General features: G+C 46.7%; 4 protein-coding genes across 6 annotated transcripts in view; 3 read left to right on the plus strand and 1 right to left on the minus strand.

Annotated features, from left to right (window-relative positions):
* Positions 1-6,814: 6,814 nt before the first annotated feature.
* LOC148131741 (uncharacterized) lies at positions 6,815-18,016 on the plus strand. The gene is made up of 4 exons (XM_087953029.1): positions 6,815-7,836; positions 9,171-9,306; positions 14,001-14,759; positions 17,612-18,016. Exons 1-4 carry the CDS (start codon positions 7,081-7,083, stop codon positions 17,998-18,000), a joined length of 2,040 nt encoding a protein of 679 aa, XP_087809155.1. The 5' UTR covers positions 6,815-7,080; the 3' UTR covers positions 18,001-18,016.
* A 10,294-nt stretch (positions 18,017-28,310) lies between these two features.
* Positions 28,311-39,376, plus strand: LOC113424459 (uncharacterized). Of its 2 annotated transcripts, XM_087953058.1 has the most exons (5): positions 28,311-28,465; positions 30,151-31,002; positions 33,099-33,213; positions 35,889-35,978; positions 37,631-39,376. In XM_087953058.1, the coding sequence occupies exons 2-5, from the start codon at positions 30,214-30,216 to the stop codon at positions 38,431-38,433; spliced, it is 1,797 nt and encodes a 598-aa protein (XP_087809184.1). In that variant the 5' UTR covers positions 28,311-28,465; positions 30,151-30,213; the 3' UTR covers positions 38,434-39,376. The 2 variants fall into 2 exon arrangements, with proteins under 2 accessions (XP_087809184.1, XP_087809185.1); XM_087953059.1 differs by lacking the exon at positions 35,889-35,978 and having other exon boundaries at positions 28,330-28,465.
* A 775-nt stretch (positions 39,377-40,151) lies between these two features.
* On the plus strand, positions 40,152-59,369 carry LOC148131742 (uncharacterized). Of its 2 annotated transcripts, none has more exons than XM_087953265.1 (5): positions 40,152-40,530; positions 43,949-44,106; positions 48,087-48,201; positions 50,497-50,619; positions 53,127-59,369. In XM_087953265.1, the coding sequence occupies exons 2-5, from the start codon at positions 44,104-44,106 to the stop codon at positions 54,050-54,052; spliced, it is 1,167 nt and encodes a 388-aa protein (XP_087809391.1). In that variant the 5' UTR covers positions 40,152-40,530; positions 43,949-44,103; the 3' UTR covers positions 54,053-59,369. The 2 variants fall into 2 exon arrangements, with proteins under 2 accessions (XP_087809391.1, XP_087809390.1); XM_087953264.1 differs by having other exon boundaries at positions 40,153-40,530; positions 53,124-59,369.
* A 6,667-nt stretch (positions 59,370-66,036) lies between these two features.
* LOC113424439 (uncharacterized) overlaps positions 66,037-69,916 on the minus strand; it is a 20,786-nt gene continuing 16,906 nt past the window's right edge. The window contains 2 exon segments of the mRNA XM_026686129.2: positions 66,037-66,465; positions 66,467-68,406. Of these exon segments, the coding sequence (XP_026541914.2) occupies positions 66,238-66,465; positions 66,467-68,406 (2,168 nt within the window). The 3' untranslated portion in view covers positions 66,037-66,237.

A 69,916-nucleotide genomic window follows, 5' to 3' on the forward strand; every position in this document is an offset into this window, starting at 1 on the left:
ACTATGCGAGACTTGCCAAAAAAATAACAGACAAGAAATAATTTGCAAAATAAGAATCTTCAAATACAAACTCAGGATACTGGAATGTTCACGAGGCTGGGGTTTCAAAACGTCTTTGCCTTCTGCAAAGAACATTCACTTCACAGCTGGCTTTTATCTTTTGAAGGAGGGGCCATTACCTTGCAGCCTTACTCTGGAGTCACCCGTGCTGTTGTAACTGCTCTTTCCTATGATCAATCCTGCGCGCACACGCACTTGGCACAGGCTCCTCGGGAACCTCCTCATCGCTGCTGCCAGCCCCCCAATCTCTGAAGGCAGCAGTCCACTCCCTGATGGTCCTGGCCCCTCATCTGAATCCTCGCTCTCCTCAGCCGTCCACACTTGCTGCCGGCTAACCACAACACCTACTCTTATTTTGACTCTGGATATTACAGGTAGTGCTCAACTTACAACAGTTCATTTAGTGACCTTTCAAAGTTACAACGGCACTGAAAAAAAGCGACATATTTTTTTTCCACACTTTCAACCATTGCACCATCCCCCAAGATCACGTGATCAAAATTCAGAGACTTAGCAGCTGGCCTGTTTTTATGACGGTCACTCTTTTTCCCGGGGTTGTATGAACACCTTCTGACAGCAAAGTCAATGGGGAAGCCAAATTCACGCAACAGCTGTGTTATTTAGCAACTGCGGTGGTTCGCTTAACAGCTGGGGCAAGAAAGGTAAAGTGGGACAGAGCTCACTTAACAACTGCCATGGTTTAGCCACAGAAATTTTGAGCGTAGTTGATGTTGTAAGTCCAGGAATATCTGGTATACATTATTGCTACCCCCTTTATTTATTTGTTTACATGCATGAGGTAAAGGTTCTCATACGTGCTAGTCATTTCCGGCTCTAGGGGGCGCCAGTGCTCATCTCCGTTACAAAGCCAAAGTGCCAGCGCTGTCCAAAGACGTCTCCGTGGTCATGTGGCCGGCATGACTAAACGCCGAAGGTGCACAGAATGCTGTTACCTTCCCACCAAAGGTGGTGCCTATTTTTCTACCTGCATTTTTTACATGCTTTTGAACTGCTAGGTTGGCAGAAGCTGGGACAAGTAACGGGAGCTCACTCTATTACGCGGCGCTAGGGATTCGAACCGCAGAACGGCCGACCTTTCTGATCCACAAGCTCAGCGTCTTAGTTACTGAGCCACCGCGTGTCCCTTTTGTTTATATGCATAATCCATCCCAATTTGACTAACTCTGCGTTAGTCTGAGCAAAGCGTAATCTTAAAAGCAATATTGTATAGGACAGGGGTGTCAAACTCAAATTTCATTGAGGGCCACATCAGGGTTGTGTTTGACCTCGGGTGGGCCCCGATGGACATGACCAGCTCGGTATCACTCATGTCGGGGGCGCCTGTGGTGGCTGCCAGCAAAAATGGGCTCCCGGGCTCCGTTTTTGGCTGCACCGGCCTCCTGCAACCCTCTGCCACCAAAAACGGAGCTCAGGAGGGCAGCCCTCCTGAGCTCCGTTTTTGCTGGCAGAGGCACTGAGGGCTAGTCCATCACTGTTTCCAGGGTGTCCCCCCGGGCCAGATCTAACCACTCTGCAGGCTGGATCCAGCCCCCGGGCCTTGAGTTTGACACCCCTGGTATAGGACATAAAGTGTTGGACAGTAGTGAGGAGGTTGGGGAGGAACCTGGGCTAGTCTTGGAGGCTGAGGATGGCTATGATGAGGGCTCTGCATCAGAGGCAGAGGTGGGGCCAGGGCAGGCTGGCAGTCATCAGCTGCCTTCAGACTCAGACAGCAGTGAGGCAGGGGAGTTTCTGGAACCAGTTGCCAGCCTGCACATGTGCAGACCTACCAGAAGACAAGAACAATTGAGAAAGCAGGGTTGACTCGGGACTAAGCCCGCGCCTTGGAGATGATTGGCCCCTCCCATAGGGCATAAAAGAGGAGCGAACGGGATGTGAGCTTTTTCAGGAAGCAATTAGTTTGTCTGGTCGGTTCAAGCTTTGAAAAGTTCTGTTTGACTCTCTGTCAAGTTTGGTCTTGCTCTGCATTTGGCAATTAGTTCTGTGGCCGCATTCCAAGTGCGATAAGGTGGGTGTTTATAAACATTCCCCTGAAAGGCTGTTTGTGAAGCCTTGCAGGCTGTGAATGAACGTAATTTACAGCCTAGATCAGAACATGGATGTCCCACCGTGGCCTGAAAAGCTGTTGAATCAGGCGATGTTTGAACTGTTGTTTTATAAATAGTGTGGGAGATCTGTGGGGTCCTTGATGCTCTCTGAGCTTGGTGGTTTTTTCTTGCAGGTATTTCATTACCAAACTAGGTAACATCGCCAGTGGGTCACCTGTTTGAATTGCAGGTTTCCCCATTGGTGCCTGTCTTTGTCCGTTTGGATCTTTTCCTTAATAGGTGTTCTTACGTGCGTGCGGGGTTTTTCCTCTTAATCCAGCGTTTCCTAGGCCTGTGATGGCAAACCTATGGCACGCATGCCACCTGTGGCACGCAGAGCCATTTATGCCGGCACGTGAGTTACTTACCTCACTACACACGCGCGTGCCTCACAAGTGATTTTCGGCCGGTTTGAGGCCTTTTTCGGCCTCCCAAAGGCTTGAGGAAGGCTTCTGCAGGCCGAAAACTAGCCCTGTTTCGTCACTTCCTGTTTTTCTGAAAATACCAGAAGTGATGAAATGGAGCTAGTTTTCGGCCTGCAGAAACCTTCCTCAAACCTCTGGGAAGGCTCCAAACTGGCTGGAAGTCAGCTGTGAGGCGCAGTGCAGGTAAGGGGATGGTGAGGGTGGGTGGGTGGGGATTGCGCACGCATGCGTAGGAGGTGGAGCGCATTGCCTTTTGGGTTGCTGGCACACGAGCGTGCAAGCACGTGAACAATTTTTGTCAAAAGGACCCCAAAAAGGCTAGCCACCATTGTCCTAGGCCGACTGGAGACTTCTGGGAGTTGAAGTCTGTTAGGTATAACATTGATACCCAACAAGGTTTGGGTGGATAAATATATAAACTAAGGTATCATAGTTTAAGTGTTTGTAACTTTAAGCACCACACTGTATGTAATTAGCCAATTAAGGGTGCGGTTAGAAACTGCAATAAGAGGAAGCAGGAGAAAGCTTGCTACTTACTGACTACTGCCTACTGTTTACCGTTTGCTGTTTACTGTTTACTGCTGTTTACTGCTGGATACAACTGTTTACTACTGTTTTACTGCGACTGTCTACTGTTTGATCGTTCTACTGAATATCCAGCGTTATCCTCTGGAGAAAGGCATCGGAGGAGGAGAAGATATCTTTATCAGCTGATAAAGATATAGTAAGGACTATTATCTGGACTGAGTTAGTGAGTCTTACTGAATGGATATATTGTGAATGACATACGGACTGACTGACAATGCCTAAACTCTAACTGGATTAAAAACTATTTAAACTACAAACAGTGTTTGTGTTCAGTGTGTATACTCTAAAACCCTTCCTCTCTCATTTGGCTGCCTGGCTTGACTGCTGCTGCATACTCTGCTAGGGGTTTATCCCCAAATACTAACAAAGTCCACTCATCTTACAGTGGCTGAAGTTGAGAAACGTTGTTCTAACCTGTGCGTTTTCGTGTGCTTCTTTTCCAGCTCTGAACTTCATAAGAATGGCCAGAAGATGCCAGGTTTCAGCATAAGGGGACCCCTGCGGGGTGCGTAAACTAGGTAAGCTCCCATTACACGTGGGCTGGACACAACTGCAAGGACTGCAAGGCTCTTGCTTATTGTTTAACAGCTTTTTGTGTTTTTAGTGACACGAACCTGAGGAAAGCTTTGCTGGACAAGGTCACAGGCTGGTCAAGATTCAGGGCTGTATGTCATCCAGTGGATTGGTTCCTTTACAGTAACATACTTCCCCTGATTACCCGTTAACTGAGATGAAAATAGAGATTAGTATGTCCTGCAGATGCTAGGTATCTGTCCGTCTGTCTGTCTGTCTGTATATCTCTAGCTTTCTAGGTATATATATCTTTCTCTCTATATATATATATATCTCTATCTCTATCTGTATGTCTATCTCTATCTAAATATCTCTATCTCTATATCTATCTATCTCTATCTATCTATCTATCTCTATATCTATGTATATATATGTATATATCAATGTATATATGTATATACGTCTATGTCTATCACTATATCTATCTATATCTCTATATGTCTACCTCTATCTAAATTTCTCTATATCTATCTATATCTCTATCTGTCCATCTATGTCTATCTCTATCTATCTCTATGTCTATCACTATATCTGTCTCTATATCTATATCTATCTATCTATCTACATCTACAGTAAATCTGTCTATCCCTATATCTATCTATATCTATATATAGATATAATCTGTTAGATATATAGATATAATCTGTATCTTTCTATATCTATCTCTAAATCTATCTATCTCTATGTCTATCTCTATATATGTCTGTCTATCTATCTATCTATCTATCTATCTATCTATATCTAATCTAATCTAATCTAATCTAATCTAATCTAATCTAATTATCAATCATCTACAGGTAGTCCTCAACCCACAACAGTCTATTTAGTGCCTGTTTGAAGTTGCAACGGCACTGAAAAAAGTCACTTAAGACTGTTTTTCACGCTTAAGATCTTTGCAGCCTCCCCGTGGTCACATGATTAACATTTGGATTCTTGGCAACTGACTCACATTTATGACCTTTGCACTGTCCTGGGAGTCATGCGATACCTTCTTGCGACCTTCTGACAAACAAAGTCAACAGGGAAGCCAGATTCACTGAACCACCATGTGACTAACTGAACAACTGCAGTGATTCCCTTAACATGCATGGCAAGAAAGGTCATAAAGTGGGGCAAAACTCACTTAACCCATTTCTCACTTAGCAACATAAATTTTGGACTCCATTGTGGTGATGAGGACTACCTGTAACTAGCTACAGGTAGGCCTTGGCGTATGACCACAACTGAGCCCAAGATTTCTGCTGCTAAGTGAGACAGTTGTTAAAGTGAGTTTTGACCATTTTACGACTGTCATGCCTCTGTTGGAGTCTGACTCCAAGGGAGAGATTGAGCAGCTGACAGTGAGTGGGAGTGTGGCTCCGATGATTGTGGAGGAAACTGGGGAAGGGCACAGGCTGGCTGGGCATTCAGAGGAAGACCCAGGCCCATTCCCTCTTCATCCTAAGGCACACAAGGATGGAGCAGATAAGGGAGAAATGTGAGTGGCATGGTCTACAGGGGAGGAAGGGGCCCTGATCCCCTTCAAGGGCTGCAGCTGGGAGGACTGGTTAAAAGGACAAACTGCGCATGGGGAGACAGTTGTTAACTGAGGTTTGCCCTATTTTTGCGCCCTTTCAGTTGCTACAGGAATCACCAGTGTCATAAATATGCAACTGCCAGTTTGTCAAGTCTCTGAATTTTGATCACATGACCATGGGGAAGCTGCAAGTGTGAAAAACGTTTATATATCATTTTTTTTAAGTGCTGTTGTAACTTCTAAATGAACTGTTACAGGTCAAGGACTACCTGTGATGACCCAGGACGTGGCACAAAGGCAACACAGTCAGATAATCAATAAGAGTCCCTTTAATAGCTCCAACTTTGCCCCCAGTGTCCAGGTTACCTTCTGGCTGGAGAAAAACTCTCCCAGGAACAGCCTTTAACTGCAAGGAATCAAGTCCAAAACATGGTCAACAAAAACTGTAATCTGAAGTCCAATCAAGCCCAACTGAGCTAATTAGTTTGGCAGGACAGGAGCAAGAATGCCAGACTTGAAGGCACGGCAAAACTCACATTTCCCAGCCAGGAACACAGATAAGCAAAGTCAACACAAGATAATGTCACATTTGCTCCCAGCAGCTGCTACATACAGCCTGCATTTCTTATAAACTTGTTTGATGAGTGGTGCGGTGGCCTAGAGGTGGAGTTCTCGCCTCACAATCAGGAGGCTTGAGAGTTCAATCTTAGCTAGAGGCAGATATTTCTCTCTCTTGGCATACTGAGAAAATATCTGCTGGAAAAAACAAAACTCTGCATTGGCAACGGGAGGGGCATCTGGCCAGTAAAAACTCAGCTCCATTCAGTTGCCCAGACTCCACCCTTGTTCTGACCCAACCAGGTTCCCAAAGAGCAAACACAAAGGCAGCAGCCCCCACCTTTTAAGGTTTAATGACAAATTCTGTTCCTTTACAGATAAAAGGTTGCTTTCCACTAATTAGCTCCGACAAGAAAGAGCCTTGCCGAGTTGTTCATCAATGCTGCCAAAAACCCAGAGATAAGAACTAATTTACAAGATTCTCCAAACACAAACTAAGATGTCCACAAGCTGAGCTTCAGAGCTTCTTTGCTTTCTGCAAAGAATGCTTTTTCAAACCTGGCTTTTATCCTCTTGAGGGAGGGGCCATTAGCTGACAGCCTTACTCCCGAGTCGCCTGTGCTGCTGTAACTGTTCTTTCCTCCGAGTAATCCTTCGTGCACGTGCACTTGGCACAGGCTCCTCGGGAACCTCCTCATCACTGCTGCCAGCCCCCACAATCTATGAAGGCAGCAGTCCGCTCCCTGATGGTCCTGGCCCCTCATCTGAGTCCTTGCTCTCCTCAGCCATCTGCTACCTGCTGCCGGCTAACCACAACAACCCCGCAAGGGATTATGGGGTCATTAAAAGAGGAGGAGGATTGCTTTCTGTTTGAGGTTTGTCTCCTTGGTCTCAACCTTGGCAACTTTTAAGATGTGTGGACTTCAATTCCCACAGTTCCCCAGCCAGCCTCACTGTGTTGACTTCTTTACCGACTTTTTTTCCAACAGGGATTTGGGGTGGCTAAATTGTTGAGGGATTCTTAGTTCCCTCTCCCCTTCTGTTTTTGTTCCCATTCTTCAGGTAAAAGACCCCTGATTTGATTCGTTTGGAGATTCGGGGTGCCCTTTTAAGACAAAGCTTCCATCCCTCTCCGCCTCTCCTTCTGGGAAAAACAGTCCCGTTGCCAAGTTGTGGCCCTTCGTTTCCCGAATCTCTGGCATTTGGAGAGAGAGGGAGGGAGGGAAGGCCCTTTGCGAGCCTCTTTCCAGGGATGTCTGCAAAACGGGCCTCGACGCCGAGCCTTCAGTTCCAAGGTCCCTCAGAGCAGGGAGCTCCCCGCGGAGCGAAAATGGAAGACGAGGAGCCCGAAACGCCGGATCCGGAGGAAAAGTGGAGGGGCAAAGCGATGGCTTCTCGCCGCTCTCGAGAAAAAAACGAGAGGCTGCTCAAAGCGAGGACGGCCCAGCACAAAGTCCATCACAACGCCGCTCGTTCCCCTCGTTCGGGGTGGAGGAGTCTACTGCGCCCCACCGAGTTACAAGACCGGCGGAGATTCTCTCCCTCCGCGGAGGGGCCGGCGGTCACCCGCCTGTGGCCCAGGGGTGGCCGCGCCAGCCGGCACCCTGTGGTCCTGAGCGAGGAAAGCTCGGAGCCCCAAAACCTCTTGGACGCGGGAGAAATTGGGGAATCGGGGATGGTGAAGGTGAAGGAAGAAATTCTGGGAGACGACTCAGCCAGCATGGAGATGAAACGCCAACGTTTCCGCCAGTTCCGCTACCAGGAGGCCGAAGGCCCCCGTGAGGTCTGCAGCCAGCTCTGGTATCTCTGCCACCGGTGGCTGAAGCCGGAGAGACACACCAAGGAGCAGATCCTGGAGCTGCTGATCCTGGAGCAGTTCCTGGCCATCCTGCCCCCGGACATCCAGAGCTGGGTCCGGGAACACGAACCCGAGACCTGCTCTCAGGCGGCTTCCTTGGCTGAGGATTTCCTGCAGATGCAGCGGGAAGTGGAGAGGAAAGAACAGCAAGTAAAAACATAGTTTCAGGAGGAGGGTTGTGTTTTTTGGGGGGTGATGTAAAGCAAGGGGCTTGATAAGAGTCTTTCTAGATCCCCCCTCCCCATTAAACCCTGGGTCACAGTCCCCAAAGAGGCTCCTGAAAAGCCCAACTGGCACCAGCCTTGTTCTGTTGTTGCTCCCGACCAATAGGGATTTATTTATTTAGCAGAGGTGGAGAACGATGGCCGCTTTATGGGCTTGTGGACTTCAACTCTCAGAAATCCTGAGGCAGCATGGGGAAACATGGCCCCTTCAGGACTTTTAAACTTCAACTCCCAGAATTCCTGAGCCAGAATGGGGAACGATGGCCCCTTTATAACTTTTAAACTTCAACTCCCAGAATTCCTGAGCCAATATCGGGAATGATGGTCCCTTTATCGCTTGTGGACTTCAGTTCCCAGAATTCCTGAGGCAGCACGGGGAAAGATGGCCCCTTCATGACTTTTGGACTTCAACTCCCAGAATTCCTGAGACAGCATGGGGAAAGATGGCCCCTTTATGACTTTTAAACTTCAACTCCCAGAATTCCTGAGCCAATATGGGGAACGATGGCCCCTTTATGGCTTGTGAACTTCAACTGCCAGAATTCCTGAGCCAGTCATAAAAGGGCCCTAGTTCCCCACTCCTGATTTAAGGCAATGTTTCTCAACCTTGGCACCTTTGAGATGCAGGGACTTCAACTCCCAGAATTCCCCAGCTAGCAAATTCAGATGGTTGAAAACTGGTTCATACTTATGACCCATTACTGTGTCCCAAGGTTATGTGATCACTTTTTGCAACCTTCTGACAAGCAAAATCAATGAGGAAGACTAACTTATCAAGTGCAATGATTCACTTAACAACTGTGGCAATAAAATGGGGCAAAACCCACTTGTTTCACTTAGCAGCAGAAATGTTGGGCTCAATCTTATTACAGATTAACAGAGTTGGAAGGGACCTTGTAGGTCATCCAGTCCAACCCCCTCCCCAGCAGAAGAGCCCACACCATTTCGGAAAGATGGCAGTCCAGTCTCTTCTTGAAAGCCTCCAGTGAGGAAGCTCCCACCACTTTCTGAAGGCAAAGCTGTTTCACTGGTTGATCTTGGCTGCTTTAAGACGGCTGGACTTCAACTCCCAGAATTCCCCAGCCAACATGAGAGTTGAAATCCATCTGTCCTAAAGCTCCATTGTGGTCATAAGTCAAGGACTACCTGTAACCCATCAATAAAATATTGCTAGAAGGAATGAAAGGAAACAGAGAAGCATAACTTATAATATTTTATGCAGGTAATCCTTAACAACCACGGGATCTTTTTCTGCTTCAGGTGCTCGGGCTGTTTGAGATGGATAACGAGGTTTCTCCAGAGGCCGAGGCTGAACAGCCTCCATCCGTCGCGGTGCCAGAGCCTCTTTTCCGAGAAGCCAAGCGAGAAACCGACGAAGAGGAACACAGCAATTTAGGTAACATTCCCAATTCACTTGGTTATGAGGCTCATCTTGATTTCTCGGTCTCTTTTGGGTCTTTGGAGCCAATTTCAACTCTAACTGGTTTTTGTATGTGTGTGTGTATGTGGACTTTCAGCTCGGATTGGAAATGAGAGAAGTACAAATTATTCCTGTAAAGAAAAGAGTAAAAGTAGAAATTATGACCATTGCAATCTTCCTGTGGTTAGATGATCAAAATTGGGGTGCTTGGCAACTGGGATGCATTTACGACGGTTGCAATGTCCCAGAGAGTCACATAATTGCCATCTGTGACCTTCTTGGGCAGGGGTCTTCCAACTTGACAGCTTTAAGACTTGTGGACTTCAGCTCCCAGAATTCCTCTTCCAGTCATGTTAGCTCAGGAATTCTGGGAGTTGGTCCACAAGTCTTAAACTTGCCAAGCTTGAAGACCCTTTGTGATGACCCAGGGCATGGCACAAAAGCATTAAAGTCACAAAAAGTAGGTAAAGTCCCTTTAATACCTCCAACTTGGCCCCCAATGTCCAGTTATCATTGGCTGGAGAAAAAACTCTCCCAAGAACAGGTTTTAAAGGGAAGAAATTCAGTCCGAACCCAAAGGAAAATAAATTATAAATAAAAACCAACACAAACCACGCTGCAGCAATTATGAGACAGGGAAGGATAAGGAATTGCAGACTTCAAAAGATAACGAAACACACACAGTTGAGAGGATGCCAGAACCCAGATATGACTTGAGAAACAAAGATAATGCACGCTTTGCTTCCAGCAAGGTGCTGTGCACAAACGCCCTTTTTAAATCCTGTTTTCCCAGCTGCAGCTAATGAAGGGAATCAGGGCCCTTTCCTCCCCTGTAACCCACGTAACTCACATTGCTCCCTTCTCCGTTCCTCCCTGCGTGCCCTAGGATGAAGAGGGGGTGGCCCTGGGTCTTCCTCTGAATGCCCAGCCAGACTGTGCCCTTCCCCTGTTTCCTCCGGAGCCACATTCCCACTCCCTGTCAGCTGCTCGATCTCCCCCTCGGAATCAGATTCCAACAGGGGCATGACACCCTTGTTCTTGGGGGACTTCCGAAAAGCAAAGTCGAAGGGGGAGACTGGATTCGCTTAACGACCATACAATTCACTCAACCATGGCAACACGGTTAATGACCACGGTGACAAGCGGCGTAACAATTTCTTTAAACAATTGTGTCACTTAGCAATGGATGTTCCAGTCCCAATGATGGTCGTAAGCTGAGGACGACCTTAGAGTGTCGTGGAGGGAGGAACAATACGGAAGGTTCTTAAGAATGTCAAGGCCTCCGTTCCCTGCCAAGTTGTTCCCCCGGGGCAGCTGATCCGCTTTGTATGGATGTAGTAGACTTACTCCATTAAATAAGGGATGAGCGGTTAATTTTCCCAAGGGGCCCCCCTGAGACACTGGGACTGTAGTGGAGGGCATCTCTGCCTCCGCAGGAATTTGACCTCACATGGGGGCTGAGTCCCTCTGGCAAGCAGCTCTTTCCTTCTCTCCACTTAATGACTGCAATAGGGGTTGCAATCGTTGAGTGAAGCAATTACATGGCATCTGGCTTGAGCCGGGGGTTGGACTAGAACACAGTTCCCCAACCTTTCCGGGTTGGTGGCCCAGAGCGGGGGGGGGAGGCAGGAAAGGGGATAGTTTTGTGAGAAGAACAGGCGCAAGGGTGGGATTCTACTGCTTCGGACTGGCTCGGGCAAACTGTTTGCCGAAATGGTAGTTGAACCGACAGGCTGGCACTCACCCCACCCCTCCCAGGAGTCTCCACGCGGCCTGATTTGGAAGTAAGTGCAGGGTCCGCGCAGAGGCTATGGGAGGGCGAAAAACAGGCCTTCTGAAAGTCCAGAAACGGGCCTGTTTCTGGCTTCTGGAGGCCCTCCGGACTCTGAGGGAGGCTATTTTTGCCCTCCCAGAGGCCCTCCGGAAGCTTCCGGACTCTGGGGAAGGGGAAAAAAATGGCCAAACCGGAAGTCCAGAAACAGGCCTGTTTCCGGCTTCTGGAGGGCCTCCGGAATCTGAGGGAGGCTGTTTTCACCCTCCCAGAAGTCCTCCAGAAGCCTCTGAACTCTGGGGAAGCCGAAAAACGGCCAAACCGGAAGTTCCGGAAGACCAGAAACGGACCTGATTCCGGCTTCTGGAGGGCCTCCGGATCCTGAGGGAGGCTATTTTTGCCCTCCCAGAGGCCCTCCGGAAGCTTCCGGACTCTGGGGAAGGGGAAAAAATGGCCAAACCGGAAGTCCAGAAACAGGCCTGTTTCCGGCTTCTGGAGGGCCTCCGGACTCTGAGGGAGGCTGTTTTCACCCTCCCAGAAGTCCTCCAGAAGCCTCTGAACTCTGGGGAAGCCAAAACGGCCAAACTGGAAGTTCCGGAAGACCAGAAACGGACCTGATTCCGGCTTCTGGAGGGCCTCCGGATCCTGAGGGAGGCTATTTTTGCCCTCCCAGAGGCCCTCCGGAAGCTTCCGGACTCTGGGGAAGGGGGAAAAAACAGCCAAACCGGAAGTCCAGAAACAGGCCTGTTTCTGGCTTCTGGAGGGCCTCCGGACTCTGAGGGAGGCTGTTTCGCCTCCCAGAGGTCCTCCAGAAGCCTCTGAACTCTGGGAAGCAAACGCCAAACCAGAAGTTCCAGAAGTCCAGAACGGACCTGATTCCGGCTTCTGGAGGGCCTCCGGACCCTGAGGGAGGCTGTTTTTACCCTCCCAGAGGTCCTCCGGAAGCATCTGGACCCTGGGGAAGGCGAAAAATAGTCATCCCAGAAGTTCCAGTAAGCCACACCCACCATGGCCATGCCCACCCAGTAACTGGGCAGCGGACCAGTTGCTGGGATTTTTGAATCCCACCCCTGGGCAGCCGAGCACCCCAATACTCGTGTGAGTGGGGCTGCGAGCGCCCGTGACACTCGCGCAAGTGAGGGTTGTTGCGAATAGGCTGCAGCCCGGCATTGGGCCGCAGCCTATAGGTTGCGGATTAGAAGACTTCCAAGGTCCCTTCCAACTCTGTTATCCTGTTATTCTTTTAATAATGGCTTCATTCAGTGACTGAAGATCCTGATCTCAGCTGTGGTCATAAGTCGAGGACTACCAGTACTTAAGTGGATTGAGCATTTCCGCACACGTGGGTGTATACAGAACTGTGAAAAGGTTCTAAGCAGTTATGCAAAAGTGCTGTAAATTAAAAACACTTTCAGAAATAGAAGTGTTAATAGTTTATTTGTGTCACTTAACAAAAAGGAAAGAAAATGAACAGAAGAGAAATCCAGATCAAGCCAATATTTGGTGTGATCACCCATTGTCTTCAAAACAACATATTTATATTTATTGTATAAATAAATACAAATATTACACAGAGAGAGATACATAGATAATAGGTAGATAGACAGACAGATAATAGACATAGATGATAGGTAGATAGATGATAGATTGATAGATGGATAGATAGATGATAGATAAATAGACAGACAGATAGTTAGATGATAGACAGACAGATGGATAGACAGACAGATAGATAGATGGATAGATGATAGGTAAATAGATAGACAGATAATGTGATGACCCAGGGTGAGATACAAAATAAACACAGTCACAAATAAACAGCTGAAGCCCCTTTTATTCCTTCACTTTGCTTCCAAGCTCCGAATATCTTTGAGTGGAGACAAAAAACTCCCACACAACAGTTACAAGAAGGAGGAAATGCCGTTTAAATTATAAAGAGTAAAAAAAACAACACAAGCCAGGCAAGAAAAGGGCTGGAAAACGTCCACAGATATCAGAACACACACTGGGAAGGACACCAAACTCAAAGAGGAACAATAAACTAGAGATATTTCCACGCTTTGTTTCCAGCACTCGCCCATACGCATGTCCGTCCTCTTATCCAGTTACAGCTGGAGCCCATGAAGAGGATCAAGGCCCTCTCCTCCCCAGTAGACCACATCTCTCCCTTATCTTCTCCTCCCTGCATGCCCTAGGATGAAGAGGGGATGGGCCTGGGTCCTCCTCTGCCCAGCCGACCTCTGCCCTTCCCCAGCCTCCTCCACAACCTCCGGAGCCACACTTCCATTCCCTGTTGGCTGTTCCTCCTCTCCCTCAGAGTCAGACTCCACCAGGAGCATGACACTAGATAGATAGATAGATAGATAGATAGATAGATAGATAGATAGATAGATAGATAGATAGATAAATCTGCGATGAAGGTGATTGTCGGAGGAGCGAGACCGCGTGGTAGACCTAAGCAACGCTGGATGGACACGATCAAGGCCGATCTAGAGATCGCGAAGGCAGACCCGACATACGTGGCAGACAGAGAGGCGTGGAAGCAGTACTCAAGGACATTAGCGGACCTCGCCAGAGCGCGAGACAAACGCTGAAGAAAAAGAAGAAGATAGATAGATAGATAGATAGATAGATAGATAGATAGATAGATAGATAAGATAGATAGATGATAGATAGATAGAGTGAGAGAGAGAGTGAGAGAGAGAGATGATAAGATAGATGATAGAGATAGGTAGATGATGGATAGAGAGAGAGAGAGAGATAATAGATAAAAGAGAGATAGAATGATAAATAGATATATATTGGCTATATAAAGCTCTTAACACTCAACAGCATATAAATCCAAGAAATAAAATAAGCTGACAACTTCTTTGTCTCCTTCCTCTGCTTGGCCCTGCAGGATCTCTCAGGCAGGTGGAACCGCGGAGAGGGCCCCCTCTCCCCCTTTATCCAGAAGAGGGCAGCTCGGATGACGAAGGCCTGCTGGACCTGGTCTACGCCACCAACCTCGAGCTCCACAGCCGGCGGCCTCCCCGTCGAACCCGCCTCATCCGGATGCGCACCCACGAGCTCCAGGTGTCCGACGAGGAATGCCTGACCCGCTTCCGGCTGGACCGCCAGGCCATCCAGGACCTGTGCACTCTCTTGGCCCCCTACCTGGATGGGGCGTCTGCGAGTCGCCGGCACATCCCGACGTTGCAGAAAGTCCTGATAGCCTTGCAGGTTCTCGGCACGGGCTCCTTCCAGCGGATGACAGGAGATAACCTGCGGGTGTCCCAGTCTTCCGTCAGCCGCTGCTTGGATGCCTTCCTGGAGGCCATGTTGCGCCACGTCCACGAGCACATCACCTTTCCCACCACTGACTCGGAGCTGCGACGGACCAGGGAGGCCTTCTTTGACATCGCAGGGTTCCCCAACGTCATTGGGATTGTGGACTGCACCCACGTGCCTATCATCGCCCCCGCAGACATGCCGGCGCTGTACCGGAATTGCCACAACTTCCACAGCCTGAACGTGCAGGCCACTTGCGACGCCTCGGGTTGCTTCACTCACGTCTTGGCCAAGTTCCCCGGAAGCGTCCACGACGCCCGCATCTTCCAACTCTCCCAGTTGCAAAGGCTGCTGGAGTCGTGGCCGGAAGGGAAGGGGTGGCTTCTGGGTAAGCACCTCCTGGGGTGGGGTTGAGCTGTCCATTTTTGAAGCAGGGACGGTTAGGACGTGGGAAGGGAAGGGGGAATTCTCAGAGTAGGGGTAGTCCTCAACTGACGGTCATAATGGAATCCAACATCAGACATGATATTCTTCCGATTAAAATCGGAATTCCGATTTTTTTTGGAACCTCCCCCCCCTTTCTCCCCCCCTTCTTCTCCCTCCTTCCCCTCCCCTCGGAGGCCCCGAGTCAGGAGTTGCTACCGCTGGCGCGACTCTGCGTGGCTCCAGTCCCGCGTTGCCTCAGGAAGGAAAGGCAAAAGGAAGAGCCGCGGCGGCGCTTGCAACGGCAGCAGCGGCTCCTGGTTTTGCCTTTCCCTTCCCGAGGCAACGTGGGACTGGAGCAGCGCCGGCGGTAGCAACTCCTGACAGCCCCAGCCGGATACCTGAGCGGAGCGAGCGGAGCCCGGGCAGGCAGGCAGTGTGAGCGGAGGCCGGTGAGCGGCAGGAAAAGGGAGCTGGGCAGCGATTTCTTGGGGGGGGTCTCTTTTGGCCGGCCCCGATTTTTTTTTTTCAGAGGGGAATATCATGCCTGAACATTTTTCTTGCTAAGTAGACAGTTGTTGTTTTGCCCCCGTTTTACGATCTGTCTTGCCACAGTAGTTAAAGAAGTCGCTGCCGTTGTTAGGAGTAAACGTGGCTGTTACGCGAATTTAACTTGACTTCGCTTTGTCAGAAGGCGGCAAAAGGGGATCCTGTGATTCCAGGACTCTGTAACCATTCTAAATAAAAAAAGAGGCCGAGACTTTGGCAAAAGGGCAAAGAAGGACAACTAAGATGGTTAAAGGCCTAGGCTACAGGGGTCCTCAAACTACGGCCCGTCAAACCATTAATCCGGACCATGAGGCTGCCCTGCCCTCATTGCGCCACTTACCCACCAGCCCCCACCCTGCTGGAGGCTGAGGTGGTCAAAAATGGGAAGCACGGAGGCCAAAAACAGGCCCATTTTTGGCCTCCAGAGAGAGAGGGAGGGAGGGGGAGAGTGGGAGAGAGAAAGACACACACACACACACACACACACACACACACACACACACACTGTCAGGATTCCGGCCCTTAATTCCCCATTTAAATCATGAGTCTCGAGCCAAACTTCCAAAACTTCAAAAGGATTTATTGGGAGTAAACATGTCCGGCACTGGCCTGGGTGTAGCCAACTCTGAGACACATCCTTCGTTGTCACCCTTGACCCTGGTTTTTTCCCCCACCCCCTGGGTGTATTCATATTCTCCAATGGGACATATCCATAGCCCAATATTTCTATGGTCTTTTTAGAGTTGCCACACACACACACACATACACACACACAAAACACACAAAAGGCAGCCACATCCCTTCACTAACCTGCTTTCCACCCCCAGGAGCATAACAAATTAAAGTTTAATTTGTGTGTTTTGTTTAATGCTAAATTGCCCACGCCCACCCAGTCACATGATCACCTAACCACGCCTACCCAGTCACATGACCACCTAGCCACACCCACTAGCCCGTCCAACACCCTTAAAAGTCTGAGGGACAGGAAATTGAAGGAATTGAAGGAAATTGAAGGACAGGAAAGTTTGAGGACCCCTGGCCTAGAGAGTAAAATATATGAAGAACAGTTGCAGGTATTCGGGTTTGGCTAGTCTAGAGAAAAGAATTAGGGGTGACATGATAGTAGTATTCCAGTATTTGGGGGGCTGCCACAAAGAATAGGGGGTCAAATTATTCGCCAAAGCCCCAGAAGGCAAGACAAGAAATTCATCAAGGATGGAAACTTATCAAGGAGAGAAGCAACCTGCAATTAAGGAGAAACTTCCTCACGGTGAGGGTAATGAAACCAGGGCAACAGCTTTCCTTTAGGGTGCTTCATCACTGGAGGTTCTTAAGAAGAGACTGGACAACCTGTGACGACCCGGGGCGTGACGCAAAAATAACAAAGTCACAAAAGTAGAATAAATCCCCTTTAATGCCTCCAACTTGGCCCCGATGTCCAATTATTCTCGGCTGGATATCAAACTCTTCCAAAAAAAAAAGAAACAGCCTATGGAGGAAGTAAATGCAGTCCGAACCCAAAGTAAAGATAATTATAAATAAAAAAACAACCAACACAAACCACACTGAAGTAATTAACACGGCAGGCCAGGGTGATAAATTGCAGACTTCTACCAGATAACGCAGCAAGCACAGTTGGGAGGAAGCTAAAACCCAGACAAGCTTCGACAAGAATAATGCATGCTTTGCTTCCAACAACTTTGCTTCCTTTTAAACAGTCCTCCCAGCAGCAGCCCATGAAGGGGATCAGGGCCCTTTCCTCCCCCATAGACCACGCCACTCACGTTTCTCCCTTATCTGCTCCTCCCTGCCTGCCCTAGGATGAAGAGGGGATGGCCTTGGGTCTCTGAATGCCCAGCCAGCCTGTGCCCTTCCCCAGTTTCTTCCACAACCTCTGGAGCCACACTCCCACTCCCTGTCAGCTGTTCCATCTCTCCCTCGGAATCAGGCTCCAACAGGGGCATGACACAACCATTGGTCTGAAATAATATAGGGTCTCCTGCTTGGACACGGGGCTGAACTAGAAGACCTCCAAGATCCCTTCTGGCTCTATTCTGATTGGATAAATATGAGCCAGTTGCCAAGTGACTGAATTTTTATCATCATGATCCTGGGGGATGCTGCAGTGGCCATAAGTGTGGGGAAACTATCCTAAGTACCTTTTTTTGAGTGCCGTTGATAACTCTGAGCGGCCACTAAACGAACCATTATAAGTCGAGGGCTACCTGTACCCCTTGTATGCTGACACTTGCTTCCTCTCTTCCTCAGGCGACTCGGGGTATCCTTTGCGGCCTTTCCTCATGACCCCGCACCCTGACGACGGCCCTGAGCCCGTGGCGCGCTACAACGCAACCCACAAGACGACGCGGATGGTGGTGGAGACGGCCTTCGGGCAGCTCAAGATGAGGTTCCGCTGCCTTCACTCCACAGGGGGGCGCTTGATGCTCCGCCCGGAGAAAGTGGCGAAGGTTTTTGTCGTCTGCGCCATGCTTCACAACATGGCCTTGAGGCGCCAGCTGCCCATCATCAATGGAGGACAAGGGGTGGACACTGAGGTCCCTGTGCCTCCATACCTGGAGACCGACACCATGGTCGAACAAGATCCTCAGGGAGTAGAAGTCCGGGATCAGATCATTAGCACTTATTTCTCACAATAAATGAGCTTTGAATAGACGACGCGCAGTCGGCGTGTCTGTTCTTCCCTCTGTGTGTGTGTGTGGGGGGGCGCTTCTGAGAGGAGACAAAGGGTTGTGTGATCGCACAACTGCCTCCCCTGACCTGGAAGATCTTCTATAGCAGGAGTCGCCAACCTTTTGGACCTCAGGGACCACCAAACTCATAATTTTAAATCCCGCGGACTAGAGACCCTGGGAAAATCCCCCAAAAAGTCTGCAGGAAAATTTCCCACCCCATTTTCCTACCGATCGATCATTCTTTATTTGGGATCGCAGGATACCATCTCCAGGTCTGTTCTCTGGGTGGGAGAGAGAGAGACTTTTGGTTTCATGCAAGGAAAACAGCAGAAGGAACAGAAGTCTGTCTTTCCCCCAAACCACCATAAATGACTTGTCGTGCTGGTGCAGCCTCTTGGAGCAGGATGCCTTGCAGGATCCTAAACACTCGTTTCTGGCAGGGTTTGGGGGAGAGAAAGAAAGATTTTTGCTGCTTTCCTTGCGTGCAACCAAAAGCAGAAAAAGAAAGAAGCAGTCCAGTGGCCACTCACATGGGGCAAATCCCCTCACTCCGCCCTTTCCCCCCTCCCCTCACTACCTCGTGTTGTTCGCGACGCTAGCCTTGTGTTCCCGTGGGCCATGTGCGTGACGCAGCCTTGTGTTCCCACGCAGCCTGGATTAATCGCTTTGGGATCTGCAGACCACCAAAGGGCCACCAGTGGTCCCCGGCTCACTGGTTGGCAACCACTGTTCTAAAGCAGGGGTGTCAAACAGGTAGCCCACAGGCCAGATGCTTCACACGCAGGCCATGCTCACCCCGGCTCTGCAAAAAGGCAAAAAACTGTTGCGATATGTCACATAATGTCATGTGTTGTTGCGTAGCATCATCATCATCATCTTAATGACACCATAATCCCTTGCGGGGTGGAGTCTGGGCAATCAAATGGAGTTGAGGGTATACTGGCAGGATGCCCTTCCTGTCACCAATATGGAGTTATATTCGGCAGATATATTCTTATTGTGCCCAAAGAGAGAAATATCTACCTATGACACTGGTGGCTAACCTTTTTGGGCTCTTGTGCCAAAAATTGAGTGCGCATGAGTGCACGCGCATGAGCGTTCCAGCACCCAGAATGCAATGTCCCCTGCGCATGCACATGCAATGCCCCCCGCCACCCCCTTACTTACACTGCGCCTCACAACTGATTTTTCGGCTGGTTTGAGGCCTTTTTCGGCCTCCCAGAGGCTGAATAATACGCCCGTTTCGTCACTTCCGTTTTTACAGGAAGTGGCAAAATGGGCCTATTCATCCTGAAAAGCCTAGCAGAGGCTTTTTCCAAGCCTCTGGGAGGCTGAAAAAGGCCTGAAATCAGCTGTGAGGCATGCACAGTGAGGTAAATTTGCCTACAGCTCGCGTGCCGGCACAAATAACTGCAATGCCACTTGTGGCACGCATGCCATAGGTTCGCCATCACGGACCTAGGATCAAACTCACAGCCTCCTGAGTGTGAGGCGAGAGCTCCACCTCTAGCCCACAGCATCACTTTAAAGCCGTGATGGTGAACCTATGGCACACAGGCCAGAGGTGGCACACAGAGCCCTCTCACTGGACATGTGAGCTGTCGCCCCAGCTCAGCTCTGCCGCGCATGCGCCAGCCAGCTGGTTTCACGTCTCTAACGTCCATGCGGGGGGGCATGCAGAGGATGTATGCGTGAGGGACACGTGCACAGGAAGGTGGGGTATGTGCGCAGGGGTGGGGAATGCCACACGCATGCACAAGGATGCCCGTGCAGTGCATTTTGGGGATGCGTGCATGCTTTCGGCACTTGGTGCTGAAGAGGTTAGCCATCGCTGCTCTCAAGGCTGCTGCATATGCCCAACACAATTTTTTTTAGGAGGAGGTTAGGGCTGACAGAAGTTGATCTCACAAGCTGGGCATCTCCTCAGGTTTTATGCTACGGAAAAGAGATGCAAAGAACTGGGTTTGGTGCTCTTTTGGATCGCGTGGCACGAAACTCTTAGGAAATAGCAGAAGATAATGGGACGTTGAGCATTCCAGAAGTCGTAATTTACAAATATTCAGTGGAATGTAAGTGTTGAAAGAGTTCTTCAAATCATCTAATTAAAAGAGTTTCACCAACTGGGGGACTGTCAGGTGAGCCGGCTGGGGAATTCTGGGAGTTGAAGTCCACACATCTTAAAAAAGTCCCCAGGTTTGAAAAACTCTTTGTTGTGTTCAATGACAGGAATTAACGCAAACATCATACCATCTACAGGTAATCCTTGACTTACAACAGTTCATTTAGTGACCAAAGTTTGAAAAAAAAAAGGGCACTGAAAGTTACAGCTCTTTTTCACACTTATGACCAATGAAGCCAATGCACTTATGACCAATGCATGCCCACGGTCACATGGTCAAAATTAAGATGCTTGGCAACTGACTCATGATGATTGTGGTGTCCCAAGGTCATGTGATCCCCTTTTGCGACATTCTGACGAGCCAGGTCCATGGGGAAGCCAGATTCCCTTAACAACCGTGTTACTAATTTATGATTCCCTTAACAACAGTGGCAAGAAAGGTCGTAAAATGGGGCAAAACTCACTTAACAAATGTTTCACTCAGCGACCTAAGTCCTGGGGTCAATTATGGTTGTAACTCGAGGACTACTAGTATGTTGTGTTTAGCTGGCAGCAGGTGCGGACAGTTGAGGAAAGCGAGGACTCAGATGAGGGGCCAGGACCATCAGGGAGTGGACTGCTGCCTTCAGAGATTGTGGGGGCTGGCAGCAGCGATGAGGAGGTTCCTGAGGAGCCTGTGCCAACTGCGTGTGCACGCAGGATTGCTCATAGGAAAGAGCAGTTACAGCAGCACGGGTGACTCCGCAGTAAGGCTGCAAGGTAATGGCCCGAAGCAAAGACGTTTTGAAACTTAGCCTCGTGGACATTACAGTATCTTAAGTTGGTATTTGAAGATTCTTGTGTTGTGAAATATTTTATCTGTTATTCTTGGCAGACTAACACCGTTTTGGCAAAGCTCGTGCTTATCAAAGTTAATTAGTTTACTTTTAACCAGGAATTCGTAAGAATCATTAAAAGGTTTCTGTTCTCTTTGGTTCGTGTTTGTTTTATTGGAAAAGGGTTTGGGTCAGAACATAATATTTCCATCTGGGACCCATCATCCACAACTGAAATTTTTTTTTTACACCTATCATAGTGCTACTGGTTGTGCCAGATGGGTGTTGCGGCTCAGCATTGCGAGATGGGGGCAAAAAGCAAAGGCTCGCAGCCTGCATAGGTATTAAATTTGTTTTCATTCCCCAGAAAGATCATGGGTGTCTAATGCACAAGGATTTTATTTGGAGGTAAAAACTGTTTTAACTACACTCAGGTAAGTGTGCACGGATTTCCAGCTTGAAACATGCCGCTTCCACCATTCTCAATGGACAGTAAAAACACTCAATTCGATGCCTCTCATCAACACCTAAGCCATTATAGGTAATCCTTAACTTATTACCATAATTAGGTCCTGGAATTTCAGTCATTAAGTGATATGGTGTTTAAGTGAGACCACACTTGATTTTACAATTATTTCTCTTGTCGTCCATCAAGCTGGCTTGGAAAGGTTGCAAAATCATGATCAAGATATCCCAAGTGCTGTAAATGCCAGCTGGTTACTAAAGATGAACAGAGTTGGAAGGGACCTTGTAGGTCATCTAGTCCAGCCCACTGCCCAAGCAGACCCTGCACCATTTTTGACAGATGGAGTCTAGTCTCTTTTTTTTTTTGAATTTTTTTTTTATTTTTAAAAACAAACATAAACATACAAAACATAGAACATAAAAACATAAAATATCTTTTTTGAAAGCAGTCTGATCCCGGGTTACATCTCTTCGTGCAGACACAAATTCAAGTTCATGCTCATTTTTGTATTCCATTCCATATCTTATTATCATTCTACATTTTCTATATAATTTCTTCTCTCTTTCAACTTTCTTAATTTTATTTTATTTATATCATCTCAATTTAAATCATCATGCTTATATTCTTTGTCTGTCCTGCTTCAGCTGTCTATTATCTTTTCTCATTAAGCAAAATTTCTCCTGTGATCACTAATTGGAGTATGATGCCTTTATATCTTTCCCCTAAAATTGTAACACTTAATGTAATACATAATTTCCGTTCGGATTCTGTTTGGTACATTCTAAAATTACACAATGTATTTTTAAAAAAGAAAAAATTGTAAATATATAACATAATTAAAACAATCCATACTAATTAAATTCTATCATTAATATTAATATTCATTTAAATCTTGAACATTTTACACATTACTTTTCAAATAAGTATCCTACTTCTATGGGAACACTTATAAACTTTCCATAATTACTTCCCTCCCACTTCACTTATATTTTATAAAACATTGAGTAGTTAAAATGTTCCCATTCCTTCCTAATTCAGTTATCTCATTTATTTCATTTCATTTATTTTGTTCACAAAAATTTCACTAAATTACACAGACTATTTTATTCCTCTTTTTAATCATATGTTGTTTCCAATTTCCTAACATTATTTCTATTACAAATATAACAATACAATCTTATGTACCTTTACAGAACCCCCTTTTCAGTTAAATATTCACCCATTATCTCTGAATAAATCCTGTTTCTTTACATCTAGCTCCAGATCTTTGTAACTTCTCTTCCCTTTCTTCTTCTCTCTCCCCTTTTTACCCCCATCTCTCCACCTCCATTTCCCTCTTCTGTATTCCCCCTTTCTGTTGTTTTCCAACATTATATCCCCTTTTCACATTATTTTTCCCTTTTTTGGCTTTTTTTTTAGGTCTTAAATTCTCCATTCTCTTTCCCCTTTCTTCCCCAAATAGAATTACTTGTTCATTAAAAATGGCTTCTTCTTTATCCCAATCTTCTTGTTGTGCATTCCTTTCTTGCTGTTTCTTGTAAACACCAATCGCCATTTCTAAGAATTGAAAAGTAGAGCCAAAAGAGCCCTTCCCTTCTTGTTCCTCTTCTTTATATTTTTTAAATTCGATTTTCAGTTCATCCAGTTCATTCAGTCCATCCAGAAGTAATGCCATTGTAGAATGTTTTTTTAAAGCAACCAGCCAATTATTTTTAGTCAATCAATCAAATATGATTTCCAAAAATCCCAAAGTCACCAAACAATCCAAATACACACAAGCTGTTTCTTTTAACACTTTCTTCTTTTTTCACTTTCTCTTCTTGGGGTTACTATTTAGTTGCAAAATTCCAGTTAAAATGTATCCTTTAGAAGTCTTGTTAAGATTTAACTTTAAGTTCTTTTAAATTCCAAGCAGTCTCCTCCTTCCAAGTTCTGCTCTTATTCTTTTCCTCTCCCTTCCCACTTATAACAAAAAAAAAAAGCTTTTTTAATATTCAGAAATCTTTATTGTCCCTTTGGCATTTAATTAAATTTCCAGCTTAATTACCTGTTAGTGCCAAAGTGGATTTTTCTGATTTCTTTATTCAGATCTTCTCGTTATCAGCATGAGGAAGGAGAGTGAAAAAAAAACTTTCCCTTTTCACTTTCGTTCGCTGCTTCCGACTCTTCTTTGGGAGCGATGTATCTTTGGCAAAAATTAAATTCCAGGGTACCTTAGTTGTTACTTTTTGTCCCGGTCAGCCAAAACCTTTCACTTCTTAACTTCCTCTTGCACTTTCTTTTCTGGCTGAGTGCTTCTTTGAGGCGGCCATTTCTGACTGCCACTCTTACCGCCTTCGGAAAAGGGAGTTTAGCCAGCTGAGGAGGAAAGATGCGGCTTCCCTTGACCCTGCCAGTTCTCCCCTATCTTCACCACCTCTATGGGGTGGCTTAGCCCCGAAGCCGGCTGGCTTGGGGCATTCCAGCGGCGAGCGCAGGCAGAAACCATGCACAATCGCGGATTCCTGCCTGCCTCCGAAGCGCTGCAAACCGGAACTACCAGATGGAGTCTAGTCTCTTCTTGAAAGCTTGGTTGGCCAAGAGTCCAATTTGCGATCATGTGACCAAGGGCATGCCACAAGAATCCGTCTTAGGCCCAGAACTCTTCAATATCTTCATATATGACTTAGATGAAGGAATAGAAGGGGAACTTACCAAATTTGCAGATGATACTAAACTGGCAGGAATAGCCAACATCCTGGATCTTGAGGTGATTGGCTCAAGATGGATCTTGACAGACTAGAACACTGGGCCCTGTCTAACAAAATGAAATTAAATGTAGAGAAAACTACAGTCTTAACAGGGATACAATCGAGATCAAGGGAGGTACTAATACCACTCTATAAAGCCTTAGTAAGACCACACCTAGAGTACTGCATCCAGTTTTGGTCACCACACTTGTTGCTCTTCTCTGTACTTTTTCTAGAGTCTCAACGTCTTTTTTATAGTGTGGTGAACAAAACTGGAATGCAGAATTCCAAGTGTGGTCTTACTAAGGCTTTATAGTGTGGCATTAGTACCTCACTTGATCTTGAATGTATGTTACTACTATCTGGTTCAGGATGGGTAGCAAAGGCATATTTTCTCAAACTTGGCAACTTTTAAGATGTGGACTTTAGCTCCTAGAATTCCCCAGCTAGTATGGCTGACTGAGGAATTCTGGGAGTTGAAGTCCACCCTTCTTAAAGTTGCCAAATTTGAGAAAGAATGGCCTATATCCATGATGGCGAACCTATGGCACGTGTTCCACAGGTGGCACGCAGAGCCGTTTGTGCTGGCACGCGAGCCGCAGGCAAACTTACCTCACTGCGCATGCCTGCACCTTACAGTGATTTTCGGCTGGTTTGAGGCCTTTTTCGATCTGCCAGAGGCTTGAAAAAAGTCTCTGCGGGTTTTGCAGGACGAATAATAGGCCCGTTTTGTCACTTCCTGTAAACACTGGAAGTGACAAAATGGGCCTATTATTTGTCCTGCAAAGCCTGCATTTTTCAAGCCTTTGGGAGGCTGAAAAAGGCCTGAAACCAGCCGAAAAGCAGCTGTGAGACGCAGTGCAGTTAAGGGGGAGAGATTGCGCACACATGCGCAGGGGGAGGGGGAGGCGCATTGCTTTATGGGTACTGGCACGTGAGTGCGCGCGCGCAAGCGCGCACTCAATTTTTGACACAGGAGCCCGAAAAGGTTAGCCACCACTGGCCTATATGGAGATTCTTGCTCAACCAGGCAGTGGTTGTCTCAAAGGTGCTTTTTTTCCAAAAGGCAGCTGGACTTTAAAAAAAAATAAAAATCTTTCACTTCTCATCCAAGAATCTTCTTCAGCGAGACGTTTTCAAGAAAAAACCCCCAAGAAAGTCCAGTTGTCTTTTGGAAAAAGCACCTTCGGGACTACCCTACATCATATAACGGGCTGAACTATACAGATAGTTCTCAACTTACAACAGTTCATTTAGTGACCAAAATTGCACTGAAAAAAAGTGACTTAGGACCGTTTTTCAGAGTTACAACCTTTGCAGCATCTCCATGATCACATGATCAAAATTCAAATGCTTGGCAACCATTTCATATTTATGACCATTGCAGTGTTCATGTGATTATTAATATTTTTTTTTAAAGAAAATTTTAATTTTTAATAGCAAACATAAACAAACACAAACATAAAACAACAAATCAAAACTTTCTTTCAGTCGTACAGTGTGTCGGTTGGTATATAACTCTTGTGCAGTCTCTCCCTCTTAAATAATATTGAAATTCATGTTATATAGATCAACTATTCATTTCATATTACATTATTATTAAACCATCATTAGACTTTTAGTTGCAAATTCACACCATCCTTTGCGAGCAAATCTCAACTTTTATAAATCCTAATTCATATTATAAGTCCTTTCTTAATATACAATTATAACATATCATTTCATTGTATTATATTTACTATTGTCTTATGTTTATATTTCATTTCTCTATTTTCTTATCTTACCAATGATAAAATAAATCCCATATTTTATAATATTCTTTTTCTTCTTGCTCTCTGATTGCTAATGTCAATCGATTCATTTCTGCACATTCCATTATTTTCTTTATCACCTCTTCTATCATTTTTCCATTTTTGAGCAAATGCAATTCTAGCTGCTGTTAGAACATTAACAATCAAATATATCAATTCTCTACTGTATCCTTCAAGCAAGATACCCAATAAAAATATCTCTGGTTTCAAGTCTATATGTTGCTTTGTCATTTTTTCCAACCATGTATGAATTTTAGTCCAGTATCTTTTGGCTTCCACACACATCCAGGGGTCATGTGATTACTGATCCCCTTTTGTGACCAGCAAAGTCAACGGTGAAGCCAGAGTCATTTAACAACCGTGTGCCTAATTGAACAACTGCAGTGATTCATTTAACAACGGCTTCAAGAAAAGTCATAAAATGAGGCAGAACGCGCTTAACAAATTTCTCAGGTAGTGTGATGACCCGGGGCGTGGCACAAAGGTAACACAGTCAAATAAGCAAGAAGAGTCCCTTTAATACCTCCAATTTGGCCTGCAATGTCCAGTTATCATCGGCTGGAGAAAAACTCTCCCAAGAACAGCCTTTAAGTGGAGGAAATTCAGTCTGAAAACGAAGTACATGCAAACTAACTAAAAATCCACACAAACCATGCTGCAGTAATTAACTTGACAGGGCAGGAGAAGGAATTGCCGACTTGAAAGCACAGCAAAGCACACACATTTGGGAACATGCCAGGAACCCAGATAAGCCTCCACGATACCAGATAATTCACAATTTGCTCCCAACAGTTTGCTGTACGCAGCTTCCCTTTTTAAACACTGTGTTCCCAGCTGCGGCTAATGAAGGGAATCAGGGCCCTTTCCTCCCCCGTAAGCCATGCAACCCATGTTGCTCCCTTCTCCATTCCTCCCTGTGTGCCCTAGGATGAAGAGGGGGTGGGCCTGGGTCTTCCTCCAAATTCTATCTCCTTTGCTCTACCTCTCCCCTGCCCTGTCCAGCTGGACTTTGCCCTTCCCCAGTTTCTTCCATAGCCAATGGAGCCACATTCCCACTCCCTGTCAGCTGCTCGGCCTCCCCCTCCAAATCAGATTCCGACAGGGGCATGACAGGTAGCAACATCCATTTTGGGCTCCACCGTAGGGGTAAGTCCACTTGCCCTCAAACCCGCTTCGGATTTTCCATTCCTTTCCTCCCTAAGAATTAACTTCCCACCTCAGAAGCTTTTCGACTTGTTGAAATGCCTTTCTTCCGAGGATTCGATTTTCCCGCTGGGAGAGCTCCGGCATAAGGATACGGACAACTGCTTGAAAGCTGGATCTTTTTATTTTTCAGGAAGGCGGGGGACAGCGAGAAGTCTGCGTTCCTGGGCTAGCTAGCTTCTTATGGTAAGTCCCTGGTTTTTTATACCCTTTTCTCCCTTTGTAAGTTGATTTTGTGTGAATGTTTGTATTTGTGCTTAATGTTTCAAATCCTGTTTGAGTTTGTCTTTATTCCCGCCGGAGGGCAAACTCCGCAGGGTGGTTAGATTGTATTATCGTTTTTTTCTAATCTCTTTTAGCTTTATAATGTTTTTTTTTTTCATATTTGTTTTGTGGCAATCTCCTGTCTGTCTCTTTTGTAATTTATATTTTTTTGTGTCTTTTGTCTCTTTGTTTTGCTTATTTGGTATGTCCTGTGTTTGTAAGGGTTTCCTTTTCTTATTTGTCTAGTTTTCTTAATTACTTAGGCTTTTGTCTATAGGGATTCTTTAATACCTTTTATTTGATTCCTTTTCCTATGTAAGTTTTTTTTTAATGGCTGGCCTGATGTTCCCCTTGGGCTTTTCCTGTTTGAGTGACACTACTGTCTTTGTGAAGTTCCCTTTCCACAGACTTCTGTTATGTGATCCGGTCCACTAGGCAAAGGTTTGGGGGGAAAAACACTAAAGTGGGCAAGATATTGCAACCCGCTTTGATTCCAATCAATCAGAATAGAGCCGGAAGGGACCTTGGAGGTCTTCTAGTCCAGCCCCCTGGGGAACACAAGTGGGCAAACGGCTGCAGCTGCCCATCGAGCATCAATGGATCCCTCGCAGTGTAATAGAATATAATTCTTGATTCTGTATTGGCCAAGGGTGATTGGACACACAAGGGATTTGTCTTCGGTGTAATCCTGACCGTGCAAAGTGTTGCCAAAGTGTCTCTCTCTCACACACACACACACCCTTTAACGCAGCCGGGTCTTCCAGAGAGCGAAAGTTGGGCAAGCATTTAAATAATAATAACCACAATAATAATTGCATTTAACAGGTGGGGGGGATGGCCTTTCGCAGGTTGAGCGGCGCTCCAAGGGGTTAAATCCAGAGAGGCAGGGAGTCCCACGTCCTAGAAAGGCCGAGCAAAGGCTGGGGGTTTGCGGGGGTTTGCTTCGTGCCGCCAGGGGAGTCTTTGCAGCCGGACTGGTGGAAAAAAAAGGGATGGGGAGATCGCCGTGCATGGGGGGAAAAGTGAGTGGCGCAGCGGGGCTAGGAGGGTGGATTCCTCCCTCCCTCCCTTCCCCCACCAGCTGGGATCCCGGCGGGCCCTTTGCGCCGCGAAATAAAACCCCTTCCCCCCCTTTTTTTTTTGCAAAATTGGACCTTCGGTTCGGTTCTGCTCCGGGCTGGATCGGTTCTGCCCAGCCAAAGCGCGGCGGGTTACGATCGCGACCCAGCTCGTCCGGAGGGCGCCTGGTTGGGGAAAGCTGGGGCAGATGCGCCCTCTGGGGAACCAGGGAAGGCGGCGGGCACGGGTCCCTGGCCTGGAAAAGTGGAGTGCAAATTAGGTGTGTGTGTGTGTCTGTGTACACAAACACACACGCATACGCACACACACAAAGATGCAGGATGGATTTGGAGATGATTAGGACAAGCACCACGGATTGCAAAAACAGCCCATCAGTTCAAAGGAAGCAGGGAGTCACATATTTTGGGTGTGTCAATCAAGCAAATGTCAGACCAAACACAAACCAACCCACCCTATCTATCTACCTACCTACCTATCTAGCTACCTACCATCTATCTATGTTATCTAACTACCTACCTATCTATCTTAACATCATCTTATCTTGTCTGACTATCTTATCTACCCACCTACTTACCTACCTATCATCTATCTATCTTATCATCTTGGCTGTCTAGCTTATCTTTATCTATCTGTCTGTCTGTCTATCTATCTATCTATCTATCTATCTATCTATCTATCTATCTATCTATCTATCTATCTATCTATCTATCTATCTATCTATCTATCTATCTATCTATCATCTATATATATAGGCACTCAGTCCTGTGGTGCTTTGCAGCATTTCCAAGCTGTGGGGTTTTCAAGTTAGGATCAAGTTAGGATTTCACCTTGACTGCCTGTGGAAATCACTTGTGGCTCTTCCAAAAGGAGTCTGTATTTTCTTGGATCCAGTTTCCTGCTGTCCACCATGGCTTCTTCTTCCACCCTCAATCAACTATGCCAAAAATTGGGTGGGTTGGTTTGTGTTTGGTCTGACATCTGCTTGATTGACATCCCCAAAATATATGACTCCCTGCTTCCTTTGAAACTAAGACTGATGGGCTGTTTTTGCAATCCGTGGTGCTCCTCCTAATCCTTTCCAAATCCATCATACAATGGCATCTTCCTTGCCTTGCTCACTGTGTAAATTTCACAAGCCTTTGGCTCAGTTGGAAAGAGGCCAGTGTTTCTCAACTTTGAAAAGTTTAAGCTGGGTGGACTTCAACTCCCAGAATTCCTCAGTCTGTTAACATGCTTGTGCAGAATGGCTGGGGAATTCTGGGAGTTGAAATCCACACGTCTTTAAATTCCCCAGGTTGAGCTGTATCTGGACAGCAAAATCTATGTCTTCCTATCTTTGCACTTATATCTAGCCTAGGACCAGGTGATAAGAAGCGGTGCCTTTGCAAAGTTATAAATAAGCATATTAATTTTCATCATGGCCACTTTTCAAGTTGCACGTGCGATAGCTAATTTCATGTTTGAAGCAAGGAGGAGAACGGGGTTCTTTGAATAACTATGCATAGTTTTTTTAAATAGGCTCTGTAAATTTAATAATACAGCTTTATAATTTTGCCATCCTAATACAAATGTTTATTTTTAATCATTGTGCCAAACTTTTTGGGGATTCTCCTCGTGTCCCTCCCAGGTTGTTGTCCTTTGTCTCTGAATGTTTTGCCGGGTGCCACCATCTTGGTGAAGATCTCCAAGGATGAAAAGGGAAGAAGAAGGGATGCTTAGTTGTCTGCCAGGAGAGCCATCCAAACCAGCTGGAGAAATCCTTCACAGGGTCATCGTAGATTGCAAGACCAGAGTGGACTTCAGAGGACGAGGCAAATCTCTGGATGGAGATACGGGGAGATCCTGTGGACAGGCCATCCTGCCTCAGGTGAAGGGAGAATCAGAAGAGGATCTAACCCAGAACTGGGAAGTCCAATGGAAGACTTTTTTGAGGACCATGGAGTCCTCTCACTCGGACTGGGGAATGACCCATTTCCCAGAGGACCCTTCCTTGTGGGAAGATGCCAAGACCTTCCTGGGCTCCTTCGAGCAAGTAGCTGAGGCTTGTTGCTGGCCCAGGGAGCAGTGGGTAGCCCGGCTCTTGCCCGCCCTCAATGGAGAAGCCAGGCAGGCCTTCGATAAACTGGAATCTGGAGGCCGAGAGGATTATGGGAAAGTGAAGGCGGCCATCTTGCGAGAGGAGGCTCTAAGCAGAGAGAAGATTCGCCGGCGCTTCCGGCAGTTTAGCTACTGGCAGGCCGATGGGCCAAGAGCCGTCTATGCCCAACTGCGGGATCTCTGCCGCCAGTGGCTGAAGACCGAGAAGCACAGCAAAGAGCAGATTGTGGAATTGCTGGTCTTGGAACAATTTCTGGCTATCCTCCCCCCGGAAATGCGGAGCTGGGTGTGTGAATGCAGCATGGAGACCTGTGCCGAGGCCGTGGCCCTGGTGGAGGATTTCCTCTCAAGGCAGCAAGAGGCTCGGAGGCAAGAAAAGCAGGTGAGTTTGACCTGTGGGCTGTGCTCTTCCCCAAAATTGTGGGGTCTGCAAAGGGGTGCTTTTGGCTTAGAAACAGGACAGGAGTCCTGATTTTGTGATTTCTGTTCATGCATTCAGTGCAAGGGTGGGATTCAACCGGTGTTACTATCGCTTCGGTGACTACGTTTTGCGCGGCAAGGCTTCCTGAGGGCAAGGCTTCTTGAGACCATAATTAAGCCCACACTTAGTCCAAACAACTCTTGTTTTATTTCAACGCTGGGAATTATGTGCATTCCCAGCCCGTAATGAGTCCCAAACAGTCTCTCAAGATAAGCACCCACCTTTCTCTCCTTTGAATTGCTGCCAACAACTAAAGTGCCAAATTAACTGAAAAAAGCCAAACGAAGTACAAAGTCCACACAGAGCTTCAAGGTTTAACACAAACAGAGCAAACGACCTTGCTTCCTGCAAAGGTTTCTCTACCTTTGCATGTCCTTTATACCTTATGGGAGGGGCCAAACACCTCCAAGCCTTACTCCCGAGTTGCTCCTTTTGTCTTAGCTGCTCTTGCCTTCTGGCAGCTCTGCGCACACGCGCACTGGGAATAGGCTCCCCTTATTCCTCTGCCTCGCTGCTGCCAGATTCTGGAGGCTCCGGAGTCAGCATACAACTCCCAGATGGTCCTGGCCCCATCTCTGCATTGGACACAGGACCCTCGTCCGAGTCCTCCCCAGACTCCTGGACTGGTCCCCATTCTTCCCCACTGTCCAATTCTGCTGCCATCTGCACAGGCTGCCAGCGAACCACAACTCATGTCTCTGCAAACTAGCCTCATGAGTGAAACCTCCGATTGCAGAGACAAGCTAACAGCTTTCCTCCAATCATGAGGCTTACGTAACTGGCGTTGCAGCTGATCCTGTAGCCAGTGCCCAGGATGTGACAGGGAGTGGTAATGTCGGAGCGTTCTGAACCCATAAAAATGTCAGAAAACAAAAAAATAAATAAATACTGGTACCTAAAAGTGAAATAAATGCAAAATAAATGTCTTCTATTTTTACTCTGCAAAATAAATGTCTTCTATTTAATGTTTAAAATATTGATTTCTGAATTTTGGGTAATTTTGGGTAAGAATTTTTGGGTAATTTTGCATTCTATACATGGAGGCGTCTTATACATGGAGAAATATGATATCCACAACCCTTTAAAGCAGCTGCGTCTTTTCCTGGAACTGCACAGTTTTAGTAGATAGACTCTATGAAAACTAAGCTTTTGCAGACTTAACACTTGATCTTCCAAAGAAGATCTTTAGGGTTCAGCAAACCCCTCCATTCTAGTTTCTAGTTTGTTCAGTTTACTTTATCGTCATTGCACCTCGTACAATGAAATTAAATGCCATCTTCAGTGTACGTTATGACTATAAAAATAAAACACAAACGCACATCCTACGCATTTATACATTGAATTGAACACCCCTGATATTGCATTAATATTGCACTATACAGTAGAATTCAACAGAGCTACTGCCCTGGGATAGAAGCTGTTTTTCAGCGTATTTGTCCTTGTTTTTATTATCCTGTACCGTCTGTTGGATGGTAATAGTTCAAAAAAAAGGGTGCCCAGGGTGAGATGGATCTCTAAGAATGTTTTGAACCTTCTTAAAGCAGCGGGAGCTATAAAGCTCTTCCAAAGAGGGGAGAAGGCAACCTATGATCCTCTGGGCAATGACGTGCTTTCCTAGCTGCCACTGTGCAATTGGCAAACCATACAGAGGTGCAGTAAATTAAGATACTCTCTATGATGCAGCGGTAGAAGGTTCCCAGTAGTTTTTCATTCAGTTGTTGCTTTCTGAGAAGTCTCAGGTAGTATAACCTCTGCTGGGCACCCTTTTGACCAGGGCTGCAATGTGGGCACCCCAGGTCAGGTCCTCTTTTAGGGTAACACCCAGAAACTTAAAACTGGCCCCTTGCTCCACTCGGTCTCCATTGATAAGCAAGGGCTGGATGTCTAATCTGATCTTATGGGTGGAGTTCCAAGTATGGCACCAAGCAGGGAAAAGGATCGGAGTGTACTATTTAACACCACCATCTGTGACTTGTTCCTTTTTTTGGATATCCTAGAGCGTCTTGGAGGAAGCCCAGGCTGTTTTTTCCTGGACTCCAGCTGAGCCCGGACAGAGGGCTCTCTATGTCGAATCAACGCTGGAAGAGAGTGATGGACAGGCCACCTTGTTAGGTAAGGAGCACGCTGTTTGAATATCCCAGTTCTCCAATCTACGGAGGGTCTTTATCACACTGCGGTATTTCCTCTGCCATAAGAAAGCTGCGGAACTTCTCTCTTCCTGAAAATTAGCAGGATCCTGGCGGAAACAGATAGATAACAGGTAACAGATAATCAGAGTTGGAAGGGACCTTGTAGGTCATCTAGTCCAACCCCCCGCCCAAGCGGGAGACCCTACACCATTTCTGACAAATGGCAGCCCAATCTCTTCTTGAAAGTCTCCAGTGATGGCGCTCCCACAACTTCCAAGGGCAAAGCTGTTCCATGGGTTAATTGTTCTCCCTGTCAGAAAGTTTCTCCTTATTTCCAGGTTAAATCTCTCCTTGTTCAGTTTCCATCCATTATTCCTTGTCTGGCCTACAGGCGCTTTAGAAGATAGCTTGACCCCTTCCTCCCTGTGGCAGCCCCTCAAATATTGGAAGACCGCTATCATGTCTCCCCTGGTCCTTCTCTTTACTAGACTAGCCAAGCCCAGTTCCTGCAACCGTTCATTGTGTGTTTTAGCCTCCAGTCCTCCAGTCCTCTAATCATCCTGGTTGCTCTTCTCTGCACTTTTTCTAGAGTCTCAACATCTTTTTTATAATGTGGTGACCAAAACTGGATGCAGTACTCTAGGTGTGGACTTACTAAGGCTTTATAGAGTGGTTGATCTTGATTGTATCCCTCTGTTAATGCAACTTAGGATTGCATTAGCTTTTTTGGCGGCTGCTGCACACTACTGGCTCATATTTAGCTAGTTGTCCATTCAGACAACGGAGGCAGTGGTGTATTAACCATTAAGCAGACTAAACACGTGCTTAGAGCACCAGGCCCAAAGGGAGCACCACAAAAACTTTTATGTAGCCTAAGCTTGGTTTCTTTTGTACAGTATGTGCAAAAGAGGAGGGCACCAAGATTCTTCAGTGCTTAGGACACCAGTGAGCCTTAATCTGCCACTGAATGCAGGAGAGAAATTCAGACAGCTGCCTGTCTAAGATGGTTTCACCTGAACATCAATTGCCTCTGTTTTCCAACAAGGTCTAGCAATAGAATCAAAACTAGAATTCTTTATTGGCCAAGTGTGATTGGACACACAAGGGATTTGTCTTCGGTGCATAAGCTCTCGGTGTACCTAAAAGATGTAAGTGATAAATCATGATCGTAGTCATCATAAAGACATTCATCATGAATCATTAGGTACAACACTTAGTCATAGTCATAGGATACAAATCTTACAAAGGTTGTGTTCTCTTGCTTTGAAATATTTTAAGGACCAGATGAGCAGCCAACTGTGGAGGATGGTTTAGCTCAGTGGTCGCCAACTGGTGATCCACGAGAAAATTTTGGTGGTCCATAGAAAAATGTCACCCCCAAAGCAATTAATCCAGGCTGCATGGGAACACAAGGCTGCGCCGCCCACATGGCCCGTGGGAACACAAGGCTTGTATCACTTGCATTACGAACAACACGAGGTAGTGAGGGGAGGGGGGAAAGGGTGAAGGGGGAGAATTTGCCCCACTCGCCTCGCCTGGCCACTATGGGCTGCTTCTTTCCACTTCTTTCTTCTTCTGCTTTTGGCTGCACACAAGGAAAGCAGCAAAGGTCTTTCTTTCTCTCCCCCAAACTCTGCCAGAAATGAGTCTTTGGGACCCTGCAAGGCCTCCTGCTCCAAGAGGCTGCACCGGCACAACAAGTCTTACAAAGACTCGTTTCTGGCAGAGTTTGGGAGAGAGAAAGAAAGACTTCTGCTGCATCTGCTGCTTTCCTTGCATGAAGCCAAAAGTCTCTCTCTCTCTCTCTCTCCCCTTGAGAATGGAGCTGGAGACGGTATCCTGCGATCCCAAATAAAGAATGATCGATTGGTAGGAAAACGGGGTGGGGAATTTTCCTGCAGACTTTTTTTGGGGATTTTCCCAGGGTCTCTGGTCCGCGGGATTTAATATTATGAGTTTGGTGGTCCCTGAGGTCCAAAAGGTTGGTGACCTCTGCTCCAAGCCATTATAGAGATACTGTGTGGGAACTAGTTTTAGTTTACTTTACTTTACTGTCATCGCACCTTGTACAATGACATTAAATACCATCTTCAGTGAACTATAAAAATAAAACACAAACATACATCCTTCACATTCTATACAACTAAAAAGGTCATCTAGTCTAGCTCTTTGACAAAAGTCAGTTGCCTGCTGCTACAGGTTTCCTAAGAGACAGTATCATTAACGGTAGTCTCAAAGGGTTTTTTTTTTTTCAAGAGGCAACTGGACTTTCTGTTTGAAGACATTTCGCTTCTCATCCAAGAAGCTTCTTCAGCTCTAACTGGATTCCATTTCCCACCATCCAGCCAGAGTTGAAGAAGCTTCTTGGATAAGAAGCAAAACCTCTTCAAAGAAAAAACAGAAAGTCCAGTTGCCTCTTGAAAAATAGCCCCTTTGGGACAACCATGATCTCGATGACTGAAAATCTGTGTAGTCATATCATTAATGGTATTTGTGTCCGTAGCTCATAGGCATTACTCAACGGCCATTCTGAACGTAGAGTAACGAGATAGGTGAGGTCAACAGTTTCTTCTTCTTACTGACTGAAATACTTGTCTACCATTAGAAATGTAGAAATTAACTCATTCATCTGTATTGCTTTTTTGTTATCTGCTGCAGGAAGTCCACTCTTACCCCAAAGTGAGGTTTGTTGGCTGGGAGAGAAAAACAAGACATTTTTTCAGAGTTCAGAAGAAGCGAAACCTCCAGGTAAACAGGCATCTGCCTTCTTTAACAATTGTGATTGCCGTGAGATACAAGTGAATTGGGGGTTTCGCTCACGTTAAGAGTCGGATGCCCCTGAATATATATGTAAAATTATAAATTTTATAACCTCTCATAATTTGAAATCTCATGCTTATGCAAGAAGCCACATGACAGGAGATTAAATGCAGACCAAAATAGGATGTTAGAAAAATAATAAAATAATAAAAATACTAAATTGCACACTACCACAGGCATTATAATACTCTCTAAGATACAGAATGTTATAAAATGAGATTGACTGATTCACGAAAGATAGGTTAATTAGTAATTCACAGCCAGGATCAATGTTTAAGTTAGCTAAGAAAACTTAAACTAGGTTTAGTCAATCAGGAAAAGTTGGTGAATTCCCACTAGATCTTTGGGGTTAAAATCCTTCTAAAATCACTCCTTTTCTTAAAGCAGGGCCTACATGAAAAACTAAGCAAGCTCACAATAGGGGGAAAAAAAACCTCACCCCACAGATTCTCCTAATCGCTTTGACAATCCTGTATTTTTTTTGTCTTGGGATTGGAGTTTGGAGCTTGGAGTTTGGAGCTTGGAGTAGGGTTGCTACATGGATGGGAGACCATCAAGAAATCACAGGGCTGCTGATTAGATTTGAAATTTTTTTTAAAAAAAAGAATTGTGGATAAATTCATGAATCAAAAAGAGGTTTGGCCTACACACATTGTCTCCTTAGAAATAAATGTAAGAATGGTCTTGGTGAATTGAATATTTCTGATTTAATATTTAGTAATATACAAACACATATTTTGAACATCATTCTTTTTTGTTTGAATTTTTTTTATTTTTACAACGAAAACAACAAATAAAAGCCATCTTTCAGTTATACAGCGTATTTTGAATGTCATTCTGTTACAAGGTGAAACACTAAATCTGAAATATAAATTTTGGTCACCACACTGTAAAAAAGAGGTTGAGACTCTAGAAAAAGTACAGAGAAGAGCAACCAGGATGATTAGGGGACTGGAGACTAAAACATATGAAAAATGGTTACTGGAACTGGGCCTGGCTACTCTAGTGAAGACAAGGACCAGGGGAGACATGATAGCAGTCTTCCAATATTTGAGGGGCTGCCACAGAGAGGAAGGGGTTAACCTATTTCTAAAGTACCCGAAGGCCAGACAAGGAATAATGGATGGAAACTGAACAAGGAGAGATTTAACCTGGAAATAAGGAGAAACTTTCTGACAGTGAGAACAATCAACCAATGGAACAGAAGTTGCCCTCGGAAGTTGTGGGAGCGCCATCACTTGAGACTTTCAAGAAGAGATTGGACTGCCATTTGTGAGAAATGGTGTAGGGTCTCCAACTTGGGCAGGGGGTTGGACTAGATGACCTACAAAGTCCCTTCCAACTCTGATTAACTGTAATCTGTAAATCAGAAATATTCAATTCACTAGGACCATCATCTTATTTAGTACTAAGGAGACGGTGTATGTAAGAGAATCACTGCAGTTGTTCAGTTAGTAACATGGTTGTTAAGTGATCTGATGTCCCCTTTGACTTTGAACAGTCATTAAACCAACTGTTGTAAGTCGAGAACTAACTGGATTTCATTTTGGTCTCTCTCTCTCTCTCTCTCCCTTCTCCAGAAGGTGTCTCCGAGAAAGAAGATGGAGGTGAAACACGCCAAGGGTTAGAAAGAGCCAGATGCGAAGGCCTGAGAGAAATCGCCTGGAATCCAGACGGTTCACAGATGCAGGAAGGTGCAGATGCAGGAAGGGCGGGAGAAAAGGCTAAATCTGTGTCGGATCGGACCGCTGATGTGGACGAGGTTCCATTTCCTCAGGAAAAGCAGCGGAAGAAGAGGAAAAACCAGTGCCTCGTTGTCATCCCAGAAGAGAGACCCAGTAAAAACTCAGCCTTCGGGAAGGGGGTCCCCCTCTATCAAAGACTCCATAGCCGAGAACTGCCCCATAAATGCCTGGACTGCGGAAAGGGCTTTGGTCATAAAGCGAACCTTACATCCCACCAGAGAGTCCACCGGCTGGAGAAGCTCTACGACTGCTCCAACTGTGGCAAGACTTTCCTTCGTAAGTCCATCTTGGAGATGCACTTGAGGATGCACACGGGCCAGAAGCCCTTCAGCTGCTCTGACTGCGGCCTAAGCTTAAGCGCCCATTCGAGCCTCGTCAGGCATCAGCGGATCCACACCCGGGAGAAACCCTACAAGTGCTCCGAGTGCGAGAAGAGCTTCAGTCAGAACTCGGACCTGATCCGGCATCAGCGGCTCCACACGGGGGTCAAACCCTATCGGTGCCCTGAATGCGGGAAGAGCTTCAGCCGGGGAGATTGCCTGGCTACCCATCAGAAAATCCACGTGGGGAAAGAGCAAGGCGGGAATCAGACCGTAGCAAAGGCTTTTGTGATCAATCAAGTCCTCTTCAGCACTTGAGAATTTTTCTCAAACAGCCTCAAGCAACGCTTGCAAAAGGAGAAGCGACATTCAATCTTTTTCAGAATAAAAGTGACACAATTTTTCAAGAGTGTATGGGTGGGTTAAATTTATCATTTATGTCATGCCCCTGTCAAGAGTCTGAATCCAAGAAGAAAGATGAACAGCTGACAGGCGTGGGAGTGTGGCTCCATTGACTGTGGAGGAAACTGGGGAAGGGCAAAGTCTGGCTGGGCAGAGCAGGGAAGAGGTAGAACAAGGGAGAGGCAGTTCAGAGGAAGACCCAGGCCCACCCCCTCTTCATCCTAGGGCACGCAGGGAGGAATGGAGAAGAGAGCAATGTGGGTTGCGTGGCTTATGGGGGAGGAAAGGGCCCTGATTCCCTTAATTAGCCATACCTGGGAAGAGAATTTAAAAGAAATGCATGCTGAGTGCAGCATCTGCTGGGAACAAACGTTTGTTGACTTTGGTTATCTGTGTTCCTGGCAACCTCCCAACTGTGTTGAATTACTACCGTTCCTTCACGTCTGGAATTCCTTCTCTTGCCCTGCCAGACTAATTACCTCATCTTGCCTTGGTTGGACTTATAGTTACAGTTTTTGTTGACCATGTTTTGGATTTGATTCTCTGCAGCCAAGGGCTGTTCACGGGAGAGTTTTTCTCCAGCCAGAAGGTAACCAGGACATTGAGGGCAAAGTTGGAGCTAATAATGGGACTCCTACTGATTATCTGACTGTGTTGCCTTTGTGCCACACCCCGAGTCATCACAATTTAAATCAGAATGCAGTTGTTTTTCTCTCATCAAATAACCCCCTAAGTGAGAAATCACAAGAGTCAATCTTTTTTTCTTTTTGAAGACAGTTGAGTGAGTGCAGCTCACACTTCACCATCTTAATAAAGTTGTGTAAATGCTGGGATGGTAATAAAAGCCTTTTAAGAGAAATCTTAAACATCTGGAACATCTGTGTCAGCGTTTCTCAACCTTAGCAACTTTAAGATGGATGGACTTCAACTCCCAAAATTTGCTGGCTGGGGAATTCTGGGAGTTGGAATCCATCCATCTTAAAAGTTGCTAAGATTGAGAAACACTGAGCTATATACAAGGAAGAAGAAAAAATTAAAATAATGAGGACAACTGATTTGAAACGTTTTGTTATTTTTCAGCAGCCTGTGAAACTGCATGGAAATGGGAGTAGTTTTACTTTGTTGTGGGAAGAAGAGAAGAGCAAGGGATTGGACTAGAACAGGGGTCTCCAACTTTGGCAATTTTATTTTATTTATTTATTTTATTTTGTCAAGCGATTATTAGATAACAGGTATAAGTATAAACGTGGTTATGAATGCATAAAATGGATACAAATAAGAAAAGAAAAAGACAGGGAGGGTAGGCATGTTGGTGCGCTTATGCAAGTCCCCCCCAGAATTCCTGAGCTAACATGACTGGAGGAGGAATTCTGAGAGTTGGAAGTCCACAAGTCTTAAAAGTTGCCAAGGTTGGAGATCCCTGGACCAGAAGCCCTCCAAGGTCCCTTTCCAGCTCTATTCTGATTGTTAATTGTAGAATTCCTGAGCCAGCATGGGGAAAACGATGGCGACTTTGTGGACTTTGTGAACTTCAATTCCCAGAATTCCTCAGCCAGCGTGGCTCATAAGCACGGCTGGCTCAGGAATTCTGGGAGTTGAAGTCCACAAGCTCATCAAGGGGGCCATCGTTTCCCCACCCCTGTATTTCTATATGGCTTCTCTCCTTGGCACCGTCCCGCTTCTGAAGGAAAAGCGCCTTCTTTGGGGCGGCTGCTCCTTTCTCCTCCCACCGCCGGGCTAAAGGGGGAGAGAGAGGGAGCCTTTTACGGGCTCCTTTGCCCTGCTGAGGCGCCAAAGGGGAGTGGGGGGAGAAAGAAAGGCGCCCGCCATTATCCCAAGCCATCCACGCTTACTCCCGGGAAAGGGGGCGGGTTTTAAAGGGCATTTTTAAAAAAAGAAAAAGAAAAAGCAGACGAGTTCGGCTGCCTAGAATAGACGGCGGGGAACCTTTTCCTGTTTCTCCGCGCGGAAAAGCTACAACCAGCGGAGCCCGAGCGCGGCGCGCGCGCCAAGGTGAGCGGCCGGACTTGACAGCCGAGGGAGGGAGGGAAGGAGGAAGGAAGAGCCTGCCCCGGGAACAGCCGAGAGAAGTAACAATCGTTTCCCCCGCCCCTCCCCAATTCCTCCCTATTCAGACCGTTTCCCCTTCGGGATCGCGGTCCGATCAGCCCGGCCGGCCGGTCTCGGCTCTCTCTTGACCCGTTGCAAACACCTCCGGCCTCCCTCGAGACCCCGCTCGCTGCTTACCGGTTCTTTATGTCCTTCCCACCCACGCAACCCGCACAAGTGTCCGCTGTGAAACTGGAGGGGGATCCGCTTGGGAGGGAAGGAATTAGGAGAGGGGCGTTTTGGAGGGTAGAAATGGCATGTCTGCACATGCGTGTGTACGCATACCCCGCACACGTGTAAGGTGCAAGCCTTGGGAAGGCCTCCCCTGGAGCACGGGGTAGTCGTCCTCGACTTGCAACACTTCGTTTAGCGACCGTCCCGAAATGACAGCGGCACGGGGTAGTCCTCGACTTGCAACACTTCGTTTAGCGACCGTCCCGAAATGACAGCGGCACGGGGTAGTCCTCGACTTGCAACACTTCGTTTAGCCACCGTCCTGAAATGACAGCGGCACGGGGTAGTCCTCGACTTACAACACTTCGTTTAGCGACCGTCCTGAAATGACAGCGGCATGGGGTAGTCCTCAACTTGCAGAACTTCGTTTAGTGACCGTATGAAATGACAGCGGCACAGGATAGTCCTTGACATGCAACAGCTTGTTTAGCGGCCATCCGAAATGACAGCGGCACTGGAAAAAGTGACTTTTCTTTTTTCACCCTTACGGCCGTTGCGGCATCCCTCACAGTCATCGACATTCGGATGTTTGACAGCTGACTCGCATGTATGACGGTTGCAGTATCCCTGGAGGTTACGTGATCCCTTTCTGACAAGCCAAGTGGATGGACAAGCCAGATTCACTTCACGGCCCTGTTACTAATTTTAACAAAGGCAGTGATTCACTTAATGGCTGTGGCAAGAAAGGTCGTAAAATGGGACAAAGCTCACTTAGCGAATGTCTCACTTAGCAACAAAAATGTTGGCCTCAATGGTGGTCGTAGGTCTAGGACTACCTGTAAATCTCTTCCGGTCCTTCAAATAATGGTCCTTTTTTTGGCTTTTTCTTCTTACTCTTGATTGGGCTCAATTGCATTTTTCCCCTTTGAATCTGAAATATGCAAAGTGCCTCATTTACTTGAGTTGCCTAGGTTAGCATCCCCAACCTTAGCTTTCTGCCATGGAGGACTTTACAATGGCAGCTGGGATCTTCTTAATAGAAGGTAAAATTCTTTATTGGGCAAGTGTGATGGAGACACAAAGAATTGGTCTCTGGTGCAAAAGCTCTCAGTGTACATACCAGCAACAAGTGATAAATCAGGATGACAATAATAAAATAATTGGGGAAATGGTATGTCTGGTTAGAAATTTGAAAGAAAATGTAGTGCGAAAGTAGGAGGTTTAAAATATAATTGTAAATATATATGTGAGAATGGTATAACTCATGTCACAAATAACTGCAAAAAATGTATATAGAACTTGATTTTTTAAGGTGAAAATGTAATAAACTATTCAAAAATAAAATAAAGTAATGGCTGCTTCTTCAGAGATTTATGTACTGCAGAGGAAACAAACTGGGAGGAGGAAGGAAATAACCTTTTTGGATGGGTTTTTAGCCTACCTTTTCTCCAAAAGCTCAAAAAGATTGCCTTTTGTGGTATTGCCACAACATGCTTGTGAGGTAGGCTGATCTGCCCCAAACTGTCCAGTTTTCATGGCTAAAAATGAACCTGTACTTGGCTCTTCCTATTCCCCACATCAACTTTCCCCAACAGGTACCCCTGTTGGACTTCAACTCCCAGAATCCCTAGCCAACATGGCATTCTAAGTGCTCCTAGCAGAGCATTCTGGGATTTGGAATCTAGCACAGATGGCAGAAGATTGGGAAAAAAACTGCTTTTATTCTCAGAAGGGGCTATTATACTAATTTAATCAAGGGTCTGGGCAGAGAGATTTCCTCTCTGTGGCATTATGCTTTCTTCATTCTCTTTGGATGATATTTTTATTCTGAATTCGTACAGAAAAACCCAGTATCTTTTTTTTGAGGTAGGAAAACAGCATCCCAGAAAAAAAATTAAAATAACCATTCTTCCACAGGGCATGCTGGAGGATTATCCGGCAACATGGTTTTTGTTTTGAATGCACTGTCGTTTTTATTGTGTCAATGTTAACACAATTGCAAACTGCCAAGAGCCAGTGGAAGCTAGCAGTATATAAAAGAAACAAGGAAAATACTGGACTACGGAGATAACAATCCTTCTAAACATGTGTAATCGAAATAATGGATCACATCTTCAAAGTGCTTAGTATTGATAAATGTACAGTGGTGAAGGCGGATCGCTTTCGACTCCTGAAAAAGTGACATATACATGAAATAAATAAAACTTAAATGTTATCTATAGAGATTCTTGGTCATCCAACTGATAGTTGTCCCAAAGATGCTTTTTTATGAGGCAACTGGACTTTCTGGTTTTCCTCTGAAGACGTTTCAATCCTCTTCCAAGAAGCTTGTTCAGTTCAAGTAAAAGAAAGAAAGAAAGAAATTGGTTGCTTCTTCAAAAAGCACCTTTGGGACAAGTAAATGTTATTTGATGTTCTTAATTTGTTATTTATTTATTTTAATAAATATTTTATTGATTATATCATTAAAATATTGAACATTAAACTATTGGAGTGGTCGTCCTGGCATCATTTTTGGCATACAAACTAAAGTATATGATACATATCTTATATACATTTATACATTTATACAGTTAACTTACATCCGTTGTATTATCCATCGTATTCCATTATAATTATTTACATAGCCTCAATTATCCATTCTGCAAGGTGCTTTTTTGAAGAGGCAACTGGACTTTCTGTTTTTTTCTTCGAAGACGTGTCGCTCCTCATCCAAGAAGCTTCTTCAGTTCAAGTAAAAAAGAAAAAGAAATTGGTTGCCTCTTGAAAAAGCACCTTTGGGACAAGTAAATGTCATTTGAAGTTCTTAACTTGTTATTTGAAGCTCTGTGAGTTCTCCGCTGCTGGAGGTTTTAAGGAGAGACTATAGGATCTAGAGGATGGTTTGAGTGATTTTTTTCCTCCCCATTGCAGAGGGTTGGCCTGACATGCTGGCTGGGGAATTCTGGGAGTTGGAAGTCCACATACCTTAAAACTGCTTTTAGAATTGAGAAACGTTGCCTTACACCATCTTAGTGGCCCCTTCCAACTCCACAATTCAATAATTCTACACGTTTCCGTCATGAACGTTAAAAAAATAAAACAAGCGAGCTTGTAAATGATTCTTATTGTCGACTTTATTCTAACAACCCGATTTTCCATCATCTAGGTTGCCGTGGTGGATACACAAAGCTAAAAGTAAATCCAGTCAACCTTGGTGGGAATTCTTGGGAGTGTGAAGCATTCAGGACTCCAGGCAAAAGACGAGCCCTTAATTGCGAATTGCAGCACAACTACTTTCAGGAATCGGCAAAAGAACACAAAATGGTAATTATCAGACTCACCTGGCTTTTCTTTAAGCTTCTAAACTAACTTTTAGCATTGAGTATCGATCTTTGTTTACTCAAAGGCACCACACAAAGAATGCTCCCTCTTCCCGTTTTCTGCCCCACAACAATCTTGGGAGGTAGGCTAGTTTGACAGTGAGTGGTCCAGAGTCCCCCCCACGAGCATCTGGGGCTGTGGTGGCACAGTGGTTAGAGTGCAGTACTTGCAGGCTACTTCTGCTGACTGCCGGCTGCCTTGACAGTTCAATTCCCACCAGGCTCAAGGTTGACTCAGCCTTCCATCCTTCCGAGGTGGGTAAAATGAGGACCCAGATTGTTGGGGGGGCAATAGGCTGACTCTGTAAACCGCTTAGAGAGGGCTGTGAAGCGGTATGTAAGTCTAACTGCTAACCATCACCATCCTCTTTTAATGATCCATAATCCCTTGCGGAGTAGAGTCTGAGCAACTGAATGCAGCTGAGTGTTTACTGGCCGGATGCCCTCCCTGTCACCAATGCGCAGTTTTATTCAGCAGATATATTCTCCGTGTGCCTAGAGAGAGAAATATCTGCCTCTAATTTGTGGCTGAGAGAGAAAGTAAAGTTGGATCCTGCCCTAACCTAAACCCTCAATTGGCAAATCTGAAAATATCTACCTACTTTAAAAAAAAAAAAGTTAAATATGTGATTGAATAAAAATCAACCTTGCTGACTGAATTTGGGCAGTTTTGCAGGAGTTTCTCATTGATTTCTTCTGCGATCTCTTTTCACATCCCATAGCTCTGGATTCCCAGGGGCCCCTCACATCCAATGGCTAGCCGGATCCGACCTGGCTTTACTTACTGGGCTGTATCTTAACAAAATGAAATTCAATGTAGAGAAAAGTAAAGTCCTACACTTAGGCAAGAAAAGCCAAAAGTTCACATATAGACTGGGTGAAACCAGGCTCAATAGCAGTAACTGTGAGAGGGATCTTGGAGTCTTAGTGGACAACCAGCTAAATATGAGCCAGCAGTGTGCAGCGGCAGCCAAAAAAGCTAATGCAATCCTAAATTGTATTAACAGAGTGATACAATCAAGATCAAGGGAAGCACTAATACCACTCTATAAAGCCTTAGTAAGAGGCTAGAGTACTGCATCCAGTTTTGGTCACCACATTATAAAAAAGATGTTGAGACACTAGAAAAAGTACAGAAAAGAGCAACCAGGATGATTAGGGGACTGGAGGCTGAAACACACAATGAACGGTTGCAGGAACTGGGCTTGGCTAGTCTAGTAAAGAGGAAGGAGACCAGGGGAGACATGATAGCAGTCTTCCAATATTTGAGGGGCTGCCACAGGGAGGAAGGGGTCAAGCTATCTTCTAAAGCGCCTGTAGGCCAGACAAGGAATAATGGATGGAAACTGAACAAGGAGAGATTTAACCTGGAAATAAGGAGAAACTTTCTGACAGTGAGACCAATTAACCAATGGAACAGCTTTGCCCTTGGAAGTTGTGGGAGCGCCATCACTTGAGACTTTCAAGAAGAGATTGGAGTGCCATTTGTCAGGAATGGTGTAGGGCCTCCCGCTTGGGCGGGGGGTTGGACTGGATGACCTACAAGGTCCCTTCCAACTCTGATTATCTGTTATCTGTTATCACTTCTGCGCTCTAAACCGGTCCCCAAAATTTCTACCTGCTCCTTCCAATTGCAGGTAGTCCTCGACTTAACAATCACAAAATTGAACCCAAAAGGTATGTTGCTAAGCGAGAAATTTGTCTAGGGCAGTGGTGGCTAACCTTTTGGAGCTCCTTTGCCGAAAATGGTGCTCGCGCTTACGTGCCAGCACCCAGGAGGCAATGCACGTGTCCCCTGCTCAACCCCTGCACATGCGCGCGAGATCCCCTCCCCCTCCCCCGCTGTCCCCTTACCTGCACTGCACTAATTTTGGGCCTGTTTGAGGCCTTTTTCAGCCTCCCGAAGGCTCGAAGGAAGCCTCTGCAGCCTTTGGAGGCCGAAAAATGGGCCCGTTTTGTCACTTCTGGTATTTCCACTTGCCATAGGTTCGCCATCACAGGTCTAGTGGGTTCTGCCCCGAATTACGACTTTTCTGGCAACGTTTGTTAAGTGAAGCACTGCAGCGGTTAAATTAGTCACCCAATTGTGAAGTTAATCTGGCTTGTCAGATTTTGCTTGTCAGAAGGTTGCCAAAGGGGATGGACGTGACCCCAGGACACTGCAACCGTCATAAATGTGAGTCAGTTGTCAAAGCATCTGAATGTAAATCAGGTTAACCCTGGGGATGCTGTCCTATGTCTCAAAACCGGTCATAAAGTCATTTTTTTTTGCAGTGCTGTCGTAACTTCGAACAGTCACTGAATGAACCTCTGTAAGTCGAGGACTACCTGTACATTATTACCAAATCATCACATTTTCCCCTGTGTTCTTTTACAGCCCCCAATGGCCAAAAATCAAAGCAAATTTAGCCTGGTCCAAAAGCAGAGTTGCCCAAAAATATGTCTAGCAAATGTTGGAAATGTAACCCAAAAAACAGGCACATTTTAGCATATGTGGTAAAGGTAGAGAGGTTCCCCTCGCACATACGTGATAGTTGTTTCTGGCTCTAGGGGGCGTCGGTGCTCATCTCCATTACAAAGCCGAAGAGCCAGCGCTGTCCGAAGACGTCTCCGTGGTCATGTGGCCGGCATGACTAAACGCCAAAGGCGCGCAGAACGCTGTTACCTTCCCACCAAAGGGGTCCCTATTTTTCTACTTGCATTTTTTACATGCTTTTGAACTGCTAGGTTGGCAGAAGCTGGGACAAGTAACGGGAGCTCACTCTGTTACGCGCGACGCTAGGGATTCGAGCCGCCGAACTGCCGACCTTTCTGATCGACCAGCTCAGCATCTTAGCCACTGAGGCACCGCATCCCTATAATCATATGTGGTGGACTTTTGCAAAAGCAAAAAAAAAAAAAAAAAAAAAAAGATTGGGCAAAGATACATAGGTGGCTAGAAAAGATGATAGGGAAGCATGTAGATTTTAAACCTGAACTGTTTTTATTAGGTATAGTCTCAGAAAAAAATGATAAGAGAAGCATATGGTTAATATCACATTGTCTTAATTATATTTGCACAATACTGGAAAAATGAAGATATAGATATAGATGAAGAGATAGTCAGGGAGATACTAGACCAGTAATGGTTAACCTTTTTGGGCTCCTGTGCCAAAAATTGTGTGCGGACTTGTACACTCGTGCTCATGTGCCAGCACCCAGAAAGCAATGCGCGTCCCCCCACGCCCCTTATGCATGCGTGCGCAATACCAACCCACCCACACAGCCCCCTTACCTGCCCTGCGTCTCACAGCTGATTTTCGGCTGGTTTGAGGCCATTTTCGTCCTCCCAGAGGCTTTAGTAAGGCTTCTGCAGGCTTTTCAGGTTGAAAACTAGGCCCATTTCGTCACTTCCGGTATTTCCGGAAAAACAGGAAGTGATGAAACGTGCCTATTTTTTGTCCTGAAAAGCCTGTAGAAGCCTGCAGAAGCCTTCCTCAAGCCTCTGGGAGGGCAGAAAAAAGGCCTCAAACCAGCTGAAAATCAGCTGTGAGATGCACACATGCGCAATGAGGTAAGTTTGCCTGCAGCTCACATGCCGGCACAAATGGCTCTGTGTGCCACCTGTGGCACGCGTGCCATAGGTTCGCCATCACGGTACTATGGATAGATCGACATTGAAAATTAAACAGAATATTATCAAACGTGGAATCTGTTTTACCAATGGTTGGGGAAAAAGGGCTGGAGATTTAAGAATGTAAATTTGTATTGTTAAGCACATTAAACACCCAGAACAACAAGATGTTTATGAAGCACTAAGGAATGTATTTAATAGGAAATCAATAAAGAAAAAACCCCGAAGTTGCCCGATTCTGCGGTGAAGGTGATGGGTGCAAAAAGCAGGTTGAGTTCCTTGCGTCTGGCTGAATTTCTCTGTGCTTGTAGGAGTCTAGAAGTCCAGATTGCTCCAACGCCACCCAGTCTTTCTGGGACTCTGAACTGGGACTGCTGCGTGTCATCATCAAGGAGGAAGATGACAGTGAAGAGGCCCTTCCGTCAGGTAAAAGAGGAATAACGCACAAGAACGGATAACGGAGGGGTCTTGAATGCCCTGAAATTCCGTTCTGGGCCAGCTTTACTTTTAGCTCCCTTATGGGTTCCGTGGTCCATTTCCCTTGTTATCTATTGATAACCCAACAGGAATTCTCAGCAGCCGGGATGTTCGTCCTGTGACATCACAACAGCTCAGTCACAGTGTCTGGGACTGCCTTGCAAAGTACAGGTAGTCCTCAACATGCGACCACAGTTGAGCTCAAAATTTCTGTTGTGAAGCGAGACATTTGTTCAATGAAGTTTTGCCCTATTTTTCGACCTTTTTTTAAAAAAAGTTTTATATTTTATTTTGACAAACATTCCATCTTTTCTTGAAACAGTGCATCTTCTGGGTTCAAATATCTTGTGTCGTAATATTTATGGTTCATACAGTTCCCTTACCATAACAATAATCACATTGTATCCAATTAATTGTATCCAATTACATTGTGTCTACCCCAGAGCGATATACCGTATATGCCGGCGTATAAGACGACCCGGCGTATAAGACGACCCCCCAACATTTCCACTCAAAATATAGTTTGTTATATACTCGCCCCCTCTTCCGCACGCCTTCCACTTTTGCACTTTTTTTTTTTTTTGAGGCACTTTTGTCTACCGTGGAAGCGAATCCCGTGAAGCTGAAAGGAGCAGCCAGCCTTCTCCCAGCTCCCAAGGAAACGAGGCTCGCACCGCCCGGGCTCCGCTGAGGTATCCGGCTGGGGCTGTCAGGAGTTGTTACCGCTGGCGTGGCTCCGCGCGCTCCAGTCCCGCGTTGCCTCGGGAAGGGAAAGGCAAAAGGAAGAGCCGCGGCGACGCTTTGCAATGGCAGCAGCGGCTCCTGGTTTTGCCTTTCCTTCCCGAGGCAACGCGGGACTGGAGCCGCGCGGAGCCGCGCCAGTGGTAACAACTCCTGACAGCCCCAGCCGGATACCTCAGCGGAGCTCGGGCGGTGCGAGCCTCGTTTCCTTGGGAGCTGGGAGAAGGCTGGCTGCTCCTTTCGGCTTCACGGGATTCGTTTCCACGGTGCGCAAAAGTGCCTCAGCCGCTGGCAGCCGCAGTGCTTCCCAATTACTATTTGCCGGCGTATAAGACGACCCGGCATATAAGACGACCCCCCCAATTGGAGGCATCTTTTTCAGGGCAAAAAAGTCGTCTTATACGCCGGCAAATACGGTAATCGAGATCAAGGGAGGTACTAATGCCACTCTGTAAAGCCTTAGTAGGACCACACCTAAGAGTACTGCATCCAGTTTTGGTCACCACACTATAAAAAAGATGTTAAGACTCTAGAAAAAGTACAGAGAAGAGCAACCAGGATGATTAGGGGACTGGAGACTAAAACATATTACAGGAACTGGGCCTGGCTAGTCTAGTGAAGAGAAGGACCAGGGGAGACATGATAGCAGTCTTCCAATATTTGAGGGGCTGCCACAGAGAGGAAGGGGTCAAGCTATTTTCTAAAGCAGGAGTCTCCAACCTTAGCAACTTTAAGTCTGGAGGACTTCAACTCCAGGAATTGAAGTCCTCTAGACTTACAGTTGCTAAGGTTGGAGGCCACTGTTCTAAAGCACCCAAAAGCCAGACAAGGAATAATGAATAGAAACTTGAACAAGGAGAGATTCAACCTGGAAATAAGGAGAAACTTTCTGACAGTGAGAACAATCAACCAATGCAACAGAAGTTGCCCTCGGAAGTTGTGGGAGCGCCATCACTTGAGACTTTCAAGAAGAGATTGGACTGCCATCTGTCAGAAATCTGCTTGGGCGGGGGGTTGGACTACATGACCTACAAGGTCCCTTCCAACTCTGATTATCTGTGATCTGTTATGATGGCCCCTTTATGACTTGGTGGGCTCCCAGAATTTCTGAACCAGCATCTCTGTTCTCGGCCAAGACCGTCACCTGAATGGCTGTATAATAGAGAAAAACTATTGAAGCCCTGACCTGATTAAGCATGTTGGGTGAATCTAGCATGGATTTAATAAGCTTCCTTATTCCTAAGCAACAGTTTGTACAAACTGCTTGCAACTCTATCAGTAAAGTTGACATCGTACCATATTCACTCTTTTTATTTATTTACTTCTCAAACCACGCAGACGTCCCTCGTGGGTTCAATTGGAACTTAGGTTGGAATTTTAGACTTTCGCCAAGTGATTAGAAAGTTGTTTACCTTATGATTTTTTTTTTCCATTATGCTTAACATTGCTTGCGAAAGATGAGCCTGAAATGTTTTACGTTCATTTTTTTTCTCCCTCCTGAAGAAGACTGGATGGCAAGATCAACCACAGAGGAAGGTTTCCTCCCCGAAAGCTTCACTTCAGAGCATCAGCTGAAACGTTCGCCAGCAAGTTCTCAAGACAGTAATTTTCCTCCGGTGGAAGCGGGTGAGTGTAATATCTACCCTCTTGTGAGACTAGCCAAGAGACCAGCTCTCTGTCCTTTTCGAACTCATTCTCATGCCCAAGTTCGAAAAATTAGCTCTAGAGCCAGCTAGACTCAAAGAGAAGAAGCCAAGTAGAATAGAATAAAAATAGAAATAATAGAAACAGAAATAATAGAAATGACGTGGGGTGGGATAATTGGAAGGTCATCTAGTCCAGGGGTCTCCAATCTTGCCCACTTTAAGACGTGTGGACTAAAATTCCCAGAATTCCTCAGCTAGGAAAGCTGGCTGAGGAATTCTGGGAATTTTAGTCCACACGTCTTAAAGTGGCCAAGGTTGGAAGCCCCTGTTCTAGTCCTACTTAGGCAGGAAACCCTATATAGCAATGGTGGCTAACATTTTGGGCTCCTGTGCGAAAAATTGTGTGCGCGCTTGCACACTTGTGCTCGCGTGCCAGCACCCAATAGGTGCGCGCCCTCCCCCACGCCCTCTATGCATGTGCGCACAATCCCCCTGCCACCCCCTTACCTGCACTGTGCCTCATAGCTGATCTTTGGCTGGTTTGAGGCCTTTTTGGCCTCCCAGAGGCTTGAGGAAGGCTTCTGCGAGCTTTACAGGCCAAAAATTAGCCCTGTTTTGTCACTTCCTGCTTTTCCGAAAATACCGGAAGTGACGAAACGGGGCTAGTTTTCCGCCTGCAATGCTTGCAGAAGCCTGCAGAAGCCTTCCTCAAGCCTTTGGGAGGCCGAAAAAGGCCTCAAACCGGCCAAAAATCAGCTGTGAAGCGCTCATACGCTCAGTGAGGTAAATTTGCCTGCAGCTCATGTGCCGGTACAAATGGCTCTGTGTTCCGCTTGTGTCACACGTGCCATCGGTTCACCATCCCGGCCATATTCAGTAATATTAGTTGGATTCTTCCAATCATGGCCTGGGTTCCATCTTGGATTAAGACCAGCGTGGTTCGTTCTTGACTCAAAATGGTTGTGAAACTGATCACGGTGTAAGATGAGATGTCTACAGTTCCAGCTGTAGTTCTGGAAGGTAACTTAGCCATCGAATCTTTGCTTGAGTGTTTCTATGACGGGAGTTTCCTATACAGGTAGTCCTCAACATGCGACCGTAATGGAGCCCTGCCCATTATGGTCATATGTTGTAACAGTCACGACAAACCCAATTTTATTACCTTTCTTGCAGGGGTTGTTAAACAAAGGCGTGGCTGTAAGAGCCATGAAACAAAACACTATTGTCGTCAAGCCTACCAATAGTTTACTATAGGCCCAGTTTTGCCAAAAGCTGGGAGTGTAAATCCAGCCATGCCTCACACTGCCCGAAATTTGACCATGTGTCTGTGGAGGGGGCCTCCAAACTGTCAGAACTTTGAAACTGGGGTCATAATTTTCTGGTTGGTTGTAACTCAAGAACTACCCAAGAAGGAAATGGCCTTGAAGGCCAGGAGGAGGAGGAGGAGGAGGAGGAGGCTGCAGTGGTCAGATAAAGGGGACATGAGCCCTGACCAAGAAAGTAATTTGTGAAAATGTTTTGGGCAAGCCCTTCCCTGTTTCTTACAAAAGAAGGAAGCCCAGCAAGACTTGGCCGATGATGTTATTGAAGGTCCTTGGTTAGTCTCTGAGCTTGGTGGTTTTCTTGCAGACGTTTCAGTACCCAACTAGGTAACATCATCAGTGCTAGCAAGGATTTAACAGACTTAACAGATGACTTAACAGATTAACTGAGTTGGAAGGGATCTTCTAGGTCATCTAGTCCAACCCCCTGCCCAAGCAGGAGATCCTACACCATTTCTGACAGAGGGCAGTCCAGTCTCTTCTTGAAAGCCTCCAGGGATGAAGCTCCCACAACTTCTGTTCCATTGGTTGATTGATCTGTCAGAAAGTTTCTCCTTATTTCTAGGTTGAATTTCTCCTTGTTCAGTTTCTATCCATTATTTGTCTGACCTTCGGGTGTCTTGGAAAATAGCTTGACCCCTTCCTCTCTATGGCAGCCCCTCAAATATTGGAAGACCGCTATCCTGTCTCCCCTGGTCCTTCTCTTCCCTAGACTGGCCAAGCCCAGTTCCTGTAACCGTTCTTCGTATGTTTTAGTCTCCAGTCCCCTGATCATCTTGGTTGCTCTTCTCTGTACTTTTTCTAGAGTCTCAACATCTTTTTTATCGTGTGGTGACCAAAACTGGATGCAGTACTCTAGGTGTGGTCTTACTTAGCCTTTATAGAGTGGTATTAGTACCTCACTGAGCCTTGATTGTATCCCTCTGTTAATGCAATTTAGGATTGCATTAAGACGATGAAATCCAAACGTCTGCAAGAAAACTACCAAGCTCAGAGCCCCTCATGTCAACTCTGAGCTACAAATATGCTTCTTGATTGGATTTTGTTTTACCTTAATGGTATTCCTGGCCTGTACGGGGTTGGCTTTTTAATCCGGTTATCTGACAGGCCCTTTTCCAGACTCCTAAGATTGGTTTCCCCCCCCCCCCCCCCTGTATTCCAGCAGATAACATCCAGATTAAAGAGGAACCCACCGAGGTGTCCGTAACGATACTTGAGCATCCGAACACCGAAGGGACGAGCGCGAATAAGTGTGCCCTGTGTGGGAAGACTTTCAGTTGCAAGTCGGATCTCACCAGGCACCAGAGGACTCACACAGGTGAGAAGCCCTACCGATGTTTCGAGTGCGGGAAAAGCTTCAGCCGAGGCGATTATCTGATTCTGCACCAAAAGCTTCACCGGGGGGAGAAACCATACAAGTGCTCGGAGTGCGGCAAGGGCTTCTACCGAAGCACCCGGCTGATTTCCCATAAAAGGGTCCACCTGGCCGAGAAACTGTACAAGTGTTTCCGTTGTGGCAAGAGCTTCGGCGACGAGGCCAAGCTCGCCCAACACAAGCAGGCCAAGCACACGAACGAGAGGCCGCACACCTGTGCCGAGTGCGGCAAGAGCTTCCGACGGAGCACCCACCTCACCCGGCACCTGAAAATCCACACCCGCAAAGCCCGATATCGCTGCCTGCAGTGTGAGAAGACCTTCACTTGTCGAAAGCATCTCCTGTCCCACGAACGGACTCACACGGGGGACAAGCCGTACAAATGCCTGGATTGCGGCAAGCGGTTCAGTTTCAGCGGGAACCTCGCCTCGCACCTGCGGATGCATACGGGGGAGAAGCCCTACTTGTGCCTCGAGTGCGGGAAGAGCTTCAGCCGGAGTGCCCACCTCACGTTGCACCAGAGGACCCACACCGGGGAGAAGCCGTACACCTGCCTGGAGTGCGGGAGAGCTTTCAGCCAGAGCAGCAACCTCACGTCCCATCAGCGCATCCACACCGGGGAGAAGCCCTACGAGTGTCCCATCTGCGGGAAACAGTTCTCACGGGGCGACTCGCTGGTCTCGCATCAGAGGATCCACGCTGCGGAAATTGTCTGATCCGGGGTTTGAATGGCGTTTGACGCAACAGAGTCTCTCTCTCTCTCTCTGCAGTAAGCTTCAATGGCGAAGGGGGAAAAATGGAGAAAAAAAGCTGACTCTCGCTTCATGTCCAATAATCAAGCGTGCTTCTGAAGCTTCTTCATTATCGTCTTTCGAGCTTCTCAAACGGTGGCGGTTGTCCCAAAGTTGCTTTTCTCCAAAGGGCAACTGGACTTCTTTGGTTTATTTTTTTTTTAAACCCTTGAAAACATTTTGCTTCTCATCCAAGAACTTCAGAGTAGGAAGTTCTTCAAAAACAGAAGCTTCTTGGATGAGAAGTGAAATGTTTTCAAGGGGGGGAAAAAACCTCCCAAGGAAGTCCAGTTGTCATTTGGAAAAACACCTTTGGGACTTCTTCATTTGTTACATACATGGACGAACAGACTTAGAAATCAAGGATAGGGTATCATGTGTTATAAAGAAGGGGTTGTCAAACTCAAGGCCCGGGGGGCGGGGTGGATCTGGTCTGAGGGGTGCTTAGATCTGGAAACAGCAAAGAATTGACCTGTGATGCTGCTGCCAGCAAAAATGGTGCCCGCAGCCCTCCCGATCTCCATTTTCGCTGGCAGAGAGTTGCAGGATGGCGTCGCAGCGAACAACGGAGCTCGCGAGAACTGTGGGCTCCGTTTACACTGGCAGAGTGTTGCAGGAAGCCGGCACAGCAGAAAATGGAGCTCGGGAGCCTGTGTTTGCTGACAGAGTGCTCAGGCCATCCCTGACACAAGTGATCTTGAGCTGGCCATGCCCACCCTGGCCGCCCCCCCCACTTCCCCCTGAGGTCAAACCAGAGGCGGTATTCAGCAGGTTCTGACCAGTTCTGGAGAACCGGTAGCGGAAACTTCGAGTAATTCAGAGAACCGGCAAATACCACCTCTGACTGGAGAGTTTACAGTATCCTTCCCCTGCCATGCCGACCAAGCCACACCCACAGAACCGGTAGTAAAAAAAAATTGAATCCCACCACTGGGTCAAACAAAACCCTGATGTGACTCTCAACGAAATCAAGTTTGACACCCCTGTTACAGTGGTATATAAAAATCCAAGCCATGCCCTGCGGGATCTGACTCCATGGCCTATCTTCTTTCCCTGGGGAAGCCCTCCGGTCTCCCACAAGATGGCCTTCAGAGGCAGCCATGCTGCTGTCAAGGCTTGAGAGCTTTCGTTCAGTGATTTAACTCTCTTCACAGATGCTCTGCAGTAGACCATCCCGAGGAGGAGCATTCTATCTTGTGTTCTTTTCCTAGGCTTCCCCCAAAAGCACTAAACAAAATCTGTGTCCCGGCAAAAAACTCTTTTATTATATGAATGCGAGTTTATTGCATTCACATTCAGCCAACAGTCTGGCAAACTGTCTTGCAAGGGTGTAATTATTAGCTCAAACGTTTATCTATCTTGGAAAGCTGCCCGGTAAATATTTCCACACACAGTGCTGAAAGGGAAGGGCTGGGCACAGAGACTCTAGGTCAGCGATGGCTAACCTTTTTGCTGTGGTGTGCGAAAGCGCGTGTATGCTGATACCCACAATGCAATGCACCCCGCCCCCCCCAGCACATGCGTGCACAACACCCCTGCCTTGCACCCTTACCTGCGCTGTGCATGCGCGCGCCTCTCAGCTGATTTTTGGGCCGTTTGAGGCCATTTTCGCCCTCCCGGAGGCCCGAGGGAAGCCTCTGCAGCCTTGGGAGGCTGAAAACGGGCCCGTTTCGGCGCTTCTGGTATTTCCAGAACGCCCGTTTTTCGGCCTCCTGAGGCTGCAGAGGCTTCCCTCAAGCCTCCGGGAGGGCGAAAACGGCCTCAAATGGGCTGAAAATCAGCTGGGAGGTGTGCACATGCACAGTGCAGGTAAGTTTGGCTGGGGGTCATGTGTCCACACCAATGGCTCTGCATGCCACCCGTGCCGCGCGTGCTATAGGTTTGCCATCACAACTGTAGGTTATACAGACAGATCTTCACGAGGCTGGAATAAATGAATAAACAAGTTGTTTCCTGCAAAAAAAACCTCCCCTTTTGCTCCCCTTTTAATCCTTATGGGAGGGGCCATTCATCGTCCATCCGTGGCCTTACTCCCACGTCGACCCTGAGTTCTTAATTGTGCCTTCCTTTTGGCAGCTCTGCGCATGTGCAGGCTGGGAACCAGTTCCAGAAGCTCCCCCGCCTCACTGCTGTCCAAGCCCGAAAGCAGCTGATGACTGCCAGCCTGCCCGGGCCCCATCTCTGCCTCTGATGCAGAGCCCTCATCCGAGTCTTCCTCAGCCTCCAGGAATGGCTCGGGTTCCTCCCCAACCAGGGGTGGGATTCTACCGGTTCGCACCTATTCGCTAGAACTGGTTGTTAACATTCTAAGCAGTTCGGAGAACCGGTTGTTAGAAGAAATTACTGGTCTAATCCTGTAAGGAAGGCAGGAAGGAAACATTCTGGTGTTGCTTACAGAAACTGCCTCTCCGTTAACCCTTATTACATTCTTGGCAGGACTAGACTTCCTGTCTCAGGAACGTCTCTGGAGTTTGTTTCCCCTCCTTTGCTGGTATTTTGCTTGTGCGGAGTGACCATTCAAAGTTACAGCGGCACTGAAAAAAGTGACTTATGACCATTTTTCACGCTTAATGACTGTTACAGCATCCCCACAGTCATGAGAGGCCAGGCGAGGAGATGCGTGCCTCGATCTGAGTGATATGGAGTTGGCCACGCCCAGCCAATAACATGACCACCAGGCCACGTCCACCTGGTCACATGATCACCAAGCCACGCCCACCAACTAAGCCACACCCACAGAACCGGTTGTTAAAAAATTTGAATCCCACCCCTGTCCCCAACTTGACTACTGTCCGCCAGCTGCCGGCAAGCCACAACATCTTGAGCAACCTTGTATCTATCAATTACCATCTGTTGAAATGTTATCTTAAGAACCTAAAACTGCCTTGTTGGCTTGAGATCTTTGGCCCCTCTGACCTCACAATTTGTTCTCCCAGTTGGCCCACCAAAACACCCAAGGGTGAACCCCTGATCTCCCAGCTGATGGCCTTCAGGGACAGCCTCCCTGCCATCCAGACTAAAAGCCATAATCCACAGCGACTAAACAGATAACAGATAATCAGAGTTGGAAGGGACCTTGTAGGTCATCTAGCTCAACCCCCCCACCCCAAGCAGGAGACCCTACACCATTTCTGACAAATGGCAGTCCAATCTCTTCTTGAAAGTCTCCAGTGATGAAGCTCCCACAACTTCCGAGGGCAACTTCTGTTCCATGGGTTGATTGTTCTCACTGTCAGAAAGTTTCTCCTTATTTCCAGGTTGAATCTCTCCTTGTTCAAGTTTCCATCCATTATTCCTTGTCTGGCCTTCGGGTGCTTTAGAAAATAGCTTGACCCCTTCCTCTCTGGGGCTACCCCTCAAATATTGGAACAAGGTAGGTAAGAGACTCTTATGCCCCAAATCTCTTCGAACCCGGAGATATTCCATAGTGTTTGTATTTTTTTTCTTTTCTTTTTGTGGGTAATTCAAAATCTTGTTCCTTGTAAAAGGGGGTGGGGGAAGCTATATATTTTTGTCCTTTCCCACCAGGTTGTATGTCATATATTTGTAGCAAAGGATGAGACTGGCTCATTGGCCCAGAAGCCATTTTGCAGTCCTAGGGGATTTTAAAAAGCAAACCAACCAACATCCAAATGTTACACAATCTAAAGTTGGACTGATGCATGTGAAAAGGACTTTAATTAACTAGGTGATGCTTTGTTCTTAATAAGGGGAGATCTGCGGATGTTAATTTGAAAAATCCTCCTTATTGATCTTGAAGGAAGAATCCAGAAGTGATCGCTGGATTCTTGTGGAGAGTGATGGAACTTGGTTGAAAATATGGAATAAAACATTATTGGATTACATATATATCCCACCGTCTTCCCAAGGAGACCGAAACAAGACAACCCCGTTCCCCTGCTTTCTGGGATTTTGTTCTTCTTCTTAAATCTCCCACAACATCCCTGACAAGGTAGGCCAGACACTGAGAGAGAGAGAGAGAAAAGGGGGCTGACAGAAAAACACTTTCTTTTCGGAAATGGTTGTGGGAATTCCTTGCTTTCCTGGTCCGGCATCGTCATTCTAATCTCCATGTGAACCCAACCTTGATTTGAGATCCTTTTACCCTGTCCTGGACAGAAATGAATTTGAATCCAAACCGTAAGAGTTGAAAGGGACCTCCAGAGGTCCTTTAGTCTGACCCCCCCCCTTGCTCCAAGCTGTGTGGGAACATCTCTGACAGATGACCTCTAAAGACCTCCAGTGAGAGAGACCCCATTATTTGGAGGGGGGGGGGGGGAGACTTCCATTGCCTGACAGGAGGCAAGAGGCTGTGATCCCATAAACCTAACTGTGAAGGGAATGTCTCTTCTAATAACGGCATCACCATTTGGTCAATTCTAAGTCACATTTCAGCCTGCTTTCTAGCTTCCAAAGGTTTGAAAACCTATCCTGTCCCCTGCCTGTCCTCCATTTCATTCGTTTCTTCGTTTCCCCTAGTGCTCAAAGGCAGCCAACGTGGTTCTCTTCTTTGCACCGACAGTTGTACAAGGAAGACCGGGGTGGGAAGCGGTTGTGTGCTTCACGCTTAAGAATTCGACCCCTGGATTTCCCCCCAAAACAGAAATGTCTTCAAGGACTGACGTGTTTCTAGAACTGCTGTGATCCGCAAAGCATTTTGAAGGTGTTCTCTTGAGTGGATCCCACAATCCCATGAAGAAAAGGATTGGTTTTGGATCAGTTTCTCTAGCAGGGAAAATATATATATATACTTGCCGTGAGTGATGGAGGCAGACCTGAAAAACCAGGTTGGGGGGAATCAGTCATGGAGAAAATCCAACAATTTGAAGGCCTAAGTCTCAATCAACATAACGGCTCTAAAAAAATTGCATGTCCACATATTTCATGTCCGTCTCAAGAACACGGAGGGCATTTAGCAATCTGTCTTTATACCGTTGTCTTAATCCAGTGTAATTTCACTACAAGGAAGGGGCTGGGCTAGATGATCTCCAGAATCCCTTTCCTTCCCTGAAACCTATAATCCCACTTCTTTCTCCATGCTGTTTAAGATAAAGCAAAGTCCAGGGGACTTTCCTGGTTTTATTATATTATTATCATTCTTGTAATTGTAATTCTATTATCTATCCTGAAGGCAGAGCTCTACAGAATGAAGCGCTTAAATTTGTAACATTTCATTGATCTTAGCAGCTTTTCTCTAAACCATGTACTTATGAATTGATAAATAAAACAGAATCAAAATGTAGTCCGTTTGGGAGATTATTTTTTTGTTAAAACGACTGCTGAAATTATCCAAACGCCACTTCATCCGATCATAACACGATTTAACTTGTTCCGTGCCCTGGGGACCCAGTGGTTAGCATGCAGCATTGCAAGCTAATTCTGCCCACTGCCAGGAGTTCGATTCTCACCGGCTCAAGGTTGACTTCAGCCTTCCTTTCGAGGTCGATAAAATGAGGACCAAGATTGTTGGGGGGGCAATAGGCTGACTTTGCAAACCACTTGGTGTGTGCTATAAAACAGTGGTCGCCAACCAGTGGGCCGGGAACCACCGATGGTCCATGAGAAAATGTTGGTGGTCCGCAGAGAAATGTCACCCCCAAAGCAATTAATCCAGGCTGCGCTGCCCACATGGCCCGTGGGAACACAAGGCTTGCGTTGCTTGCATTGCGAACAACACGAGGTAGTGAGGGGAGGTGGGAAAGGGAAGAGGGGAGGAACTTGCCCCACTCGCCCCACACTCCTCGCCTGGCCACCGGGCTGCTTCTTTCCACTTCTTTCTTCTTCTGCTTTTGGCTGCATGCAAGGAAAGCAGCAAAAGTCTTTCTTTCTCTCCCCCCAAACTCTGCCAGAAATGAATCTTTGGGACCCTGCAAGGTATCCTGCTCCAAGAGGCTGCGCTGGCGCAACAAGTCTCAGACTCATTTCTGGCGGAGTTTGGATAGAGAATTTGCTGCTTCTGCTGCTTTCCTTGCATGAAGCCAAAAGTCTCTCTCTCTCCCCCGAGAACGGAGCCGGAGACAGTATCCTGCAATCCCAAATAAAGAATGATCGATCGGTAGGAAAACGGGGTGGGGAATTTTCCTGCAGACTCTTTGGGGGATGTTCCCAGGGTCTCTGGTCTGCGGGATTTAAAATTATGAGTTTGGTGGTCCAAAAGGTTGGCGACCCCTGCTATAAAGCACTATGTATATAAGTCTAAGTGCTACCGCTACATGAATGGGGCTAGTAATGGACCAGAAACCATTCCTGTGAGTTTTTCAAGTCGAATCTGCACTTAAGTGCAGAAGACCAACAACTATCACAATGTTATATTTCTCTTCCCACATCCGAATCCAGTAAGAGAAGTGTGGTTAAAAATCAATATAATTATCATAAATATACAAAATGCCATCCAAAGCATAAGAACGAAAGGAATGGAGCCTCCAGGATGAAATACTAAACAACCATGCAAAAATTCATTTTTGTTTTTTTTAAAAATTAAGTTTATTGGAAAAACAGAAGGACAGACGTGAATTGGAAGCAGCTATCAGGAGACAAATTCTGACATACTTATGAATCTTGACCTGTAACACACACATAACACACACACACACACACAACCAGCAATCTCAATGGGAGTCATATAATGGGAGAGCAATTTGACTATAGAAGATGAAGTCGAATGAAAAATGTAGGCAATCCTCGACTTATAATCGTTCGTTTAGTGACTGTTCGAAAACATTGGGGGGAAAAAGCGACCTGTGACCATTTTTCACACTTACGATCACTGCAGCATTCCAATTCCTCCCCCCCAATAGTCGCACAATCGGAAAATTCAGACACTTGGCAACTGGTTCCATAGTTACGACGGTTGCAGTCTCCTGGGGTTATGGGATTTCCCCCTTCAGCAGCCTTCTGATAAGCAGAGTCAGCGGAGGAAGCCAAGATCCGCTTAACGACCGTGTGACTAACTTAACCACTGCAGGGATTCAACGTAACGACGGCGGCAAGGAAAGTCACAAAATGGGTCAACATTCACTTAAGTGGCTTGGAAACGGAAATTTGGGGCTCAAAATTTGCGGTCGTACCTTGAGGGATACCTCTAAAAGTGTTGAAAATTGCCAGTTTTATTTTATTTGAATAAAAAAAGTGCCCCATTTTTTTCCCTGTCCTGCCCCACCCTCCAATCCCCAATGACTTTTTGTGCCACCAGGTGGCTTTCCACCTTTAGGTAACTGTCGCTTAGTCACTTTAACGCAGTGATGGAGAACCTTTTTGGTGTGGTGTGGTATGCCGAAAGCGCGTTTTGTCACTTCCTGTATTTCCGGAAATATCAGAAGTGATGAAACGGGCCCGATTTTTGGCCTCCGAAGGCTGCAGAGGCTTCCCTTGAGTTCTCGAAAGGACCTCCCACAGGCTCCAGCGGCCCTCTAGAGGCTGAAAATAGGCACTTCCTGTATTTCTGGAGGGCCCGTTTTTTAGCCTCCAGTGGCTGCAGAAGCTTCCCTCAAGCCTCAGGGAGGCTGAAAAAAGGCCTCAAATGGGCTGAAAATCAGCTGGGGAGGCGCGCGCATGCGCAGTGCAGGTAAGTTTGGCTGGGGCTCACGTGCCCGTACAAATGGCTCCGCATGCCACCTGTGGCACGCATGCCATAGGTTCGCCATCACGGCTTTTAACATGTACAAAGAAGATTTCTCCTCAATTACGGGAGGCCTTAACAGGCGTCAGTACAGCTAAGATGCCGCCGCCACTATGAGAGAAGCTAAAATGGTTGCATGGTGTTGGGTCCCTTGACTTTTTTTTTGACTCCTTTGCCCTTTAAAGCCATGCCGACTCAGCAACTGTGATGACCCAGAGTTGGATATAAAATAAACAGTCACAAAAAGAAAAAGAAAAACAGGTGAAGCCCCTTTTATTCCTTCACTTTGCTTCCAAGCTCCAAATATCCTTGAATGGAGACAAAAAAAAACCTCCCAAACAGTTACGAGGAGGAGGAAATGCCCGTTTAAATTATAAAGAATAAAAAACAACACAAACCAGGCAAGATAAGGGCTGGAAGACATCCACAGATATCAGAACACACACTGGGAAGGATGCTAAACGCAGAGAGGAACAATAAACTAGAGATATTTCCACGCTTTGTTTCCAGCACTCGCCCTTACACACGTCTGTCCTCTTATCCAGTTGTCACAGCTGCAGCCCATGAAGAGGATCAAGGCCCTCTCCTCCCCAGTAGACCATATCCTTTATCCTTTCCTCCCTGCGTGCCCTAGGATGGAGAGGGGATGGGCCTGAGTCTTCCTCTGACTGCCCAGCCAGCCTCTGCCCTTCCCCGGCCTCCTCCACAACCTCCGGAGCCACACTTCCACTCTCTGTCGGCTGTTCTTCCTCTCCCTCAGAGTCAAGTCTCCACCAGGTGCATGACAGCAACCCTCAATCCTGTCTAAAGCCTGCTGCTTCATTAATCAGTTGAGGTTAACGTACGCTGATGTTTCTGGATCTTGGCAATTTCAAGATGGGGGGGGGACTTCAATTCCCAGAATTCCCCAGCCAGCCGTGCTGGCTGGGGAATTCTGGGAGTTGAAGTCCACCCCTATCTTGAAATTTCCTGGTTTGAGGAACAGGTTTAAGCCCATCCTAATTTCATCTTACAAGTTGCCACTAAACAAAAGGCTGGACAGCCATTTGTCTGAAACCAGAGAAGTCTACTGCCCAGGCCAGGGGTTGGGTTGGGCTAGATGACCTCTGAGATCCCTTCCAACTCTTTATTCTGAAACGTAAACTTTCTCCCTGGGAATTAAAGCTCAGGGTTTCTTCAATTCCAAGGGCCGCATATGCAAGATGTGATGGGGGAATCCCCCCCAAAAAACAACATCCCTGCTCACTACCTGAGACTTAAAAGAGGATGTTTTAGGAAGGAAGCTTACGTTTCAGAATTAAGAGATAGAAGGGACCTCAGAGGTCATCTAGCCCACCCACCCCTGCCTGGGCAATACACTCTATCCGGTTTTAGACAAATGGCTGTCCAGCCTCTTCTTTAGTGGCAACTTTGGGTCAAAATTGTGGAAAGGTGGCAACTTGTAAGGGAGAAAAAGAGAGAGCTGGAGAAGCGAAGAGGAACAGAAAAGTGGATTATTATTTTTTAAAGGAATTTAATGCCCCTAGAACAGTGGTTCTCAGCCAAGCTTGTTTCTAATGTGCCATGAGATTGTCTTATTCTATTTTCTCCCTCCCCACACAGTATTTCAATAGTGTGCCTGATCATTTTAAAAAATGAAGTCAAGGTGGTGAATCTATACAACTTGACCTCCTCTTATTCTGTGTTTTTGCGCTATGTCCAACAGCAGAGATCTTTCTAGAAATGTTCATAATTTCCCTTCAAACTGTGTACTGATGATGATGATGATGGTTAACCCATTCAGTCATGATGATTTCTGGCAATTCTATGGACCAGGTCTCGCCACGTCTTCCAATCTGGCACTATTTCTTTGAATTGTTCTATGCTCTGGGTGGGGGTCAGCTTTGATGGTGTCCAGCCAGCATGTTTTTGGCGGCCTGGTTTCCCTTTACCGCTAACTCCTCCAAACGTAATTGCTTTCTCTAGTGAATTTCCCCCGCTTGACATGGCCAAAGTTAAGCCAGCATTTTAAAAAATACGCATACAGGTAATCCTCGACTTACAACAGATCTCCTTCAAAATCACGACGGCACTGGAAAAAAAAAAGCTGTTAAATCGATTGCGGTATCCCCACGATTATCTATTACTCAAAATCCAGAGGCTTGGCAACTGACTCGCATTTATGACGGTTGCAGTGTTCCTGGTCGTGGGACCGCCATTTGCCGCCTTCAGACCAGCAAAGACCATGGGGAAGCCAGGTTCCCTTAACAAGCCAGGTTGCTAACTTAACAATTGCAGCAGTCCACTTAACAACGGTGGCAAGAAAGGTCTTAAATGGGGGAATTATTTTTTTTTTGTTGAAAAAAATCACTTAACAAAGGTCTTGCTTAGCAACAGATATTTTGAGCTCCATTGTGGTCATAAGTAGAGGCCTGCCTGTATAACATTCAACAATTTAGAGAACAGATAATCATGAGTTGGAAGGGACCTTGTAGGTCATCAAGGCAGGAGACCCTACACCCATGATGGCGAACCTATGGCACGCGTGCCACAGGTGACACGCAGAGCCATATGTGCCAGCATGCGAGCTGCAGGCAAACTTACCTCACGGCGCATGTGTGCACCTCACAGCTGATTTTTGGCCCTTTTTCGGCCTCCCAGAGGCTTGAGGAAGGCTTCTGCAGGCTTTGCAGGGCGAAAACTAGGCCCGTTTCATCACTTTCTGTTTGTCCGAAAATACTGGAAGTGATGAAACGGGCCTAGTTTTTGGCCTGCAAAGCCTGCAGAGGCCTTCAAGCCTCTGGGAGGCCAAAAGAGGCCTCAAACTGGCTGAAAATCAGCCGTGAGGCGCAGTGCAGGTAAGGGGGTGATGGGGGATTGCGGGCACATGCGTAGGAGGTGTGTGTGTGGGGGCACGTATTGCCTTCTGGGTGCTGGCATGCGAGGGCGCAATTTTTGCCAGGAGCCAAAAGGTTAGCCACCACTGCCCTACGTCGTTTCTGACAAATAGCAGTCCAGTCTCTTCTTGAAAGTCTCAAGGGATGACGCTCCCACAACTTCCGAAGGCAACGTCTGTTCCGTGGGTTGACAGTTCTCATCTGGTGTGCCAGAGAAGTACTGATATATTGAAGACTATACCACAGTGGTCCCTGCTTGGCGGCCTGGGGCGAGGGTGGGGTCGGAGCAGAGGGGATTGTTCTGCAGGGATACCTGAGGATCGGGGATCCTCGCTGTAGCGGATTCAAAAGGATTGAGAACTACCTCCATGGAGCACAGGACGAGAGCAGTTCCAATGGGGAGAAAAATGCTGGGAGGAAAGGGAGTTTAGCCTGTTAAAGAGTCCTCAGAAAGGAGTTGTCCTGGATTGGTTTTGGGGGTCAGCTGCACACGCCCCCGTTTTTTGTTTGTTTTATTTAACCCTGTGATCGAAAAACACCAAGTCCGAATGATGCACAGGACACACAATCCCAAGGATGCTCTTTGGACCAACGGCAAGTTGGTTTGGGGTGCGCTGGCATCCTCGGACCCCACCACAGACCAGTTTCTCAACTTGAAGATGCGTGGACTTCAACTCCCACAAATTCCTTTGCCAACCATGCTGGCTGGCTGGGGAATTCTGGGAAGTTGGAAGTCCAGATATCTTAAAAAGCCGCCCAATAGTTGAGAAACGCTCTTTTATCCGCTGTGTTCCCGGTCACCTGACTAGCAGGGAGGAGGGGCTTAGAATGGAGGGCCAGAATCCTGTGGAATCCTCCGTTCTAAGCCCCTCCCCCCACTAGTCATGTGACTCAAGAGAATTGGGGGGGGGCTGCTGTTCTTCTCTGCACTCCCCCAACCTTATCTAGTGCATTTGCAAGCCAAATCTTTATTTTATCAGTTTCTGCCCACAATTTGGGGGCCCAGCTGGGTGTCCTTTTTCCAGAAAGCAACGGTGCTGACGTACAATCTTCTTCGCCTCATTTCTTTCCCGCCTTCCACTGGGTTAAAAAAGAGGAACGACGATTGGGCAGCGGCAGCTGTCGAAGGACCAAGTGAAGCAAAGGCAACAGGGAAGAGCAAGGATATTTGGTAAATCAGTGCATTTTTACCGGTGACATCATCCTGTAAAACAACGTATCTCAAACTTGGCCATTTTTTAAAAGACATGTGGACTTCAAACTCCCAGAATTCCCCAGCCAGCATAGCTGGCTGGGGAATTCTGGGAGTTTGAAGTCCACCTATCTTAAAAGCTGCTATGGTTAAGACACACGGCCTTAAACAGTAATCTCAAGTTTGAAAAACACTGCTGTAAAAGTCAAGACACCAGTAGCCATTTTGAAGATGGCTGTTTTAATACGATCAGCGTCTTCAAACTGTTTCACAACTCTGTATATTTTATAGCTCAGCCCCAGTCTCCTTGGTGGATCCTTCCATAAAGACCAATTTGGTTTGTCCCCCCCACCCCTCCCCAAATGTCCATACCGACTGAACACGCCCATTCTCCCTCATGCCCCACGCTTGGGGGGACCGAGACTCAAAACACACACCCCTCCAGCGGAGTATGCCTCCCCATCTCCTTCTTTCGTTTCTCGCAGTCATGGGATCTCTGATGTCTGGTGAGGTTGGATCTTTGGCAGAAGCCCTGTCCACAGTCCGCGCACCGATACGGCTTCTCTCCCGTGTGGATTCTCCGGTGGACAATCAGATGCGCCCTCTGGCTGAAGCCCTGCCCGCACTCCAGGCAGGTGTGGGGTTTCTCCCCCCGTGTGGATTCTCTGGTGCACCACAAGGTGTGTCCTTTGCGTAAAGCTCTGCCCGCACTCCGAGCAAGCGTAGGGTTTCTCTCCCGTGTGGATCCTCTGATGGCGGATGAGGTTGGACCGCTGGCTGAAACTCTGCCCGCACTCCACGCAGGTGTGAGGTTTTTCTCCCGTGTGGATTCTTTGATGGATCACCAGGTGCGCTTCCCAGGTGAAGGTTTGCCCACACTCAGTGCACTGGTAAGGCTTCTCTTTCGTGTGGATTCTCTGATGCGCCACAAAGTTCTTCCTCCGGTTGAACGTCTTCCCGCAGTCCAAGCACTGGCGAGGTTCTTCGCCGGCGTGGATTTTTTGATGGCGGATGAAATTCGATTGCCAGTTAAACATCTTCCCGCACGTCATACACTGATACGGATTGCCTCTCAGGTAGATCCTCTCGTGGCTCCTGTGGCCTGGCTCAAGGCTGATGCTCGCCCCATGATCCGAGCTATGGTGGTAGGACGCCTTCTCCTCAGTGTGGACTTTCTGATGTTTAATCAGGTGCGGGCTCTGCCGAAAACATTTCCCACAGTCAAGGCAGGCGAAGGGTTTTTCCCCGGTGTGAATCCTCTGATGGCTGATGAGGTTGGCTCTCTGATTGAATCTCTTTCCACACTCGGAGCACTTGTGAGGTTTTTCTCGTGTGTGGATGCTCTGGTGCCTCAAAAGGTTCCCCCTGCGGGTGAATATTTTCCCACACCTGAAACATTGATAGGGTTCCTCTCCCGTTTGGTCCCGTCTGACATTACCGCTTGGCTGATGGAGGGCATTTTCCCCCGTGTGAATCTTCTGATGCTTGAGAAGGTTGGATTTCTGGCCAAAGCTCTTCTCGCATTCCAAGCATTTGTACGGCTTCTCTCCCGTGTGGATTCGGAGGTGCCTCACCAGATTGGACCGCTGGCTGAAGCTCTGCCCGCAGTCGGCGCATTTGTGCGGCTTCTCGCCGGTGTGCAAGCGCTTGTGGATGATGAGATGCGCCCTCCAACGGAAACTTTTCCCACAGTCTGGACATCGGTACGGTTTCTCCCCGGTGTGGATCCTTTGATGTGCGTTCAGGTTGGTCCTCTGGTTGAACCGCTTCCCGCACTCGAGGCATTTGTGCGGCTTGTCTTTTGTGTGGATGCTCTGATGCCTGAGGAGGTTGCCTCTCCGGGAAAAGATTTTCCCACACTTGAAGCACTGACAGGGGTTTTCTCCAAGGGGATCCCTGTCCAATCTCTTATGGTTGGGCCTCTGACCGAGCCTCTTCCCATTAGCCGAGCGTCGGGGCGGCTTGTCCCCCAAGTGGACACTCTGATGCTTGACAAGGTTTGATTTCTGCGTGAAACTCTTCTCGCACTCCAGGCATTTGTAAGGTTTCTCCCCGGTGTGGACGCGGTGGTGTCGAACGAGATTGGAAACCTGGCTAAAACTCTGCCCGCAGTCGGCGCACTGGTGGGGTTTCTCTCCGGTGTGAATCCTCTGATGAATGATGAGGTTTGCGCTCCGACTAAAGCATTTCCCGCAGTCAACGCAGGGATAAGGTTTCTCGCCGGTATGGAATCGCTGATGCCGCATAAAACTGGTTTCCCACTTGAAGCTTTTGCCGCATTTTAAGCACTGAAATGTCTTTCCTCCCACGTGGGTTCTGTGATGCCGGTTGAGGTTGGATTTTTGAGTGAAGCCCTTCCCACAAATAGCGCAAACATATCTCCGCTTTCCTGTTGGCGCTTTGTCCTCCGAGACACGTTCCCTAGAGACCCTGCTCTCACCAAGAATGGCGTTATTTCTTCTCTTGTCTATTGGGAATCTCTGCTCCCACCTTGGTGCCTCTTGTTCTCCAAAGTTTTCTTCCAGGACTTGAGTTTCAGCTTTTTCCAACAACGCTTCAAACACGGCCTCTTCATCCTCACTCTCCCACTTATCTGTCAGGATTAAAAGAGAGCGTTAGAAAAGCTAGAACTAATAACAAGTACAACGGTTGAAACGACACACACTCATATTCTGCGCTAAGATGCTTTTTTTTTTACATTTAGTGTGTTTTTTTTTACCATTCTAATGTGTGACCACAATCAATTTAAGTGGCAACTGTATTTTTAATGTGTGACACTAATGTATTTTAGTGTCGGCTGCACCCAGCTAACGCCGACATGGTCACTCCTAATAAATCTTTTTTTTTTTTTTAACTCTGAGAAATGCAGCTAGAGACTTATGGTTTGAATGGGGGTGGATGTGTTGGAGCCCTGACATTCGGATCATTTAACCACCATTCATTTCAAGACAGCAAATTTTAATTTTAAAGCTATTGGCTTCCCGTCTCCTGAAGCTTTGCATAGAAACAGGGATGTGTTTGGTCGCCACGATGTAAGAAAGATGTTGAGACTCTAGAAAAAGAGTGCAGAGAAGAGCAACCAAGATGATGAGGGGGCTGGAGGCTAAAACATATGATGGATGGTTGCTGGAACTGGGTGTGTCTAGTTTTATGAAAAGAAGGACTAGGAGAGACACGATAGCAGTCTTTCAATATCTCAGGGATTGCCACAAAGAAGGAGTCAAGCTGTTCTCCAAAGTACCTGAGGGCAGGACAAGAAGCCATGGGTGTAAATTAATCAAGGAGAGAAGCAACCAAGGAGAAATTTCCTGACAGTTAGAACAATTAATCTGTGGAACAGTTTGCCCACAGAAGTTGTGGGTGCTCCGACATTGGAGGGTTTTAAGAAGAGATTGGATAGCCATTTGTCCGAAATTGTATAAGGCTTCTAGCCTAAGCAGGGGGTTGGACTAGAAGACCTCCAAGGTCCCTTCCAACTCTGTTATTCTATATTCTAATTCTATATATAGTTTATAGCTTCCTGGGTTATTGTTCGTTTTTCTGCCATGCCCCAACCATCTTCAGAAGAAAAGAATTTCTTAAAAAAGAGAGAAAAGAAACCAGGAAATAGACTAACCAGCAATAATTATTTTGCCCGTCTCCTAGACTAACAATAAACCATTATTATTTTTTGGGGGGAGGGGGAAAAAAAGCTACAGTTTTGTGTGATGCGTGGATTCAGCTTTCATTTCTGAAATTCTGCTGGGAGTCGGTTTCTCTTCAGGAAATTTAGGAGAAATTTAAGAGAAATTTAAGAGAACTGCATAAAACTTGGAAGTGACTCTTTCCAAGAAGGAATCTCGCCAAAACCTTCTTTAGCGAGGTCTATGATGGGTTCGTTGCACAGTCAGACAGATACAGCATTTAGCCTGGCGTCTTTATTCAACCTAGCAAGGCCTTCCCAAAGATCTGGGATAGGTAAACGTTGCTGTTTGACGGTACGAAGGATATTGCAGGATGTCAGGATGTTCCAAATAAAGCTGCCTCTTGCAAGAGTTTTGCTGGCGCTGAAGTGATGCTCAGCATGTTTTGGCATTGCACCCCAGGTGCAATTACAATAAATA

The sequence above is a fragment of the Notechis scutatus genome, chromosome 2, assembly GCF_049901735.1.
Source record: "Notechis scutatus isolate UNSWTSFEM ecotype Mainland chromosome 2, rNotScu1.2, whole genome shotgun sequence".
NCBI classification, from domain to species: Eukaryota; Metazoa; Chordata; class Lepidosauria; order Squamata; family Elapidae; genus Notechis; species Notechis scutatus.

What these genes read in the sequence shown, in the direction of transcription:
- LOC148131741 (XM_087953029.1), top strand. Translation starts at nt 7,081, where the DNA reads ATGTCTGCAAAACGGGCCTCGACGCCGAGCCTTCAGTTCCAAGGTCCC. An exon ending in TGGAGAGGAAAGAACAGCAA is followed by an intron (nt 7,837 to 9,170) that starts GTAAAAACATAG and finishes TTTCTGCTTCAG; the next exon opens with GTGCTCGGGCTGTTTGAGAT. An exon ending in AGAGGAACACAGCAATTTAG is followed by an intron (nt 9,307 to 14,000) that starts GTAACATTCCCA and finishes TTGGCCCTGCAG; the next exon opens with GATCTCTCAGGCAGGTGGAA.
- LOC113424459 (XM_087953058.1), top strand. Translation starts at nt 30,214, where the DNA reads ATGAAAAGGGAAGAAGAAGGGATGCTTAGTTGTCTGCCAGGAGAGCCA. An exon ending in CTCGGAGGCAAGAAAAGCAG is followed by an intron (nt 31,003 to 33,098) that starts GTGAGTTTGACC and finishes TGGATATCCTAG; the next exon opens with AGCGTCTTGGAGGAAGCCCA. An exon ending in AGAAGAAGCGAAACCTCCAG is followed by an intron (nt 35,979 to 37,630) that starts GTAAACAGGCAT and finishes TCCCTTCTCCAG; the next exon opens with AAGGTGTCTCCGAGAAAGAA.
- LOC148131742 (XM_087953264.1), top strand. An exon ending in TGAAGAGGCCCTTCCGTCAG is followed by an intron (nt 48,202 to 50,496) that starts GTAAAAGAGGAA and finishes TCCCTCCTGAAG; the next exon opens with AAGACTGGATGGCAAGATCA. An exon ending in TTTTCCTCCGGTGGAAGCGG is followed by an intron (nt 50,620 to 53,123) that starts GTGAGTGTAATA and finishes CCTGTATTCCAG; the next exon opens with CAGATAACATCCAGATTAAA.